We start from the raw sequence: 72,089 nt of genomic DNA, 5'->3' as shown, positions 1-72,089 counted from the left end.
CTTCTTGTATCTCAAATATCATTTTCATTTGTGTCAGTAAAAGGAATGTGATTATAATTTATTTGTCTCACTCCTTTGGCCTATTCATAGGTTGTCCAGTAGTCCCTTTGAGTTTTAATAGATGGACCTTTGTTTCTTTGTGCGGCCCTTAGTCCCACCACATCCTATACTTACTGATTACCAGCTGTATCCATTCTTTCATGTACACCTTAATGGGGTTGTCTCATCAAGGATGTAAGTGGTGCATGAATATTGTGATTGCTGTAACTATTGCTAGATTGTGGTGATGACGCAAAGCAATTGAACACTTTGCCCCCTGTTGGCTGCAATACATAGTATAACTATTGGCAGAAGTATAATACTATGGCCGTCCAAAATGAAGTGTAGCCAACAATAGACCAATTCTATTGAGGGTAAAGGCCCCGTCTCACATAGCGATTTACCAACGATCACGACCAGCGATACGACCTGGCCGCGATCGTTGGTAAGTCGCTGTGTGGTCGCTGGGGAGCTGTCACACAGACAGCTCTCTCCAGCGACCAACGATCAGGGGAACGACTTCGGCATCGTTGAAACTGTCTTCAACGATGCCGAAGTCCCCCTGCAGCACCTGGGTAACCAGGGTAAACATCGGGTTACTAAGCGCAGGGCCGCGCTTAGTAACCCGATGTTTACCCTGGTTACCAAAAAAAACAAACAGTACATACTCGCCTTTCGGTGTCCGTCAGGTCCCTTGCCGTCTGCTTCCTGCTCTGACTGAGCCGCCGTACAGTGAGAGCAGAGCGCAGCGGTGACGTCACTGCTGTGCTGCGCTCTCACTGTACGGCGGCACTCAGAGCGGGAAGCAGACGGCAAGGGACCTGACGGACACCGAAAGGCGAGTATGTACTGTTTGTTTTTTTTGGTAACCAGGGTAAACATCGGGTTACTAAGCGCAGCCCTGCGCTTAATAACCCGATGTTTACCCTGGTTACCAGTGAAGACATCGCTGGATCGGTGTCACACACACCGATTCAGCGATGTCAGCGGGACCTCAACGACCAAAAAAAGGTCCAGGCCATTCCGACACGACCAGCGATCTCGCAGCAGGGGCCTGATCGCTGGTACGTGTCACACATAGCGAGATCGCTACTGAGGTCGCTGTTGCGTCACAAAACTAGTGACTCAGCAGCGATCTCGCTAGCGATCTCGCTATGTGAGACGGGGCCTTAAGGTCACAGCAGTCACAATAGCGTTATATCAGTAGCATACAAAACAAAAGCCATTTGTAATGTGCTTTTATCACAATGGACTCCAAGGGCACTCTAGGGAGTAAGTTAATCTGTATGGTATAATGTCTGATGCAGGGGGCACGTGTTATTTGTCTTTAAAGCCAAACTGAATAGATGTGTCTTGAGCCCTGATTTAAACATGTCCAGGGATGATGTCTCACGGATTGATCCAGGTAATGAGTACCAGAGAATGGGGGCTGTGCTACAAAAGGTTATGCCTCCAAATATTGTAAGCTGGATCCTGGGTATGGACAGGTCAATCCTGCCTGCTTATTGGAGCAAAAAGCAAGGGGTGTAGGGCATCAGCAGATCCTTCAAATAGCAGGGGTCTAATTTGTTCATGGCTTTAAAAGTCATCAAGCAAATTTTAAAAGTTATTTTCCATTTTACAAGCAGCCAGAGCAGTGTATGGAGGGTTGGCATCATTGCAGAATGTCGAGACTGATCGGTTATTCACCTAGATGTTGCGTTTTGGGCTAACTGGAGGCAATTTATTGCTTTCTCTGGGAGGGTTATGTATAGGGCATTACAATAATATAGCTAGGAGGTTATGAGAGCATGAACCAGTGTTGAAAGATTTTCTGGTTGAGTGATATGCTTAATATTGCCAGTGTTCCTCAGATGGAAAAATGAAGACTTTATGGACTTACCCTAATATTTGGCTGCTGAGTGACACTTCCCATCAATCAATACAGCTGTAATTAGATTCCTTTAATATTTTGGTTTCTAAATAAATGGTTAATAAATAATAGTAATATTGTGCATTTAACACGTTTTCATATTAATAGTTTTTTTGCACTAGAAACACAAAGTTTAATTCACAAAGATACCACTTGTGCTAATATCACTTAAATCATATGCTGCCTATGAATTTCCAGCACTTTTCAAAGCATACACTCCCTTTAGTCCTTGCTGGTACAATCCTTCTTCACTGCCCTATTATGTGGGTGGCAAACAAACAGTCAAAAATAAGCTTTAAATGGAGAAATAATAGTCTTTTAATAGCTCTATTATATGATTATCCTATTTTCAGATTATGGCATGAATGTGTGCTATATTACATATTCTGGAATTGTTCCAGCTCATTTATTTCCTTAGTTTTTGGATACCAATAAGCATGACTTGCTGCGATTGCTGGGGGTCTAAGTATTTACATATGAATTAAAAGATTAATGAATGAGGTGGGATGACAGTTACATTTACATCAATAATACTGTAAATGGGAAACTGGTCAGCATAGGAAACCTACCATAAAGCATTCATGAATATGAAGGAAGTCAATTAACAATTTATTCCTTCTTCATGTGTTGCCAACTATTTATTTTTCCATAGTTATATCCTGCTGCTTTCATAGACAATTTACGCTAAGTAACCTGAGAATGATCCTTAAATGCATTTTTTATGTGTATGTCAGAATCACCTGCTCCGAGATCTTCAGAATATGGTCATGAACAATCTGCCAGTAACACAAAACTGTTACTAGGGCATCACCACCAATTTGGTTAAGTTTCATGCACCGCCAAATGAAAAAAAAAATAGCTAATGTAAGGTGGAAGTAGGACACCTAGTGGATGGGAGATAAACCTGGAGAAATGCTTGAGGATATATAGGGCTAAAAGGGGTATTCTGACATGACCGTTTGATTGTAAGCAGCTGAAGAGTTGGAGAGATGGCTGTTCACCACATCTCCAACCCTGGGTGTGGTTCACTTTTTAAATTCAGATCTGTTTGTCTCACACATGGGTGTGTGTATGGAGGTGTGCAAAACTCCTGGACTGAGTGTATGTGCTAATGGAATCAAAATCTGGACTCTAAGTCAGTCAGGCTAACCAGCACTGTTGTATGAACTTGTTACTTTATGTTTTACTTCAGCGCGCAGATCTGGGTCATCCTCATTGAGATGCTGCAGCAGCTGGATTTTGTAAGGGTGCCATTTGTGAGTAGCTAATATCCACCGAAGGGATGTTCGACTGATGCCAGATCTCTGCACTGAATTTGCATAATGGGCAAAACAAAAATTGGAACAGGACCCTCAGTTTACACAGAACATTATGTTCAGACATGAGCCAAACTTTTTTGGGTGGGCCATTTATATGGATACACCTAAATTAAATGGGAATGGTGACAGTTTTCTTGCGTAGGGTGTCTTGCATTGAAATCTGCTGCAATGACCCAGGTACTGCATTCACCAGACATCAACACAATTTCTATCCACTCCTCACGTGTTAAACTCTGCGTCAATGGCTGTAAACAAAGAGAAACTGATAAATAACTCATGAAATGATAAAGTTACGTTAAAACCAAGCACACCATTGTTTTTCTTGTGAAATTCTCAATAAGTTTTATTTGTCACATGACCCTCTTCCTATTGGAAAAAATAAAGTTGGATCCAAAATGGCCAACTTCAAAATGGCCGCCATGGTCAGTACCCATCTTGAAAAGTTTTCCCCCTCCCCTATACTAATGTGCCACAAACAGGAAGTTGATATCACCAAACATTCCCATTTTATTTAGGTGTATCCATATACATGGCCGACCCTGTAATGACATCCATTTTAAAATCTAATTGCTAAATTATATTCCTCATCTATTGCTTAAAATACCTAATCTTTTTCCATCAGTTGTGCGACTGGGGCAATCTGGGTAGAGATAATCTTATGTGACAATTTAGCAGGGGTAATAATCTTCATTCCTCCACATTTGGAGTGTGTCAGCAAGACGACTGAAAAAAAATCATTATTTTACAGTGGGAAAAAATAGCATTTAGTCAGCCACCAATTGTGCAAGTTCTCCCACTTAAATAGATGAGAGAGGCCTGTAATTAACATCATAAGTAGACCACAACTATGAGAGTCAAAATGAGAAAACAAATCCAAAAAATGACCTTGTCTGATTTGTCAAGATTTACTTTGAAAATTATGGTGGAAAATACTGTAAGTATTTGGTAATTAACAAAAATTCATCTCAATATTTTGTTATATATCCTTTGTTGACAATGACAGAGGTCAAACGTTTTCTGTAAGGTTGGCACACACTGTTGGTGGTATGTTGGCCCATTCCTCCATGCAGATCTTCTCTAGAGCAGTGATGTTTTGGGCCTGTCGCTGGGAATCACGGACTTTCAACTCCCTCCAAAGGTTTTCTATGGAGTGGAGATCTGGAGACTGGCTAGGCCACTCCAGGACCTTCATATGCTTCTTACGAAGCCACTCCTTCATTGCCCTTGTGGTGTGCTTGGGATTATTATCATGCTAAAAGACCCATCCACGTTTCATCTTCAATGCCCTTGCTGATGGAAGGAGGTTTGCACTCAAAATCTCAAAATACATGGCCCCATTTATTCTTTCATGTACACGAATATGTGGTCCTGGTCCCTTTGCAGAGAAACAAAGCAAGATGTTGCCAACCCCAAGCCTCACAGTAAGTATGGTGCTCTTTGGATTCAACTCAGCATTCTGTCTCCTCCAAACACGATGAGTTTTATTTCTACCAAACAGTTCTACTTTGGTTTCATCAGACCATATGACATTCTCCCAAAACTCTTCTGGATAATCCAAATGCAATCTCTCGTAAACTTCAGTTGGGCCCGGACATGTACTGGCTTAAGCAGGGGGACACATCTGGCACTGCAGGATCTGAGTCCCTGGTGGCATAGTGTGTTACTGATGGTAGTCTTTGTTACGGTGGTCCCAGCTCTATGCAGGTCATTCACTAGGTCCCCCCGTGTAGTTCTGGGATTTTTACTCATCGTACTTGTGATCATTTTGACCCCACGGGGTGAGATCTTGCATGGAGCCCCAGATCGAGGGAGATTATCAGTGGCCTTGTATGTCTTCCATTTTCTTATTATTGTTCCCACAGTTGATTTTATCACACCAAGCTGCTTGCCTATTGCAGATTCAGTCTTCCCAGCCTGGTGCAGGGCTACAATTTTGTTTCTGGTGTCCTTCGACGGCTCTTTGGTCTTCACCATAGTGAAGTTTGAAGTGTGACTGTTTGAGCTTGTAGACAGGTGTCTTTTATACTGATAACAAGTTCAAACAGGTGCCATTACTACAGGTAATGAGTGGAGGACAGGAGTCTCTTAAAGAAGAAGTTACAGGTCTGTAAGAGCAGAAATCTTGCACGTTTTTAGGTGACCAAATACTTATTTTCCACCATAATTTGCAAAATAAATCTTGCCAAATCATACAAGGTGATTTTCTGGATTTGTTTTCTCATTTTGACTTTCATAGTTGTGGTCTACCTATGGTGTCAGTTACTGGCCTCTCTCATCTTTTTAAGTGGAAGAACTTGCACAATTGGTGGCTGACTAAATACTTTTTTTTCCCCTCCGTATATTGGTTTAAAAAATAGCATTTCTTTATCTAGCAGCTGTTTAAACGCCTGCAGAGATACACAAAAGTGACTATTTACCTGTAATTTACATCAGTCTGGTGTTGCCATGTAAAATCAACCTGCGAATTTGAAAAATATAGCCACACATTGCTAGATACAGTGAATTTGTACATAAGACTTTCTAAAGCCAGTATTGTTTGAGTTCCATAAGAATAACGCATTCAAGATGAGAAAGGGTGACATTAAGGGACGTGGATGTGGTGGAGCCTGCCAAGGCCGCATGACAGATCCAAAGGTGACTGTATCTTGTTCTAGGTTCCTGTAAAAATTTGGTCAGAGCGCTACACCACTACTGAACCCAGACAAGGATGTTTTGCGTTGGATGGCAGACAAAGGTTCCAGTGTGTTGACAAGCAGCACCACAAAGTCTTCCACATGGTCCAGTCTCAGAAGCCAAGGGCTGGGCCTCTGAATCCTCATCGTTCCTCCCACTATCATGAGTCCCAGGAGACATATGACCCCAATGCTGGCCACTCTGAGGATCTGTTTACGTTCCCTTGTAATTTATCAGGCCTCTCAATGTGCACCATTAAAGAGGGTCATGAGGAGGTGGAGTGAAATGATGCCCAAACATTTGAGCTCCCACGGCCAGGAAAAAGCGACATTGGGGAAGGTCAATTCATGTCTGAAGAAGTGGAGAATAATCATGAGGCACAGTTGCCATCAGGCCAGCCTCCAATCGCAACTCACAAAGAGGGTCAGATTGAGGAATTGGAAGACGACGAGGTCAATGATGAGGCCACTGATCCAACCTGGCATGGTGGCACACGTAGCAAGCACAACAGTGCAGAGAGGGATGGCTCTGTAGCAATAAAACAGGCAAGAAGATATAGTGGTTTTACCAGAGGTAGAACTCAGTCAACTGTCACGAGGAGACTGGTGGCTCTACAGCAGCTAATATTTCTATGAGCCTATGTTTGGGCTCTATCTGGTGAGTAAAATCTTATTAGAGGTATCTCTTAATACCCAGATAAGACCCCATTGCGCTTTTACTTTCCTTCCAGCGTTTTATTGATTATCTCTACCACTTGTAATAACTGCTAAATATATTGTGAGGTCCCCATCACGGCCTCTTTCAGCGTGTATGATACAGACCCCTTGGGGTAATTTTTGGAAACTTTTGTACACTGAGCAATGGTCACATTTCTACTCTCTATCCAGGGCCGTATTTAGAGTTTCTGCTGCCCTAGGCACTTTTAGCTTGCCTCCCCCATTGGTGAGTATGACACTATCGGCAGTGACTTTGGCAAGAATCGCTGTTGTGAAAATAGCCTTTTGCAGCAGATCGGGCAGTTTTTTTGCATCTGCCGCGTAACGGATCACTTACGGCAACACTGCGTTTGGCTTCATTCATTCCCTATGGGATTTGCGGCACTTGCTGTGATCTGGCAAATGCGGTACCATACCTACCAACTCTTGAAGGGAAAGAGGCATAAAGGTTGCGGAGCACGTAGTGCACCGCGGCAAATTTTAGGCCACGCCTCTGACCACACCCATTTCACAACTAGTCACAACTATATCCAAGTCCCAACCACACCCATTTAGCACTGCTGATCACACTGTTTCATATACAATAATTATAACCAAAAAAAAAATATGGCCACACAGTGCTCCATACTGTATAATGACCCCTCATGATGTTTAATACTGTATAATGGCCACACATGATGCTCAATACTGTATAATGGCCACACACGATGCTCCATACTGTATAATGGCCACACATGATGCTCCATACTGTATAATGACCACACAGTGCTCCATACTGTAAAATGACAATACATGATGCTCAATACTGTATAATGGCCACACATGATGCTCCATACTATATAATGACTGCACATGATGCTCCATACTGTATAATGACCCCACATGATGCTCAATACTGTATAATTGCCACACATGATGCTCAATACTGTATAATGGCCACACACGATACTCCATACTGTATAATGACCACACAGTGCTCCATACTGTATAATGACCGTACATGATGCTCAATACTGTATAATGGCCACACATGATGCTCCATACTGTATAATGACCCCACATGATGTTCAATACTGTATAATGGCCCCACATGATGCGCCATACTTTATAATGACCCCACATGATGTTCAATACTGTATAATGGCCCCACATGATGCTCCATAATTTATAAGGGCCACATATGATGCTACATGCATACTGTATAATGGCCCACCCTCCTCCCATCCTGTATGCGTGGCTCATCTCCCCCTCCCTGTATGCATGGGTGGCTCAGGCTCATCTCCCATCCCTCCTGTATGTGTGGCTCATCTCCACCTCCCTCCCTGTATGCATGGGTGGCTCAGGCTCATCTCCCATCCCCCCCGTATGCGTGGCTCATCTCCCCCTCCCTGTATGCATGGGTGGCTCAGGCTCATCTCCCATCCCCCCCTGTATGCGTGGCTCATCTCCCCCTTCCTCCCTGTATGCATGGGAGGCTCTGGCTCATCTCCCATCCCCCCCTGTATGCGTGGCTCATCTCCCCCTCCCTGTATGCATGGGTGGCTAAGGCTCGTCATCTCCCATCCCCACCTGTAGGCTGTATGCGTGGCTCATCTCCCCCTCCCTGGCTGTATGCGTGGCTCATCTCCCCCTCCCTCCCTGTATGCATGGGTGGCTGGCTCATCTCCCATCCCCCCTATGCGTGGCTCATCTCTCCTCCCTGGCTGTATGCGTGGCTCATCCCCCCCTCCCTCCCTGTATGCATGGGTGGCTGGCTCATCTCCCATCCCCCCTGTAGGCTGTATGCGTGGCTCATCTACCCCTCCCTGGCTGTATGCGTGGCTCATCCTCCCCTCCCTCCCTGTATGCATGGGTGGCTGGCTCATCTCCCATCCCCCCCATGTGTGGCTCATCTCCCCCTCCCTCTGTATGCATGGGTGCAGGTGGCTCAGACTCGTCATCTCCCATCCCTCCCTGCCCCCCCAATGCGTGGCTCATCGGCTGCCCCGCCGCCCCCCATCCACGGTCCTGCTTCATCCTCCCCGGCTCCCCCCGTCCTCCCTGGCTGACGGCTGTCATCATATCATACTCACCTCACACAGCGCAGAAGAACGGAATCCCGGCCGGCTCCACCTCTGTCCCGACTCCCAGCGGCGGCGCAGCACCCTCGTCCTGTGTGAGCGCCACGGTCAGGTGGTACCGCTCATTAAGTTCATGAATATGCATGCATATTCATGAACCTTAATCAGCGGTACCATGTGACCGCTCACACAGGACGAGGCGAGGGCGTGCAGTCACTGAGAGCAGACCAGGCATCGCTGGAGCAGGTGAGGTGAGTATGATTGTATCATGATGTCTTCAAGGGGGCAAGGAGGCAGCGGCGGGCAGAGGGGGGCGGAGGGGGGGTGACCCCGGCCGGACTGGACTCTATTAAAAAAAACAAAAAACACATACCTGCTCAGGTGCCGCCCCCCCCGCGTCGCCCCGCCCTAGGCACGTGCCCTCAAGTGCCTAGTGGCAAATACGGCCCTGTCCCTATCTCTACCTCTTGTAATAACTGCAAAGTGTATTATGATGTCCTCATCACGGCCTCTTTCAGAGTGTATGATACAGACTCTCTATCTCTACCTATTGTAATAAATACAAAATGTATTTTGAGGTGCCCATCATGGTCTCTTTCAGCGTGTATGATACAGTCCCTTGGGGTAATTTTTTGAAACCACTGTACATTGTGCAAAATTATTCTAATTTTTTAAAATTGTGTTGCCCTTATCATGGACCATTTAAGCGTGAAGCCTGATGTTGGTTTTTGGGTGTGCACTTGGACATTTTGGAACATAAATGCATTAATATGCTCCACACAATTCTTCAGGTTTAAGCCTTACACAAAATAATAATATGAGTAATGAAACATGCTCTATATATATGCTGCTAGATAGAAAATCTTACCCACACATCCCTTTGTAAAGGGAAATTCGACATAATACCTCTGCATACGCCATATACTGCTCATATGAGCAGCACCCCAGTAGGTAGGAAACGCCTGTGTACAAAATCTGTGTCTGGCGGTGAAACCACTGGCCCTTCCCATGTGTTACGTCATTCCCACTCTGCTGTCCAGGAAGGAGGCGCTGAGGTCTCCTGTCCACAACCTGCAATTGCACAGACACAACAGTCAGCAAACACATCCAGTTCAGTTGTCCCTTTTCAGCATATGTCTGTTCACAAATTGTTAGTTAGATAGAGCATACATATTCGTTATCAATTTACATTGTCTGATGCTGGACAAGATCATTGCTGACTTTTCCAGGCTCCTAAATGAGACTTGTGTCTCTTTATTAAACTGTTGCTTCCCTTACATTTTCTAAATTTGGGTCCTTGCAAAAAAGGTGGTGGGGTACTGGCCAGTTTCTGTATATTTTAAGCACGTCTAAAAGTACATCATGCTTTTGGTGTCTGGTAGAATCCAATTTACTGACCTTGATCATTCAGCTCACCCAACTCCTGTATTAGATTCACCTTACAGCGGCTTCACCCGCTATGACAGTGGTTCCATTGGGATCCAGTGGCAAAAATGAACTGTGGACCTTACAAAATGCAGGTTTCACAGCACCTGGTGGCCCTCTGAAAATTAAAAGCGAGAGCCACATAATGAAATGGCGGAGGACATGGTGGTGGTGGCCGGCAAAGCCCAAAATTCAAATAGGCATGTTTGAAATGGCATTGTAAAGGGATGGGGAATATGTATTCCACTATCTTGCTAACTATTTGGCATGAGGGAGGGACCTCCCATATGTAGGAGTGAGAGCCCTCACAAGTGTTAAAGGAAAAACTAAAGCCAAAATGCTCCGTGTGAACATATGCTAAAGGAGAGGTATATATAATGTATATATATATATATATATATATATATATATATATATATATTATTTTTATTTAGCATTATATATATGTAATTATGAAGGAAAAAATGTCTCTCAGCATTTTTTCACTTTAAAAACAATGTTGGTTTGGTTTGGCAGGTCTTTTTAAAAATCCGTAAAACCGGCACAATAGTCTGACAACATTATTCCCAGATACCATATGTGAGTCAGACAGGCATGCAGGTATCTTCTCTATACTGTTCCCATTTACTTTTAGCTTTTTCCCATGAATTTCAGCTTTTTTACCATGCCCCCAGACCTGATTGTTGGGTCCCACAGAAAAATATTCGGCTTTCCCATTGACTTGCATTGGATTTGCTATTCGGTACGAATACATGGATATTAGAAATTATCCGTGATTATTTTCCCGAATCCGAATATTTCACTATTCAATCATCACTAGTAAATAAGGTAGGTGGCAGAAGAGCTGGAAATTTAGTGTCTGCCCTAGATACTGCACTTGTGATTAAAACTTTAAGGCTGAATTTCTCTAAAATCTCCAAATAAAATACTGTAAGCAGGGCATGGATGTAATAAGCATTAAAAGACTGTTATGCACATGCCTTTAGTTAGGAGTCTAATATAAACATCATGTTTACGCTCATGTCTAACAGCGGGAAATTATGCTTCAACAGAAATTTACCAGTGGCCCAATGCTTCTACTTTTAGGGTCACAGCTAGACCCAAAATTATGATGTCTCGACTGCCTGCGACCAGACCCCTGTACTAATGAAAGGCTACAGGGTTAGGAGAATAGTGGCAAGGACTTCATCCCTTCTGAAGCTAGGTAGTAAGTATGGCCTCTTTTATTCATTGACAAACATGGCTTCACTCAGTAAACATTAGACTGGGTGAGGTGGATTCTTCAAGCCCAAGGTCAGGGTGGAAACATGGGCCATGGGCACTGGTGCAGCAGCAAGGTAAGGCACGCATAAAACAAACATCTGGTGGGCTGGAAACCAGAGGTAGACAAGCGGAATGCTGGAAACCATAGGCAAGCCTTAGGGATACTGGAAATCTCTGGCAGTTGGAAAATGTCCTGGAGACCACAGGCAAGCAGGTGGGATGCCAGAAACTACTGACATGTGGCAGACTGCAGTCACCAGCTGAGCAGATAGAGGTGTATGAAGCAAGCCAGAAACTTAGCAATACTGAAGTCTTACTTCCAACACATAGGTGTGTGTCTTGGTGAGCCTTATATGGGCCAAGTCGGATGATCGCATGGGATCACGTCAGGCCATCTGCAAAGCCCGACATGGACCGGTGTTAGGGAAGCAAAGCCCAGATCCAGGACTGGTGTGTAACAATAGGGCCCCCTTCCAGATGAATCTGTAATAGAAGAAAGCAGATGCTTAACATGAAACTTCCTGATCAACTTTAGAGCATTAAAGTCCTTTTTTGATGCTCAACATCTCTCTTCTAGACCGAATATCTAACACTCGATCAAGTAAAGGAGTTTACCGCAAACCTTCTTAAATTTCAAGATCTGATTGATCTTATACATAGTATCTGAATCAGAGGGGAGAGCAGTCTTGACTGTAGGAGTGAACCTATTGAGGACCAAAGGTCATAGAAGAGAGACAAGAAAGGCATTAGGAAGTCTCAAAGCAGGTGGAAGTTTCACACAGAAGATCAGTGGATTGACTTGTTCAATAATTGGGAAAGGACCATTTAACATGTCAGGATTTTGTCTAGTTCCAGTCTCCAGCTCCTGATTTGTCGTACCTAGACTATTCTCACTCATTTCCGGATTCTGTCTACAACTGTTATTGCTACTACTACCACCGCTTGCTGTACCCGGCTAGTGCTCCTTCAGCCATTGGATTCCAGCTCTTCCACCATTATCATAACAGGATACTCAAGTCTTACTATGGAGTCTGCTGAGAAAACATGTTTGGAGGCTCATTTAAACAAAATGAATTGTTTTCCTAATGACATTCATGCAGACGAGTGAAAATTGAAGTAAAAATATACGGCATTTGCAACACAGACATCCTATAGTATTCAAGTTTTCAGACAAGTTTTACAACATCTGCAGAATGTTGTTGTTCAGCAGGAAGAGCGGTCTTTTATTTACAAAACTGAGGAATGGCTTTAGCCCCTCTATCCAACCTTCCACTCCCACCTGTCAAGTTCATTGGTGACAGTGACAAATATTGCAGATTTATCAACCAGTGCAGAATATACTTTGGTGAACACCTTGCTCACTTCTCTAATGATCAATGCGCTTTGTGTCATTATGCTACTGACTAGTGTTGAGCGATACCTTCCGATATCCAGAAGTATCGGTATCAGATTGGATCGGCCTATATCCAAAAAATATTGAATATCGCCGATGCCCGATACCAATGCAAGTCAATGGGACACAAATATCAGAATGTAAATAAGCCCTTTCTGTCCTTCTACTGTACATCCTGTTCTGAAGGGGGAAGAGTGTGGGCAGTGCGTGGGCGGACACTGTGCCTGTCTGTGTGTGTGGGCGGGGTCTGTGCGGGCCTGCTGGGAATCTGTGCAGGCTGCCGGGGCTCAGTGCGGGCTGCCGGGGCTCTGTGCGGGCTTGCCAGGGCCCTGTGTGTGCCTGCTGGGGCTCTGTGTGGGCTGCGGGGCTCTGAGCGGGCTGCCAGGGCTCTGTGCAGGCTGCCGGGGCTCTGTGCGGGCTTGCCGGGGCTCTGTGCGGGCTGCCGGGGCTCTGTGCGGGCTGCCGGGGCTCTATGCGGGCTGCCAGGGGTCTGTGTGTGCCTGCTGGGGCTCTGTGCGGGCTTGCCGGGGCTCTGTGCGGGCTTGCCGGGGCTCTGTGCGGGCTGCCGGGGCTCTGTGCGGGCTGCCGGGGGTCTGTGTGTGCCTGCTGGGGCTCTGTGCGGGCTTGCCGGGGCTCTGTGCGGGCTTGCCGGAACTCTGTGTGGGCTGCCAGGGCTCAGTGCCGGCTGCCAGGGGTCTGTGAGTGTGTGCAGGCATCGTCCGATGGGACTACAAGTCCCATCGGACAATGCCTGCTACAGTGACAGTGATTGACACATTTGCCAATGATGGGACAGTAGTAGTCCCATCATCCGGCTAATGTGTTGAATGTAAAAAAAAAATACTACATACATACTACATACAACATACTACATACATAATACATACATACTACATACTACATACATACTACATACATACTACACACATACTACATGCATACTACATACATACTACATACTACATACATACTACATACATACATACTACATACATACATGCTACATACATACTACATACATACTACATACTACATACATACATACTACATACATACTACATACATTACATACATACTACATACATACTACATACATACATACTACATACATACTACATACATTACATACATACTACATACATACATACCACATACATACAACATACATACTACATACATACTACATACAATACATTCATACATTACATACAATACATACATACAGACATACTGTACATTAAACATAGATTACATACTCACCATTACTTGTCACTTTGTTCCCCGAAGCCAGTGTCATCTGTAAAAAAGATTAAAATAACAAACAACCAATATGATCTCCCGCAGAGAACGGCAGCATCAGCTGATGTGACCGCTCTCCAGGGGCTCCAGGAACACAATGACGGGAGGAAGGTATCCTTCCGCACTGTATTCCTCCGCCACTGTAAAAAAAAATAGTCCCTAGTCTCACTTTATGCTATTGCTGTGTGAGAAATTTTCCCATGCAGCAATTGCCATAAAGTGAGAGTTTGAACTATAGTAACCTCAGTGATGCACTGCAGGAGCCATTGTCTCCTGTCAGTGTGTCACTGAGGGTCCTATAGAGCAGTGACATCACCCTATGTCACTGTTCTATAGGGGAAATCGTCGTGGGACACTCGTTATTAATTGGACTACGGCGGACAGGTAGTATACGGTTTATTATTTTACGTTTTTTTGCAGGCGCTGAAGTATGGTAAGTATGGTTAAATGAAGAATATTAAAATACTTTTTCCTAATGTGTGTGTTTTATTAACCCTTTATTACTATTGGACTAATAATGGATAGGCGTCTTATTGACGCCTCTCCGTTATTAACCTGGCTTAATGTCACCTTACAATACCAAGGTGACATTAACCCCTTATTACCCCATATCCCACCGCTACACGGGAGTGGGAAGAGAGGGGCTAAGTACCGGAATTGGTGCATCTTACAGATGCGCCATTTCCGGGGCGGCTGCGGACTGGTATTTGTAGCCGGGGGGGGGCCAATATCCATGGCCCCTCTCTAGGCTATGAATATCAGCCCACAGCTGTCTGTGTAGCCTTTCTGGCTATAAAATATAGGTGGACCCCACGTAATTTTTTTGGGGGGCCTCCCTATTTTAATAGCCAGTAAAGGCTATGCAGACAGCTGCAGGCTGATATTCATAGCAGGCTACAAATATTGGCCCCTGGCCGTTAGCTTTCCCTCTCTGGCGCAGAAAATTGCGAGGGAGCCCACATCCTTTTTTCCTGTTTTTTTTTTTTAATTCAACGCTCATTAAGGCATCTTTCACACTTGCATCGGTACGGGTCCGTCGCTGTGCGTCGGGCCGACGTACCAACGCACATTGTGAAATTTGTGCACAACGTGGGCAGCGGATGCAGTTTTTCAACACGTCCGCTGCCCATTCTGAAGTCCGGGGACGAAGGGGCGGAGTTTCGGCAGCGCATGCGTGGTAGAAAATGGCGGACGCGACGGACAAAAAAACATTCACTTAAACGTTTTTTGTGCCGACGGTCCGCCAAAACACGACAGATCCGTTGCACGACGGACGCGACGTGTGGCCATCCGTCACGATCTTTCGCTAATACAAGTCTATGAGTAAAAAACGCATCCTGCGAGCATATTTGCAGGATCCGTTTTTTTCCCAAAATGATGGATTGCGACGGATTGCCAAAAACGCAAGTGTGAAAGTAGCCTTAGAAACATCGGCCTTTCTATTATATACAGTATCTATTGATATATCTATCTATAGATACATCTATAGATACAGAGAAGTATCTATCCATATATCTGGCTGCTTTCAAACATCAGGTTTTTGCTGTCAGGCACAATACGGCGCGTTTTGAAAAAATGGATCCGGCGGAAAAAATCAGATCTGGCAGAAAAAAACGGATCCAGTAGAAAAAATGGATCCGGTTGAAAAAAACAGACCTGGCGACAAAAAACGGATCGGTGTAAAAAGCGGATCCGGTTGAAAAAAACGGATCCGGTTGAAAAAAACGGATCCGGCGGAAAAAAACAGATCCGTTTTTTCAACCAGATACATTTTTTTCTGCCGAATCCATCCAAACCTGCATCAAAAACCGCACCAAAAACCTGCACCAAAACTGCATCAAAAACTGCATCAAAATAGCATAAAAAACTGCACCAAAAACTGCATCAAAACTGCAACAAAAACTGCATCAAAACTGCAACAAAAACTACATCAAAAACCGCACAAAAAAACTGCATCGAAACTGCACCAAAAACTGCATCAAAAACAGCATCAAAAACAGCATAAAAAAGCACCAAAAACTGCATCAAAACCTGCATAAAAAAATGCACCAAAACTTCATCAAAACTGCACCAAAAACTGGTGCAGTTTTGATGCAGTTTTTGGTGCGGTTTTTGATGCAGTTTTTGGTGCAGTTTTGATGCAGGTTTTGATGCAGGTTTTGATGCAGTTTTTGGAAATAAATAGATAAACGGAAAATGTGCATGATTTGAATGGAAACATACATGAAAAAACGGATTCGGAGGCCAGATTCATCATTTCACATCTCAGTTTCATCCATTTTTTGACGACCCCGTCGCTGTGCATTTTTTTGCCGGACAGAAAAGCTGTTCCTCTGTATGTGTTTTCCGTCCAGCGGAAACAGCTTTTTTGAGGGATCCTGCAAAAAACGGATGAAACGTGTGGCCATCAGGTGCAATCCGACGGTAATACAACTCTATGAGGAAAAAAAACGGATCCGGTGAAAAAAAACGGATCCTGCAAATTTGCCCGCAGGATGCGTTTTTTACCTATAGACTTGTATTAGCGACGGATCACGACGGATGGCCACACGTCACGTCCGTCGTGCAATGGATCTGTCATGTTTTGGTGGACCGTTGGCACGAAAAAACGTTCAAGTGAACATTTTTTGTCCGTCACGTCCGCCATTTTCTACCTTTCATGCCCTGACGAAACTCCGCCCCTTCCTCCCCGGACTTCAGAATGGGCAGTGGATGCATTGAAAAGCTGCATCCGCTGCCCACATTGTGCACAAATTTCTCAACGTGCGTCGGTTCGTTGGCCCGACGCATAGCGGCTGACCCGTACCGACGCAAGTGTGAAAGAGGCCAGCTGTCTGCGTAGCCTTTACTGGCTATTAAAACAGGGGGACCCCCCAAAAAAATGACTAGGGGTCCACCTATATTTTATAGCCAGAAAGGCTATGCAGACAGCTGCATGCTGATGTTCATAGCCTAGAGAGGGGCCATGGATATTGCCCCCCCTGGCTACAAATACCAGTCCGCAGCCGCCCCGGAAATGGCACATCTTACAGATGTGCCAATTCCGGCACTTAGCCCCTCTCTTCCCACTCCCGTGTAGTGGTGGGATATGGGGTAATTAGGGGTTAATGTCACCTTGGTATTGTAAGGTAACACTAAGCCGGGTTAATAACGGAGAGGCGTCAATAAGACACCTATCCATTATTAGTCCAATAGTAATAAAGGGTTAATAAAACACACACACATTAGGAAAAAGTATTTTAATATTCTTCATTTAACCATACTTACCATACTTCAGCGCCTGCAAAAAACGTAAAATAATAAACCGTATACTACCTGTCCGCCGTAGTCCAATTAATAACGAGTGTCCCACAACGATCTCCCCTATAGAACAGTGACATCGGGTGATGTCACTGCTCTATAGGACCTTCAGTGACACACTGACAGGAGACAATGGCTCCTGCAGTGCATCACTGAGGTTACTATAGTTCAAACTCTCACTTTATGGCAATTGCTGCGTGGGAAAATTTCTCACACAGCAATGCCATAAGTGAGACTAGGGACTATTTTTTTACAGCGGCGGAGGAATACAATGCGGGAGGATACCTTCCTCCTGTCATTGTGTTCCTGGAGCCCCTGGAGAGCGGTCGCATCAGCTGATGCTGCCGTTCTCCACGGGAGATCGTCGTGGGACACTCGTGGATTTCTACGGACAGGGAGTATATTGATTGTTTGTTATGTTAATCTTTTTTACAGATGGCACTGGCTTCAGGGAACAAAGTAACATGTAGTGGTGAGTATGTAATCTATGTTTAACCCTGCAGCTCTATTCGTTTCCACTATACACTTGTACTGCTCCGGTCATTTTTGACCGGACCTTTAAAATGCTGTTTTAGCTACTTAAAATTTTTTTTTGAATACCTGTTGCATTATTATACTGTATGTGAACATGGTTGGTCATTATAAAAAAAAATACGTAAACATTTTTTTTTATTTATTTTGTGTTTATAAAGGTTATAAGGGCTTATTGAATTCTGCACAGGAATTACAAATTTGAGCTTAACTAACCAACTATAACAACTACTACTACTACTATAACAACTATAACTAACTGTAACTATAACTAAAATTAACTATAGAATAAAATTTAACGGAGTGCAAACATTTTGAAAAAAATAGTAATATTAAATAGTAAAAATAATAAAAAAAACACTGTTGTGTCTTGAGTGAAATAAAACATGGAACTATGTACACCACCTCTTTTGCTGAGAATACCTTGTGGAAGCTCAGACTTGTTTTTTCAACAAAGGAGTCTGATATATCGTGGACCTCTATATGCCTCCCTTCCCCACCCCTGTATTTTTACCATATGCTTTGGCAATGCTAACATGTACTTAAGGTACCTTCACACTAAACGACTTTGCAATGATAACGATAGCGATCCGTGACGTTGCAGCGTCCTGGATAGCGATATCGTTGTGTTTGACATGCAGCAGCGATCTGGATCCTGCTGTGATATCTCTGGTCGTTGCTGAAAGTCCAGAACTTTATTTGGTCGTCAGATCGGCGTGTATCGTCGTGTTTGACAGCAAAAGCAACGATGCCAGCAATATTTTACAATGGTAACCAGGGTAAATATCGGGTTACTAAGCGCAGGGCCGCGCTTAGTAACCCGATGTTTACCCTGGTTACCATTGTAAATGCAAAAAAAAAAACAGTACATACTCACCTTCTGATGTCCGTCAGGTCCCTGGCCGTCTGCTTCCCGTACTGACTGTGAGCGCCGGCCGGCCGTAAAGCACAGCACAGCGGTGACGTCACCGCTGTGCTCTGCTTTTACTTTACGGCCGGCCGGCGCTCACAGTCAGTGCGGGAAGCAGACGGCCAGGGACCTGACGGACATCAGAAGGTGAGTATGTACTGTTTTTTTTTTTACATTTACAATGGTAACCAGGGCAAACATCGGGTTACTAATCGCAGCCCTGCGCTTAGTAACCCGATGTTTACCCTGGTTACCCGGGGACTTCGGCATCGTTGGTCGCTGGAGAGCTGTCTGTGTGACAGCTCTCCAGCGACCACACAGCGACGCTGCAGCGATCGGCATCGTTGTCGATATCGCTGCAGCGTCGCTTAGGCTGTGTGCACACGTAGCAGATTTTTGCCGTTTTTTTCGCGGTTTTTCGCTATAAAAACGCTATAAAACCACGAAAAAAACGCTAACATTAAGCATCCTATGTAACAGAATTCAATCCGCATTTTTTGTGCACATGCTGCATTTTTTTCCTGAGCGGAATCGCAATCCAGAAAAAAACGCAGCATGTTCATTAAAATTGCGGAATCGCGGCGATTCTGCACACATAGGAGTGCATTGATCTGCTTACTTCCCGCACGGGGCTGTGCACACCATGCGGGAAGTAAGCAGATCAAGTGCGGTTGGTACCCAGGGTGGAGGAGAGGAGACTCTCCTCCACGGACTGGGCACCATATAAGTGGTAAAAAAAAAGAATTAAAATAAAAAATAGCGATATACTCACCTTCGGGCGGCCCGACCTCCTCAACGGCTTCTGTGGTGTGTGTGAAGGACCTGCGATGACGTCACAGTCACATGACCGCGGGTCACGTGACGGCTACGTCAATGGAAGGTCCTGAACACACAGCATTAGGAACGGAAGCCGCTGAGGTGAGTATAACTTTTTTTTTATTATTTTTAACATTCTACCTTTTACTATTGATGCGGCATAGGCTGCATCTATAGTAAAAAGTTGGTCACACTTGTCAAACACTATGTTTGACAAGTGTGACCAACCTGTCAAACAGTTTTCCAAGCGATGCTACAGATCGCTTGGGAAACGCTAGCATTCTGCAAGCTAATTATGCTTGCAAAACGCTAGTTTTCTGTGGGTATATGCATGCAAATTCTGCATGCGATATACCCGCGGCAGGAGGCGCAGAATTGCCGCGGAAATTTCCGCGGCAATTCTGCTACGTGTGCACATAGCCTAAAGGTACCTTCACACTAAACAATATCGCTAGCGATCCGTGACGTTGCAGCGTCCTGGCTAGCGATATCGTTTAGTTTGACACGCAGCAGCGATCAGGATCCTGCTGTGATATCGCTGGTCATTGAACAAAGTTCAGAACTTTATTTGGTCGTCAGACCAGCGTGTATCGTCGTGTTTGACACCAAAAGCAATGATACCAGCGATGTTTTACACTGGTAACCAGGGTAAACATCGGGTTACTAAGCGCAGGGCCGCGCTTAGTAACCCGATGTTTACCCTGGTTACCAGTGTAAAATGTAAAAAAAACAAACAGTACATACTCACCTTCGCGTCCCCCAGCGTCCGCTTCCCACACTGACTGAGCGCCGTAAAGTGAAAGTGAAAGTGAAAGTACAGCACAGCGGTGACGTCACCGCTCTGCTGTTAGGCCCGGCGCTCAGTCAGTGCAGGAAGCGGACGCCGGGGGACGCGAATGTAAGTATGTACTGTTTGGTTTTTTTACATTTTACGCTGGTAACCAGGGTAAACATCGGGTTACAGGGCCGCGCTTAGGTTACCCGGGGACCTCGGCATCGTTGGTCGCTGGAGAGCGGTCTGTGTGACAGCTCTCCAGCGATCAAACAGCGATCGGCATCATTGTCCCATCGCTGCAGCGTCGCTTAATGTGAAGGTACCTTAAATGTGAGGGTACCTTTAGTCCTGCCAATAAAGCTCATTTGCATTTGAATTTGAAATGGCTGGCTGAACTGCTTATTTACTGATAAGATAAGAAAAGAGACAACAGACACCACCCCCTGGGCTCCAACACCACAAGGTCTGCTTTGCACAGAGACCCAACACAAGGAAAATAAAAAAAGCATGGGTAAATAACGTACAGAGAAAAAAAATTTCACAGAACTGTACTGAAAGCCAATTCGTATGGTTTGTACTGAAAGTGTGAAGGAACAAATTATGAAAGGTTCTCCATTTTGTGCTAGATTCTCCATTTTGTGTTTTTGACTCCATTTTCTTGTTGCTTAACCCCTTTCTGTCATTAGACGTACTATTCCGTCCATGTGGGGTGGGCCCTACTTCCCAAGGACGGAATAGTACGTCATACGCGATCGGCCGCGCTCACGGGGGGAGCGCGGCCGATCGCGGCCGGGTGTCAGCTGCATATTGCAGCTGACATCCGGCACTATGTGCCAGGAGTGGTCACGGACCGCTCCCGGCACATTAACCCCCGGCACACCGCGATCAAACATGATCGCGATGTGCCGGCGGTGCAGGGAAGCATTGCGCAGGGAGGGGGCTCCCTGCGGGCTTCCCTGAGCCCCCCGCAGCAACGCGATGTGATCGCGTTGCTGCGAGGGTCTTACCTCCCTCCCTGCCTGCTCCAGACCCAGATCCAAGATGGCCGCGGATCCGGGTCCTGCAGGGAGGGAGGTGGCTTCACAGAAGCCTGCTCAGAGCAGGCACTGTGAAGCAGCCTGCACTTCTCGCAGATCGGTGATCTGTCAGAGTGCTATGCAAACTGACAGATCACCGATCTGTATTGTCCCCCCCTGGGGCAAAGTAAAAAAGTAAAAAAAAAATTTTCCAAATGTGTAAAAAAAAAAAAAAAAAAATATTCCAGAATAATGAAAAAAAAATATATATATATTATTCCCATAAATACATTTCTTTATCTAAATAAAATAAAAAAAACAATAAAAGTACACATATTTAGTATCGCCGCGTCCATAACGACCCGACCTATAAAACTGGCCCACTAGTTAACCCCTTCAGTAAACACCGTAAGAAAAAAAAAAAAAAACGAGGCAAAAAACAACGCTTTATTATCATACCGCCGAACAAAAAGTGGAATAACACGCGATCAAAAAGACTGATATAAATAACCATGGTACCGCTGAAAACGTCATCTTGTCCCGCAAAAAACGAGCCACCATACAGCATCATCAGCAAAAAAATAAAAAAGTTATAGTCCTGAGAATAAAGCGATACCAAAATAATTATTTTTTCTATAAAATAGTTTTTATCGTATAAAAGCGCCAAAACATTAAAAAAATGATATAAATGAGATATTGCTGTAATCGTACTGACCCGACGAATAAAACTGCTTTATCAATTTTACCAAACGCGGAACGGTATAAACGCCTCCCCAAAAAGAAATTCATGAATAGCTGGTTTTTGATCACTCTGCCTCACAAAAATCGGAATAAAAAGCGATCAAAAAATGTCACGTGTCCGAAAATGTTACCAATAAAAACGTCAACGCATCCCGCAAAAAACAAGATCTCACATGACTCTGTGGACTCAAATATGGAAAAATTACAGCTCTCAAAATGTGGTAACGCAAAAAATATTTTTTGCAATGAAAAATGTCTTTCAGTGTGTGACGGCTGCCAATCATAAAAATCCGCTAAAAAACCCGCTATAAAAGTAAATCAAACCCCCCTTCATCACCCCCTTAGTTAGGGAAAAATAAAAAAATTAAAAAATGTATTTATTTCCATTTTCCCATTAGGGTTAGGGTTAGGGCTAGAGTTAGGACTAGAGTTAGGGCTAGGGTTATTGCTAGGGTTAGGGCTAGGGTTGGGGCTAGGGTTGGGGCTACAGTTAGGGTTGGGGCTAAAGATAGGGTTAGGGTTTGGATTACATTTACGGTTGGGAATAGGGTTGGGTGTGTCTGGGTTAGAGGAGTGGTTAGGGTTACTGTTGGGATTAGGGTAAGGGGTGTGTTTGGATTAGGGTTTCAGTTATAATTGGGGGGTTTCCACTGTTCGGGCACATCAGGGGCTTTCCAAACGGGATATGGCATCCGATCTGAATTCCAGCCAATTCTGCGTTGAAAAAGGAAAACAGTGCTCCTTCCCTTCCGAGCTCTCCCGTGTGCCCAAACAGGGGTTTACCCCAACATATGGGGTATCAGCGTACTCAGGACAAATTGGACATCATCTTTTGGGGTCCAATTTCTCCTGATACCCTTGGGAAAATACAAAACTGGGGGCCCAAAAATAAGTTTTGTGGGAAAAAAAAGATTTTTTATTTTCATGGCTCTGCGTTGTAAACTGTAGTGAAACACTTGGGGGTTCAAAGTTCTCACAACACATCTAGATAAGTTCCTTGGGGGGTCTAATTTCCGATATGGGGTCACTTGTGGGGGGTTTGTACTGTTTGCGTACATCAGGGGCTCTGCAAATGCAACGTGACGCCTGCAGACCAATCCATTTAAGTCTGCATTCCAAATGGCGCTCCTTCCCTTCCGAGCTCTGTCATGCGCCCAAACAGTGGTTCCCCCCCACATATCGGGTATCAGCATACTCAGGACAAATTGGACAACAAATTTTGGGGTCCAATTTATCCTGTTACCCTTGTGAAAATACAAAACTGGGGGCTAAAAAATCATTTTTGTGAAAAAAAAAAGAATTTATTTTCACGGCTCTGCATTATAAACTGTAGTGAAACACTTGGGGGTTCAAAGTTCTCACAACACATCTAGATAAGTTCCTTGGGGGGTCTAGTTTCCAATATGTGGTCACTTGTGGGGGGTTTGTACTGTTTGGGTACATCAGGGGCTCTGCAAATGCAACGTGACGCCTGCAGACCAATCCATTTAAGTCTGCATTCCAAATGGCGCTCCTTCCCTTCCGAGCTCTGTCATGCGCCCAAACAGTGGTTCCCCCCCACATATCGGGTATCAGCATACTCAGGACAAATTGGACAACAAATTTTGGGGTCCAATTTATCCTGTTACCCTTGTGAAAATACAAAACTGGGGGCTAAAAAATCATTTTTGTGAAAAAAAAAAGAATTTATTTTCACGGCTCTGCATTATAAACTGTAGTGAAACACTTGGGGGTTCAAAGTTCTCACAACACATCTAGATAAGTTCCTTGGGGGGTCTAGTTTCCAATATGTGGTCACTTGTGGGGGGTTTGTACTGTTTGGGTACATCAGGGGCTCTGCAAATGCAACGTGACGCCTGCAGACCAATCCATTTAAGTCTGCATTCCAAATGGCGCTCCTTCCCTTCCGAGCTCTGTCATGCGCCCAAACAGTGGTTCCCCCCCACATTTCGGGTATCAGCATACTCAGGACAAATTGGACAACAAATTTTGGGGTCCAATTTATCCTGTTACCCTTGTGAAAATACAAAACTCGGGGCTAAAAAATCATTTTTGTGAAAAAAAAAAAGAATTTATTTTCACGGCTCTGCGTTATAAACTGTAGTGAAACACTTGGGGGTTCAAAGCTCTCAAAACACATCTAGATAAGTTCCTTAGGGGGTCTACTTTCCAAAATGGTGTCACTTGTGGGGGTTTTTAATGTTTAGGCACATCAGGGGCTCTGCAAACGCAACATGCAATCCCATCTTAATTCCAGTCAATTTTGCATTGAAAAGTAAAATAGCGCTCCTTCCCTTCCGAGCTCTGCTATGCGCCCAAACAGTGGTTTACCCCCACATATGGGGTATCGTCGTACTCAGGACAAATTGCACAACAACTTTTGTGCTCTAATTTCTTCTCTTACCCTTGGGGAAAAAAAAAATGGGGGCGAAAAGATCATTTTTGTGAAAAAATATGATTTTTTATTTTTACGGCTCTGCATTATAAACTTCTGTGAAGCACTTGTTGGGTCAAAGTGCTCACCACACATCTCGATAAGTTCCTTAGGGGGTCTACTTTCCAAAATGGTGTCACTTGTGGGGGGTTTCAATGTTTAGGCACATCAGGAGCTCTCCAAACGCAACATGACGTCCCATCTCAATTCCAGTCAATTTTGCATTGAAAAGTCAAATGGCGCTCCTTCCCTTCCGAGCTCTGCCCTGCGCCCAAACAATGGTTTACACCCACATATGGGGTATCAGCGTACTCAGGACAAATTGCACAACAATTTTTGGGGTCCAATTTCTTCTCTTACCCTTGGGAAAATAAAAAATTGGGGGCGAAAAGATCATTTTTGTGAAAAAATATGATTTTTTATTTTTACGGCTCTGCATTATAAACTTCTGTGAAGCACTTGTTGGGTCAAAGTGCTCACCACACATCTAGATAAGTTCCTTAGGGGGTCTACTTTCCAAAATGGTGTCACTTGTGGGGGGTTTCAATGTTTAGGCACATCAGGGGCTCTCCAAATGCAACATGGCGTCCCATCTCAATTCCAGTCAATTTTGCATTGAAAAGTCAAATGGCGCTCCTTCCCTTCCGAGCTCTGCCCTGCGCCCAAACAATGGTTTACACCCACATATGGGGTATCAGCGTACTCAGGACAAATTGCACAACAATTTGTGGGGTCCAATTTCTTCTCTTACCCTTGGGAAAATAAAAAATTGGGGGCGAAAAGATCATTTTTGTGAAAAAATATGATTTTTTATTTTTACGGCTCTGCATTATAAACTTCTGTGAAGCACTTGTTGGGTCAAAGTGCTCACCACACATCTAGATAAGTTCCTTAGGGGGTCTACTTTCCAAAATGGTGTCACTTGTGGGGGGTTTCAATGTTTAGGCACATCAGGGGCTCTCCAAATGCAACATGGCGTCCCATCTCAATTCCAGTCAATTTTGCATTGAAAAGTCAAATGGCGCTTCTTCCCTTCCGAGCTCTGCCCTGCGCCCAAACAATGGTTTACACCCACATATCGGGTATCAGCGTACTCAGGACAAATTGCACAACAATTTTTGGGGTCCAATTTCTTCTCTTACCCTTGGGAAAATAAAAAATTGGGGGCGAAAAGATCATTTTTGTGAAAAAATATGATTTTTTATTTTTACCGCTCTGCATTATAAACTTCTGTGAAGCACTTGTTGGGTCAAAGTGCTCACCACACATCTAGATAAGTTCCTTAGGGGGTCTACTTTCCAAAATGGTGTCACTTGTGGGGGGTTTCAATGTTTAGGCACATCAGGGGCTCTCCAAATGCAACATGGCGTCCCATCTCAATTCCAGTCAATTTTGCATTGAAAAGTCAAATGGCGCTCCTTTCCTTCCGAGCTCTGCCATGCGCCCAAACAGTGGATTACCCCCACATATGGGGTATCATCATACTCAGGACAAATTGTACAACAAATTTTGGGGTCTATTTTCTCCTGTTACCCTTGGTAAAATAAAACAAATTGGATCTGAAATAAATTTTGTGTGAAAAAAAGTTAAATGTTCATTTTTATTTAAACATTCCAAAAATTCCTGTGAAACACCTGAAGGGTTAATAAACTTCTTGAAAGTGGTTTTGAGTACCTTGAGGGGTGCAGTTTTTAGAATGGTGTCACACTTGGGTATTTTCTATCATATAGACCCCTCAAAATGACTTCAAATGAGATGTGGTCCCTAAAAAAAAATGGTGTTGTAAAAATGAGAAATTGCTGGTCAACTTTTAACCCTTATAACTCCGTCACAAAAAAAAATTTTGGTTCCAAAATTGTGCTGATGTAAAGTAGACATGTGGGAAATGTTACTTATTAAGTATTTTGCGTGACATATGTCTGTGATTTAAGGGCATAAAAATTAAAAGTTGGAAAATTGCGAAATTTTCAAAATTTTCGCCAAATATTCGTTTTTTTCACAAATAAATGCAACTTATATCGAAGAAATTTTACCACTATCATGAAGTACAATATGTCACGAGAAAACAATGTCAGAATCGCCAAGATCCGTTGAAGCATTCCAGAGTTATAACCTCATAAAGGGACAGTGGTCAGAATTGTAAAAATTGGCCCGGTCATTAACGTGCAAACCACCCTTGGGGGTGAAGGGGTTAAAGATAAATTCTGTTATTTCATTAGATAAAAGGTTACAGCTGCCATGAAGTAATTTTATCTTGTTGTTCACAAGCCTGGTATGCAACTAGGCTATGGTTCATAATTGGTATAAAGACCTTGAGTCTTCTGACTCGAGCCAGATAATAGATTCGGGGGTGTATCACTATACAAGACTAAGGCATCTGTTAGAAAAACACATACTATGCCAAAAAGACATGACCATATCTGTAGTTTCCATTTTTCCTGTATCCTCATGGGTTAAGTTTTTCCTGCATTCTTATAGGTTAAGAACTGTGAGCATGTTCTTAATGCTGATTGGTTGAAGTATAATTTCTATGACTATGAAAAGCAATACACAATAAAACGGGGGCCAGAGATCTGCTCGATCCCCCATACAGAGGCACACGTCTCCGTCTGGTCATTTTCAGTTGCCGGCAACGCCCTGTAGATTAATTTGGAAATCACTGAGTTAACCGTGAAGGATCAATTTAGATCCTCCCTCAACAAAAGCATGTGTAAATCTGCACCTAAAGCAACTGTTTACTTCATAAACAATAGTAGATGCAATAAGTAGTCTCAAAAGAAATTATAATTCACTTGTTTTACTCAAAAAATGGCTGAAATAGCATAAAATGCTATTCGGTCATTTTTGACCGGGAACCGTACAAGTGTAAAAAAAAATGTGGCGCAAAAACTAAACCCCCCAAAAAAAAGGTACCCTTAGAAAGAACCCCTTTAATTAGGAAAATAGAAGCAACCACAAGTTTCAGAACCGCATAATGAGTTTTTTAAAAAATATCTAAGTTCAAAAACGGTCATTTTTGACCTAACAGAACAGCAGGGTTAATGTACTGTATGTCTGTATTTATGTATTGTATGTAATGTATGAATGTATTGTATGCAGTATGTATGTTCGATGTATGTATGTAGTATGTATGTATGTATGTAGTATGTATGTAGTATGTATGTAGTATGTACGTAGTATGTACGTAGTATGTATGTAGTATGTATGTATGTAGTATGTATGTAGTTTGTATGTAGTATGTATGTAGTATGTATGTATGTAGTATGTATGTAGCATGTAGTATGTATGTAGTATGTATGTATGTAGTATGTATGTAGGTAGTATGTATGTAGTATGTTGTATGTAGCACATATGTAGTATGTATGTAGTATGTATGTAGTATGTATGTTGTATGTAGTATGTATGTAATTTTGTATGTAGTATGTATGTAGTATGTAGTATGAATGTAGTATGTATGTAGTATGTATGTAGTATGCTCTATGTCATATGTATGTAGTATGTATATAGTATGTATGTTGCATGTAGTATGTATGTATATGTGCATAGTATATATGTAGTATGTTGTATGTAGTATGTATGTAGTATGCATGTAGTATGTATGTTGTATGTAGTATGTATGTAGTATATAGTATGTTGTATGTATGTTGTATGTATGTAGTATGTATGTTTTGTTTTTTTTACATTCAACACATTAGCCAGATGATGGAACTACTACTGTCCCATCATTGGCTAATGTGTTAATCACTGTCACTGTAGCAAGCATCATCCGAAGGGACTTGTAGTCTCATCAGACGATGCCTGCACACACGCACAGAGCCTCAGCAGCCCGCAGAGCCCCGGCAGTCCGCACAGAGCCCCAGCAGCTGGCACAGAGCCCCGGCAGGCACGCACAGAGCCCCGACAAGCCCGCACAGAGCCTGCACAGAGCTCCAGCAAGCCCGCACAGAGCCCCAGCAAGCCCGCACAGAGCCCCGGCAGCCCGCACAGAGCCGCGGCAGCCCACACAGAGCCCTCGCAAGTCCGCACAGGGCCCCGGCAGCCCGCACAGAGCCCCGGCAGGCACGCACAGAGCCCCCGCGGTCACATACAGACCCCGCCCGCACACACACGCAGTCTCTGCCCACGCACCGCCAATGCACCACCCACACTCCATTATAGTGTATAATTGCACTATAGGAACTTCCGATTCCGATATCCGATATCACAAAAGTATCGGAACTCGGTATCGGAATTCCGATACAGCGAATATCGGCCGATACCCGATATTTGCAGTATTGGAATGTTCAACACTACTACTGACACATAAAGCTTTGGTCAGGTGAAACACCCATATTGAAACTCACAATATCATGCTTGATGACTTTGAGGACTTCTTAGCAGCCATGAGCCAGTTGTTTGTTTGCCTAATTTTTGTGCAACAGCTTCAGCTACACTGATGGCACTACATCAGGGTAAGATATCTGTCACTGAATAGGTCACAGAATTCAGATGGTGAGTGATTGATGCTGAATGGAATTATGCTGCAAAATTATTACTTTTTTGGAACAGACTCTCAAGCACACTTAGAAAGGAACTAGATCGGGCTGATGCTCCTACAAATCTTCATGACTTAATTCACTATTGTATTCGAATAGACACCCGACAATCAGACAGCATACAGAATTCAACATGGTTCCATAACAGTAACCATTATTCATCTAGTCCAACCACCAGTTCCAGAGACTTTGAAATAAAGTGTCCTCACTAGGGTTGAGCAAAACGGATCGGACAAATTGAAAAATCGCCGACTTTCGGCAAAGTCGGGTTTAGTGAAACCTGACCCAATCCCACTGTGGGATCGGCCATGAGGTCGGCGATCTTCGCGCCAAAGTCACGTTTCGTATGACGCTTTCAGCACCATTTCTCAGCCAATGAAGGAGGACTCAGAGTGTGGGCAGCGTGATGACATAGGTCTCGGTCCCCACCATCTTAGAGAAGGGCATGACAGTGATTGGCTTGCTTTCTGCGGCGTCACAGGGGCTATAAAGGGGACGTGCATGCCGACCGCCATCTTACTTCTGCCGATCTGAGCATAGGGAGAGGTTGCTGCAGCTTCGTCAGAGGCAGGGATATTGTTAGGGAGGAAAGATTAACCCCCAAACCGCTTGTGGATGCTCCCGGTCAGGAACAAGTCACTTCCTTGTGTCCTTCACCCAAAGCAAAAGTGAATGATGTGGCAGGTGACACTACAGTTTACTCCATGGAGCTCTTTGCACATACCATGCCAGGGTTAGAAAGGGAAATAGTTTACAGCCCATTACAAGATGAATCGGACATGGAGTGCACAGATGCACAGCCACAGCTAGATTATTATGCTGTTCCATTGACTCAGATCACTACATTGCCCTCGCAGTCTACTGAGCCAGAATCTGACCCTGATAAGACTATGGTGCCCCTCCCGAACGCTATAGCACCTTACACGGTGTCACAGAGGACGGTGCACAGGACATTGAAGAGGAGGTGATAGATGACCCAGTTGTTGACCCAGATTGGCAGCCATTGGGGGAACAGGGTGCCGCTGGCAGTAGCTCTGAAGCGGAGGAGGATGATCCGCAGCAGGCATCAACATCGCAACAGGTTTCATCGGGCAGGCCCATATCAGGCCCAAAATGTGTGTCTAAAACAAAAACAGTTTTAGGACAGCGTGGCCATCCATTGAAAGTAGCACAGCGTGCAATGCCTGAAAAGGTATGCGATAGTAGGAACAGTGCAGTGTGGCAATTTTTAACAAAGATCCGAATGATCAGTGCAAAGTTATCTGTAAGAAATGCTCAAAGACCTTTAGCAGAGGGAAGAATCCCCTAAATTTAAATACAATGTGCATGCATAGACATTTAACCAGCATGCACTTGCAAGCCTGGACTAACTACCAAACGTCCCGTAACATTGGTGCACCTGCTCAGAATGAAGGTAGTCAGCAACGCTACATTGCTTCCCTCATTGTAAGCCCACCGTGTAGGACAGCAACTGCAGCAAATGTGGAGGTATTGTCGCAAGGCCAAGGCAGTCAGGGAATCATCAGGTTCTTGGGAGGAAACACTGCATGTAGGCCAACATCAAGAATACCATCACCAACTCTCTCTCAATCTGCCATGTCCACCATCACCCCCGCTAGTTCCACCATATGCAGCTCTCCAGTCCAGCTTACCCTACAAGAGACTCTCGTTAGGAAAAGGAAGTACTCATCCTCTCATCTGCGTACGCAGGGTTTGAACGCCCACATTGCTAGACTAATCTCGTTAGAGATGATGCCCTACCAGTTGGTTGAAAGCGAAGCTTTCAAAAGCCCTGATGGCCTACGCAGTACCACGCTATGACCTACCCAGTTGACACTTTTTTGCGAGAAAAGCCATCCCAGCCCTACACCAGCATGTCAAAGACCGCATTGTCCATGCACTCAGGCAATCAGTCAGTAGAAAGGTGCACCTCACAACAGATGCATGGACCAGTAGGCATGGCCAGGGACGTTACGTGTCCATCACTGCACACTGGGTTAATGTGGTGGATGCAGGGTCCACAGGGGACAGCCATAGTGGGACAGTTCTGCCTAGCCCATGGTCTAGGAAACAGTTGGCAGTAGGCGTTCGACACCCCTCCTCCTCCAGAAGCGAAAGGTCGCCCACAGAGCGCAGTCGCCCTACCACTCCATCCGCAGCTGCCAGTGTTGCACACGAGGTTTCCCATTATGGAACAGCTAGTGGTAAGCGTCAGTAGGCTGTGTTGGAAATGAAGTGTTTGGGCGACAACAGACACAACGCGGAAGTACTGGCAGACTACTTGCAGCAAGAAACTCAGTCATGGCTGGGCAGTGTACATCTTGAGGCAGCCAAGGTAGTCAGTGATAACGGAAGGAATTTTATGGCTGCCATAGCCCTTTCAGAACTGAAACACATACCTTGCCTGGCTCACACCTTGAACCTGGTGGTGCAGTGCTTCCAGAAAAGTTATCCGGGGTTACCAGCCCTGCTCCTCAAGGTGCGAAGACTTTGATCGCACTTCCGCCGGTCGCCCGCACACTCCAGCCGTATGCTGAACCATCAGCGATCGCTGAAGCTTCCCCAGCACCACCTAATAATCGATGCAGCAACAAGGTGGAACTCCACACTGCACATGCTTCAGAGGCTGTGCGAACAGAGGTGTGCTGTAATGTATTTGTGGGAGGATACACATACACGGGAAGGCAGTTGGATGGCAGACATGGAGTTGTCAGGTGTGCAGTCGTCAAAGCTACAAGACCTCTGTCAAGTCCTTCAGTGTTTTGAGGAATGCACACGGCTGGTAAGTGCAGACAACGCCATCATAAGCATGAGCATCCCACTAATGCATCTGCTAATGCAAAGTTTGACGCACATTAAGGAGCAGGCGTCTGCAGCCGAGGAGGAGGGAAGCCTTGATGACAGTCAGCCATTGTCTGCTCAGTGAACTGTCCAGGACAAATTGGCAGACGAAGAGGAAGAGGAGGAGGATGATGGGGATGAATATTTATGGGAGGAGGATGCTTCTCAGGGGGCAATAGAAACTGGTGGCGTTGCAAGCTCAGGTGTAATGCTGTGTGGTGTTAATACCTTCCTTGGCTCCAGAGGTAAAGGCTAAGTACAGCATAGCCCTTACAAATACTGGGCTGTGTATACAGATCTAACAGTCCAGCAGGTTTGTCCTTCCGCGTCTTTTATAAGAAAAGCAAGATGCTGAATAAGTTTGTTGTCCTTGTCAACACTTAAAAGTTTATCCAGTGTCTCTGTAAGGTGCAAACATCCTACCACTGCCAGCAAGGTGATTAGGACAACAGTCTTTCTGCTAGTGAAAAGATCTTTTTGCAGTGACTGGCATGGATCCAGGTGGGCGTTCCCTCAAGTGAATGTGGTCAACTGGACTTTACAACGGGCCGTCAAACCGTGGGTCTAGGCTCCTTCTCACGTGTCTGTGTATGACCACCCAATCACCTGGATTTAGCAGATGTGCGTCCGCACTGGCATTAAGATCTGGAATGGATGAAAACACATGTTTATGCACCACAATAAGTATTTTCTGTAAGGCTTGGACATGGGCTGTTATAGCACCGTGTTGCATTTGTAGCACCTGTGGGAAGTACAGGCCAGTCTCTGGCAAACTACTAAACAGGACTTCAAAAGGGGACAAGCCTGTCTTTCTATTTGGAGTGTGTCTAACTAGAAAGAGTGCAAGAGACAAGCATTCTACCCCGCTCTTTCCTGTGTCTGCCAAGGCTTCTGAATTTTCAGTTTAAGTGTCCCATTTAGTGTTTCCATTTTCCCACTACTTTGTTGTCTATATGGTGCATGATATGCTTGCTGTACTCCCAGGGCCTGCAAGTGTGTACCCCTATCGCTCTTTGTGGTTTCTGGGACACCATACCTGCAGATCAGTTCTTTCATTAGGTTGTCTGCAGTCGCTTTAGTATTTGCACATTTTACCAGCCAACCAGAGAATAGATCTACACATACTAGGACATTTTTCACACACTCCTACCTTGGGTAGCTGTATGTAGCCCGTCTGCAGTCTCTGAAATGGGTAGAGAGGCCTGGGTGTCGCTTTCTTAGGGATTTTTTTACTGTTTTACCAGGGTTGTGCTGTGCACAGATGAGGCATGACCGTACGAGCTTTGCTGCTGCGTAACTGAAACCAGGAGCGAACCAGAAGGCATTTACCATGGACACATGTGACATTTTGAGGTGTGAGTGGGGCCAAGTGTTGCTTGTGCCATAATTAGGAACAGGGACCTTGGTATATACAATTTATCCTTATTCTCCCAAAACTCTTTTTGAGTTCAGCTCAGCTCCCATTCTCCCCCGTGTTCCTTCTCTGTTTGGGCAGCTGGAGGGATTTCAGGACATCTAGGCTCAGTGTGGCTGGAATACGCTGACTCTCCGCCACCGTCCACTGCTCCCTAGGCCGCCTTGCTGCTACTTTAGCAGCCTCGTCCGCCCTTCTGTTGCCCTCTACCTCCACAGAGTCACCGTCCGTGTGTGCTGTTACCTTGACGATGCCAACCTGGACTGGTAACGTCAATGCCTCCACTAATTGTTTCATCAGCTATGCATTTTTAATGGGCTTACCGGCTGATGTAAGAAACGTTCTGCTTCTCCAGACAGGGCAATAATCATGGGATATTCCCCATGCACAATTCGAATCTGTGTAGATATTAGCGACTTTACCTGCAGCAGCTCTACACGCCTCAGTGAGCGCCTTCAACTCTGCCTCCTGCACCAACATGTGTGGAGGGAGTGGTTCAACTCGGATTACCTCATGTGAGGATACTACTGTATGTCCGGTGTAGAATCGCCCATCCTGGTGGTATCTGGAGCCATCTACAAAAATGAAACTTCAAAATATGCATTAGGAACAGGTTTTTGTTTTTTGTTTTTTCATGAACATATGTAAAACATACTGTCTCCTGACTCATCAGTTCCTATGCAGTCATGTTTGTGCGTCATGTCAACGTACCAGTGTACTTTTTATTTATGGGAGGAGGATGCTTCTCAGGGGGCAATAGAAACTGGTGGCGTTGCAAGCTCAGGTACAGGTTTTTGCAAGAGACAAGTGATGTTGATTTGCAAGAAAGTGCTCCTCAGCCCAGCACAAGCAGTGAATTGACACCTGGAACATTGGCTCACATGGCTGATTATGCCTTGCGTATCCTAAAAAGGGACCCCCGCATTATAAAAATGATGACCGATGATGATTATTGGTTGGCCTGCCTCCTGGATCCACGCTACAAAGGGAAATTACAAAATATCATGCCACATGAGAACCTTGAGCAAATATTGGCTACCAAACAAGCAACTCTTGCAGACCGTTTGGTTCAGGCATTCCCAGCACACAGCGGCGGTGATGGTTCTCACACGAGCTGCAGGGGGCAACATGGCAGAGGTGTTAGAGGTGCACAAATCAGAAGTGGCATTGGACAGAGGGGTTTTATGACCAGGTTGTGGAGTGATTTCGCAATGACCGCAGACACGACAGGTACTGCTGCATCAATTCAAAGTGACAGGAGACATCATTTGTCCAGTATGGTTACGAACTATTTTTCCTCCCTTATCGATGTTCTCCCTCAACCGTCATTCCCCTTTGATTACTGGGCATCCAAAATAGACACCTGGCCTGAATTGGACGAATATGCATTGCAGGAGCTTGCTTGCCCAGCAGCTAGTGTGCTATCAGAAAGAGTATTCAGTGCTGCTGGTTCAATACTGACCGAAAAAAGGACTCGTCTGGCTACCCAAAATGTTGATGATCTAACCTTCATTAAAATGAACCAATCATGGATTTCTAATTATTTTGCCCCACCTTCCCCTGCTGACAAGTAGCTTGCCTGAAAAATGTCTTGCTTTTGGCCTCCTCTTACTGACTGCTCCAATTCCTCCATTTGCAGCTGCTGAATGTCCACCATAGGCCATTTTTATACCTCCCTAAATGGGCTGACTCCTTCCACAGGGCCGTGGTCACCACCTGGCGCAAGCACCCGTGCGAGTGCTGTTTGCCTGGACAGGTGGGTGTGCCCACTCTTGGGCAACAGCACTGGCACAGGGTCCCTCATAGTACAATGAAGTGTCTCTGAAGGTGGTTGTGCACAACCAACGTCAGACACACCGTCGTAATATGAGGGGTCCTGTGCCAGTACCGCCGCCCACGAGAGAGTGTTCCCCCCAGGTCGAACAGTGCTCTACCACTTGCAATACTTATCTCTCCCTGCTCCACCACAGTGTAGTCTGTGCTGATAAATCCTTCAATGGCACTGCCAATACAAATTTGTTGAAATGATAGATGATAGTTAAAATATACAGGGGCCCTGGCCTCCATTTAGACCATTTAATACTTTGCGCCAACTACCACTGTCTGCTACTCAGCAGAGGAACCCACCCCTGTACGTAGCTATGCCACCTGTTTATTTTTGAAAATTGTTTTGGCAGACATTTACCTCACTTTATTATTTTGGCCTACTAACTGTGTCAGACATTCCTTACAGTTGACCTCCACTGAACTAACCAATGCCGCCTGTGTACCACTGTAAGCAATTTTAAACTGCATTGAGCCTACTTTTTTATTGTAGGCCTACTAAGTCTGTCTGCGCCACTCCTTACAGTTGACCTCCACTGAACTATCCAATGCTGCCTGTGTACCCCTGTAAGCAATTTTAAACTGTATTGAGCCTACTTTTTTATTTTAGGCCTACTAAGTCTGTCTACGCCACTCCTTACAGTTGACCTCCACTGAACAAACCTATGCCGCCTGTGTACCCCTGTAAGCAATTTTAAACTGCATTGAGCCTACTTTTTTATTTTAAGGCCTACTAAGTCTGTCTGTGCCACTCCTTAGAGTTGACCTCCACTGAACAAACCTATGCCGCCTGTGTACCCCTGTAAGAAATTTTAAACTGCATTGAGCCTACTTTTTTATTTTAGGCCTACTAAGTCTGTCTGCGCCACTCTTTACAGTTGACCTCCACTGAACTAACTAATGCTGCCTGTGTACCCCTGTAAGCAATTTTAAACTGCATTGAGCCTACTTTTTTATTTTAGGCCTACTAAGTCTGTCTGCGCCACTCCTTACAGTTGACCTCCAGTGAACTAACCAATGCCGCCTGTGTACCCCTGTAACCAATTTTAAACTGCATTTGGCCTACTTTGGTTGGGTCTACTAACGGTGTCTGCCGCTGCCTGGTGTTCTCCTCCACTGAACAAAGCTGAGCTTCAATTTTCAGGCTTTCAGCCTATATCAGATATTAAACTGCATTTGGCCTACTTGTTTGGTTGGGCCTACTAACGGTGTCTGCTGCTCCATGCTTTTCTCCTCCACTGAACAAAGCTGAGCTTCAATTTTCAGGCTTTCAGGCTATATCACATATTAAACTGCATTTGTGTTGTGAATTCCGCTCTTGGGCTCCCTCCGGTGGTTATAAGTAGCATTTTTGTGAATTCTGCTCTTGGGCTCCCTACTGTGGTTTTGAGTGGTATGGCTGATTCTTGGATTTAGCATCAGCAGCTGTTCTCACTGATCGTCTTTCTGGCTCGGCTATATTAGTCTGGCCTTATCCCTAATTCAATGCCAGTTGTCAATTGTTGAGCTTGGAGTCATGGCTCTCTGAGGATTTCCCTGCCACTCTGACCATTTCAGCAAAGCTAAGTCCTTGCTTGTCTTTTTGCAGTTCACTTGTTGTGGACTTTGTTGTTTGGTATTTTCTATGTTTTGCTCATTTGTCCAGCTTATCAGTATGGATCTATTTAGCTAAGCTGGAAGCTCTGGGCAGCAGAGTTTGCCCTCCACACCTTTAGTCAGGTGTGGAGATTTTTGCATTTCTCTGCGGTGGACTATTTCTAGTTTTTATTACTGACTGCACAGTTTTCTGTTCTGTACTAATTCTGTCTAGCTAGTAGTGGCCTCCTTTGCTAAATCTTGTTTCATACTATGTATGTCATTTCCTTCTCCTCTCACAGTCATTATTTGTGGGGGGCTGTCCTATCCTTTGGGGATTTTCTCTGAGGCAAGATAGCTTTCCTGTTTCTACCTTTAGGGGTAGCTAGTTCTTTGGCTGTGACGAGGTGTCCAGGGAGTGACAGGAACATCCCACGGCTACTGCTAGTGTCTGTGTTAAGATCAGGAACTGCGGTCGGTATAGTTACCAACTGCTCAGAGCTAGTCGCATGTCGCTCCTTAATCACCAGACCATAACAGTACAACTGGCCAAAAATGAGCTGAATGCATCTCAAAAGAAGGAAAAGAAAAAGAGTTCTGAGCCATTTTTTTTCTTTAGTCTGTTTTGTCTTTTTCTTTCCTCTTAATCTCTGGGTGATTCAGGATTTGGATGCGGGCATGGATGTTCAGGGGTTGTTTTCTCGTGTGGATCAGCTTGCTGCAAGAGTACAGAGTGTTCAAGATTATGTTGTTCAGACTCCGGCCTTAGAGCCTAGAATTCCTACTCCGGATTTGTTTTACGGGGATAGAACTAAGTTTTTGAACTTTAAAAATAACTGCAAATTGTTTTTTGCTCTGAAACCCCGTTCCTCTGGTGACCCCATTCAGCAAGTAAAAATAGTTATTTCTCTGCTGCGTGGTGACCCTCAGGACTGGGCATTCTCCCTTGAGTCAGGGGATCTGGCATTGCTTAATGTAGATGCATTTTTTCAATCGCTCGGATTATTGTATGACGAGCTTAACTCTGTAGAGCATGCTGAGAAAACACTGTTGGCCCTGTGTCAGGGTCAGGAAGCGGCAGAATTATACTGCCAGAAATTTAGAAAATGGTCTGTGCTCACTAAATGGAATGAGGATGCTCTGGCAGCAATTTTCAGAAAGGGTCTTTCTGAAGCCCTTAAGGATGTTATGGTGGGGTTCCCCACGCCTGTTGGTTTGAGCGAGTCTATGTCTCTGGCCATTCAGATTGATCGGCGCCTGCGCGAATACAAAGTGGTGCACCATATGGCAGCGTCCTCTGAGCAGAGTCCTGAGCCTATGCAATGTGATAGGATTTTGACTAGAGCGGAACAGAGGGGATACAGACGTCAGAATGGGCTGTGTTTTTACTGTGGGGATTCTGCTCATGCTATTTCTGATTGCCCTAAGCGTATTAAGAGGGTCGCTAGATCTGTTACCATTAGTACTGTGCAGCCTAAGTTTCTCCTGTCTGTGACCCTGATTTGCTCATTGTCATCTTTTTCTGTCATGGCATTTGTGGATTCGGGCGCTGCTCTGAACTTAATGGACTTAGAATTCGCTAGGCGCTGTGGTTTTTCTTTGCAGCCTTTGCAGAGTCCCATACCCTTAAGGGGTATTGATGCTACACCGTTGGCCAAGAATAAACCTCAGTATTGGACTCAGCTGACTATGTGCATGGCTCCAGCACATCAGGAAGATTGTCGTTTTCTGGTGTTGCATAATTTACATGATGTTGTTGTACTGGGTTTTCCATGGTTACAAGTACACAATCCAGTGCTGGATTGGAAATCAATGTCTGTGACTAGTTGGGGTTGTCAAGGGGTACATAGTGACGTTCCTTTAAGGTCAATTTCCTCTTCCCCCTCTTCTGATGTTCCTGAATTTTTGTCAGATTTCCAGGATGTATTTGATGAGCCCAAGTCCAGTTCCCTTCCTCCACATAGGGACTGTGATTGTGCTATTGACTTGATTCCTGGCTGTAAGTTCCCTAAGGGCCGACTTTTCAATCTGTCTGTGCCAGAGCATGCAGCCATGCGGAGCTATGTAAAGGAGTCTTTAGAGAAGGGGCATATTCGGCCGTCTTCGTCACCATTGGGAGCGGGATTCTTATTTGTTGCCAAGAAGGATGGCTCCTTGAGACCTTGTATTGATTATCGTCTTCTTAATAAGATCACGGTCAAATTCCAATACCCTTTACCTTTGCTCTCTGATTTGTTTGCTCGGATTAAGGGGGTTAGTTGGTTTACCAAGATTGACCTTCGAGGGGCATATAATCGTGTTCGTATTAAACAGGGTGACGAATGGAAAACTGCATTTAATACGCCCGAAGGCCATTTTGAATACCTGGTGATGCCTTTCGGGCTTTCTAATGCTCCTTCTGTATTTCAGTCCTTTATGCATGATATTTTCCGCAATTATCTTGACAAATTCTTGATTGTGTATTTGGATGATATTTTGATTTTTTCCAATGATTGGGAGTCTCATGTGAAGCAGGTCAGGATGGTATTCCAGATCCTTCGTGATAATGCTCTATTTGTGAAGGCGTCTAAGTGCCTATTTGGAGTTCAGAAGGTCTCTTTTTTGGGGTTTATTTTTTCTCCTTCGTCTATAGAAATGGATCCTGTTAAGGTCCAAGCCATTCATGACTGGATTCAACCCGCATCTGTGAAGAGCCTTCAGAAATTTTTGGGCTTTGCTAATTTTTATCGCCGTTTCATTGCCAACTTCTCTAGTGTGGTTAAACCCCTGACCGATTTGATGAAGAAAGGCGCTGATGTGACTAATTGGTCCTCTGAGGCTGTTGAGGCCTTTCAGGAGCTTAAACGCCAATTTACTTCTGCCCCTGTCTTGCGTCAGCCGGATGTTTCTCTTCCTTTTCAGGTTGAGGTTGATGCTTCTGAGAATGGGGCAGGGGCCGTTTTGACACAGAGGAATTCTGATGGTTCCTTGATGAAGCCATGTGCCTTCTTTTCCCGAAAGTTTTCGCCTGTGGAACGCAATTATGATGTCGGCAATCGGGAGTTGTTGGCTATGAAGTGGGCATTTGAGGAGTGGCGACATTGGCTTGAGAGGGCCAAGCACCGTATTGTGGTCTTGACCGATCATAAGAATCTGATTTACCTCGAGTCGGCCAAGCGGCTGAACCCTAGACAGGCTCGGTGGTCCCTGTTTTTCTCCCGTTTTGATTTTGTGGTCTCATATCTTCCAGGATCTAAGAATGGTAAGGCGGATGCCCTCTCTAGGAGTTTTTTGCCTGATTCTCCTGGAGTCCTTGAGCCGGTTGGCATTCTTAGGGAAGGGGTGATTCTGTCTGCCATCTCCCCTGATTTGTGGCTGGCGCTTCAGGAATTTCAGGCTGATAAACCTGACCGCTGTCCTGTGGGGAAGCTGTTTGTTCCTGATAGATGGACAAGTAAGGTAATTTCTGAGGTCCATTGTTCTGTGTTGGCCGGTCATCCTGGGATTTTTGATACCAGAGATTTGGTTGCTAGGTTCTTTTGGTGTCCTTCCTTGTCGCGGGATGTGCGTTCTTTTGTGCAGTCCTGTGGGACTTGTGCCCGGGCTAAGCCTTGCTGTTCCCACGCTAGTGGGTTGCTTTTGCCTTTGCCTGTCCCGGAGAGGCCTTGGACGCATATTTCCATGGATTTTATTTCGGATCTTCCTGTGTCCCAGAGGATGTCTGTTATCTGGGTAGTTTGTGACCGGTTCTCTAAAATGGTCCATTTGGTACCTTTGCCTAAATTGCCTTCCTCCTCTGATTTGGTTCAATTATTTTTTCAGCATGTGGTTCGTTTGCATGGCATTCCAGAGAATTTTGTGTCTGACAGAGGTTCCCAGTTTGTTTCCAGTTTTGGCGGGCCTTTTGTGCTAAGATGGGCATTAATTTGTCTTTTTCTTCATCGTTCCATCCATTCCTCAGACAAATGGCCAAACTGAGCGAACTAATCAAACCTTGGAAACCTATTTGAGATGCTTTGTGTCTGCTGATCAGGATGATTGGGTGGCTTTCTTGCTGTTGGCCGAGTTTGCCCTTAATAATCGGGCCAGTTCGGCTACTTTGGTTTTGCCTTTCTTTTGTAATTTTGGTTTCCATCCTTGTTTTTCTTCAGGGCAGGTTGAGCCTTCTGATTGTCCTGGTGTGGATTCTGTGATGGACAGGTTGCAGCAGATTTGGACTCATGTGGTAGACAATTTGACATTGTCCCAGGAAAAGGCTCAGCGTTTTGCTAACCGCCGTCGGTGTGTTGGTCCTCGGCTTCGTGTGGGGGATTTGGTCTGGTTATCCTCTCGTCATGTTCCTATGAAGGTTTCTTCCCCTAAGTTCAAGCCTCGGTTTATTGGTCCTTATAAGATTTCTGAGATTATCAATCCAGTGTCTTTTCGTTAGGCCCTTCCAGCCTCTTTTGCCATCCACAATGCTTTCCATAGATCTTTGTTGCGGAGATATGTGGTACCCGTTGTTCCATCTGTTGATCCTCCTGCCCCGGTGTTGGTTGAGGGGGAGTTGGAATATGTGGTTGAGAAAATTTTGAATTCTCGTTTTTCGAGGCGGAGGCTTCAGTATCTTGTCAAGTGGAAGGGTTATGGCCAGGAGGATAATTCTTGGGTGGTTGCCTCCGATGTCCATGCCGCCGATTTGGTTCGTGGTTTCCATTTGGCTCGTCCTGATCGGCCTGGGGGCTCTGGTGAGGGTTCGGTGACCCCTCCTCAAGGGGGGGGTACTGTTGTGAATTCCACTCTTGGGCTCCCTCCGGTGGTTATAAGTAGCATTTTTGTGAATTCTGCTCTTGGGCTCCCTCCTGTGGTTTTGAGTGGTATGGCTGCTTCTTGGATTTAGCATCAGCAGCTGTTCTCACTGATCGTCTTTCTGGCTCGGCTGTATTAGTCTGGCCTTATCCCTAATTCAATGCCAGTTGTCAATTGTTGAGCTTGGAGTCATGGCTCTCTGAGGATTTCCCTGCCACTCTGACCATTTCAGCAAAGCTAAGTCCTTGCTTGTCTTTTTGCAGTTCACTTGTTGTGGACTTTGTTGTTTGGCATTTTCTATGTTTTGCTCATTTGTCCAGCTTATCAGTATGGATCTATTTAGCTAAGCTGGAAGCTCTGGGCAGCAGAGTTTGCCCTCCACACCTTTAGTCAGGTGTGGAGTTTTTTGCATTTCTCTGTGGTGGACTTTTTCTAGTTTTTATTACTGACCGCACAGTTTTCTGTTCTGTACTAATTCTGTCTAGCTAGTAGTGGCCTCCTTTGCTAAATCTTGTTTCATACTACGTATGTCATTTCCTTCTCCTCTCACAGTCATTATTTGTGGGGGCTGTCCTATCCTTTGGGGATTTTCTCTGAGGCAAGATAGCTTTCCTGTTTCTACCTTTAGGGGTAGCTAGTTCTCCGGCTGTGATGAGGTGTCCAGGGAGTGACAGGAACATCCCACGGCTACTGCTAGTGTCTGTGTTAAGATCAGGAACTACGGTCGGTATAGTAACCACCTGCTCAGAGCTAGTCGCATGTCGCTCCTTAATCACCAGACCATAACAATTTGGCCTACTTGTTTGGTTGGGCCTACTAACAGTGTCTGCCGCTGCTTGGTGTTCTCCTCCACTGTACAAAGCTGAGCTTCAATTTTCAGGCTATAGCAGATATTAAACTGCATTTCGCCTACTTGTTTGGTTGGGCCTACTAACGGTGTCTGCCGCTCCTTGCTTTTCTCCTCCACTGAACAAAGCTGAGCTTCAATTTTCAGGCTTTCAGCCTATATCAGATATTAAACTGCATTTGGCCTACTTGTTTGGTTGGGCCTACTAACGGTGTCTGCCGCTGCTTGGTGTTCTCCTCCACTGTACAAAGCTGAGCTTCAATTTTCAGGCTATAGCAGATATTAAACTGCATTTCGCCTACTTGTTTGGTTAGGCCTACTAACGGTGTCTGCCGCTCCTTGCTTTTCTCCTCCACTGAACAAAGCTGAGGTTCAATTTTCAGGCTTTCAGCCTATATGAAATATGAAACTGCATTTGGCCTACTTGTTTGGTTGGGCCTACTAACGGTGTCTGCCGCTGCTTGGTGTTCTCCTCCACTGAACAAAGCTGAGCTTCAATTGTCCGGCTTTCAGCCTATATGAAATATTAAACTGCATTTGGCCTACTTGTTTGGTTTTGCCTACTAACGGTGTCTGCCACTCCTTGCTTTTCTCCTCCACTGAACAAATCCTGAACGGGATTTTAAATTTAGACTTTTCTTGTTGTAATACTGTGTATGGCCAAAAATCTACAGTATATGTCAGTACAATAGCCTGTGTATTAGCAATAAACATGTAGTTGTTAGGACAAACCTGTGTATGCCATTAAGAAGAAGAAGATATGGTCAGATAGCCTTAGGTTTCTTCAAGGGACTTTGGACTGCTTGCCTATATTAGTTAAGATTCCTGATCAAATAACTGAGATTGCCCAACACTCTCTTTATGCATTATATTCTGATCAGCTGGCCATTGCAGCCACTGCCTATCTTCAGATGTACACTATATATGGAGGTTTATTGATATTTAGTAATGAGGGAAATGATTCTCAGGACCCTGGTCGAGCGGCCATGTCAGTGGTGCATGGCAGTGGGAAAGCGCCTGCAAACCACCTCTTACCTGATTAGAGGGTATGGCACGAGGTTCCTGTAATTAAATTTGTTTTTCTCTATTGATTAGCCATAAAATAGCCCTTACATATTGTATTTCTGGAAATATCCTTAAAAGCAAGCTTGGGATGTATATTATATACAGTATGATGGCTAAAAATCACACACAAATTGATATTCCTTGGAAGGATAAGAGAGCCAGAAATAACCAGAAAAAAATGGGCTATCACTGTGTAGTCTCAGTCAAGGAAAAACACAAAAAAGTCACCTGCTAGTTGTCTGAAATGTAGAGTAATGACGTATTTTTTATTTGAATATGGGTGATATTTCTCTATGTCATCCATTTTGCATTTGCTAAAATAAGGGTCTACATAGTTTATATTTCAAATTCTTAAGGATGCTTGACACCTGAAGTATAGGTCTATGAAAGACGAGAATTGCATAGCTGGCTGGAAATTATATGATATGAAATTAACTGCAAAAAATGGATAAAATAACACATTAATAACACTTACAGTAATAATTCATCAAAGGCATAAAGAGTTTTTAAAGCATTGTCAAGCATTACAAAATTAACATTCTTAGTAAGAATTTTCCTCTTAAACCCTAGGAAGCCACATGTATTGTACACCTCAAACACCACACTCATTTTAAAAGTATTCACTGTTTACAAACTCCCTTTATTTCTTGATCCAGAGTCAGTCTTTTATATATTTTCCAGGACAGATTGAAGAATGCTTTGATTAAATAATATTCTATGGTCTGAATTATTTTGTCATAGTTGTTACAGTAATAGTGAGAATCTGATTGGTAAAATATTTGCATTGCAAGTCATTGACCAATTGCTGAAAACACAACAGTCATGATGATAATGATTTTAGACTGTAAAACTTTTGTCTCATATGTTGGTCAATGAAAAAGATTGATTAGAAATAATAGCTACAATAGAATCATTGACTTTCAGTATGATAATTGATTAACCATGATGTTAAATTGGACCCAATCTCTTAAACTGAACTCCACTCTACGTACACTGCCAACTGCTACAAATGACTACTTACTAGAACTTTACCAAAACTTATGCCTGCTTGTCAGATATTTTCAACAGAAATCTGCTTGAGAGGCCAAGAGATTGGAATATCACAGTAAGTTACTTACTTTCCTGTGGTGTTAGGCACCTGATTCTTTATCCAAGGTGACATAAAGGGGTGCAATGTCAGTGGACGGCTGGCAGCTCTTAATGGTCTTCCATGGGCAAGACTTTGCATTAATCACGCCATCAACATTTACACACGAATCAGGACATACACATGGACCCTTGGATTGCAGCCACAGAGAGGATGCAGAACCAGGAAAACCAAGTAAGGGACCAAATTGAAAGGTATTCGGGTATTCAAAAACTCAGGAAAAGGTAAATGACAGTGTGATGACACAGCATTTAATCTCAATTAACCAGACATCTATTAACAGTAAGTCAGGAGTCATTGACTGTTATCTATTGGTTGACTTTTGAATTTGTATTTCTTTCTTGCTGGTCAAGAGTCTGAAATGTTGACTCTTTTTGTAGGTTAGATTGATATTTGTAAATTGTTAAATAGCTAATGTTTGTTTCTTATATCAGGATCTACAACTTATTATCTGCTATCTGTGCAAGACAGTGATACGGGGTCATTGAATAACGATTATGTTTGCTGATATGTTTATTACACATTGTCCAGGCCAGCTGGCTTGTTTGACTACAAAATAGAAGAGCAAAAGCTATGCAAACTGATTAAAAGTCAAACAATGCAAGTCAAACTCATCACATGCACCTCTGTTAGACATACAGTACAGACCAAAAGTTTTGGACACACCTTCTCATTTAAAGATTTTCTGTATTTTCATGACTATGAAAATTGTAAATTCACACTGAAGGCATCAAAACTATGAATTAACACATGTGGAATTATATACTTAACAAAAAAGTGTGAAATAACTGAAAATATGTCTTATATTCTAGGTTCTTCAAAGTAGCCACCTTTTGCTTTGATGACTGCTTTGCACACTCTTGGCATTCTCTTGATGAGCTTCAAGAGGTAGTCACAGGGAATGGTCTTCCAACAATTTTGAAGGAGTTCCCAGAGATGCTTAGCACTTTTTGGCCCTCTTGCCTTCACTCTGCGGTCCAGCTCACCCCAAACCATCTCGATTGGGTTCAGGTCTGGTGACTGTGGAGGCCAGGTCATCTGGCGTAGCATCCCATCACTCACCTTCTTGGTCAATGGTCAATTAGCCATTACACAGCCTGGAGGTGTGATTGGGGTCATTGTCCTGTTGAAAAATAAATGATGGTCCAACTAAATGCAAACCGGATTGAATAGCATGCCGCTGCAAGATGCTGTGGTAGCCATGCTGGTTCAGTATGCCTTCAATTTTGAATAAATCCCCAACAGTGTCACCAGCAAAGCACCCCCACACCATCAAACCTCCTCCTCCATGCTTCACAGTGGGAACCTGGCATGTAGAGTCCATCCGTTCACCTTTTCTGCATCTCCCAAAGAAGGTGGTTGGAACCAAAGGTCTCAAATTTTTACTCATCAGACCAAAGCACAGATTTCCACTGGTCTAATGTCCATTCCTTGTGTTCTTTAGCCCAAACAAGTCTCTTCTGCTTGTTGCCTGTCCTTAGCAGTGGTTTCCTAGCAGCTATTTTACCATGAAGGCCTGCTGCACAAAGTCTCCTCTTAACAATTGATGTAGAGATGAGTCTGCTGCTAGACCTCTGTGTGGCATTGACCTGGTCTCTAATCTGAGCTGCTGTTAACCTGCAATTTCTGAGGCTGGTGACTCGGATGAACTTATCCTCAGAAGCAGAGGTGACTCTTGGTCTTCTTTTCCTGGGGCGGTCCTGATGTGAGCCAGTTTCTTTGTAGTGCTTGATGTTTATTGCCACTGCACTTGGGGACACTTTCAAAGTAATGATGGCCACTCGGTTTTCTTTACTTAGCTGCTTTTTTCTTGCCATAATACAAATTCTAACAGTCTATTCAGTAGGACTATCAGCTGTGTATCCACCAGACTTCTGCACAACACAACTGATGGCTCCAACCCCATTTATAAGGCAAGAAATTCTACTTATTAAACCTGACAGAGCACACCTGTGAAGTGAAATCCATTACCAGTGATTACCTCTTGAAGCTCATCAAGAGAATGCCAAAAGTGTGCAAAGCAGTCATCAAAGCAAAAGGTGGCTACTTTGAAGAACCTAGAATATAAGACATATTTTCAGTTATTTCACACTTTTTTGTTAAGTATATAATTCCACATGTGTTAATTCATAGTTTTGATGCCTTCAGTGTGAATGTATAATTTTCATAGTCATGAAAATACTGAAAAATCTTTAAATGAGAAGGTGTGTCCAAACTTTTGGTCTGTACTGTATATACACTGCTCAAAAAATAAAGGGAACACTTAAACAACAGAATATAACTCCAAGTAAATCAAACTTCTGTGAAATCAAACTGTCTACTTAGGAAGCAACACTGTTTGTCAATCAATTTCACATGCTGTTGTGCAAATGGAATAGACAACAGATGGAAATTATTGGCAATTATCAAGACACACTCAATAAAGGAGTGGTTCCGCAGATGGGGACAACAGACCACATCTCAGTACCAATGCTTTCTGGCTGATGTTTTATTCACTTTTGAATGTTGGTTGTGCTTTAACACTTGTGGCAGCATGAGACGGACTCTAAAACCCACATAAGTGGCTCAGGCAGTGCAGCTCATCCAGGATGGCACATCAATGCGAGCTGTGGCAAGAAGGTTTGCTGTGTCTGTCAGCGTAGTGTCCAGAGGCTGGAGGTGCTACCAGGAGACAGTCCAGTACACCAGGAGATGTGGAGGGGGCCATAGGAGGGCAACAACCCAGAAGCAGGACCACTGCCTCAGCATTTGTGCAAGGATGAGCAGAAGGAGCACTGCCAGAGCTCTGCAAAATGACCTCCAGCAGGCCACAAATGTGCATGTGTCTGCACAAACGGTTAGAAACCGACTCCATGATGATGGTCTGAGTGCCCAACGTCCACACATGGGGGTTGTGCTCACAGCCCAACACCATGCAGGACGCTTGGCATTTGCCACAGGACACCAGGATTGGCAAATTTGCCACTGACGCCCTGTGCTCTTCACAGATGAAAGCAGGTTCACACTGAGCACTCGTGACAGACATGACAGTCTGGAGACGCCGTGGAGAGCGATCTGCTGCTTGCAACATCCTTCAGCCTGACCGGTTTGGCAGTGGATCAGTAATGGTGTGGGGTGACATTTCTTTGGAGGGCCGCACAGCCCTCCATGTGCTCGCCAGAGGTAGCCTGACTGCCAATAGGTACCGAGATGAGATCCTCAGCCCCCTTGTGAGACCATATGCTGGTGCGGTTGGCCCTGGGTTTCTCCTAATGCAGGACAATGCCAGACCTCATGTGGCTGGAGTGTGTTAGCAGTTCCTGCAAGATGAAGGCATTGAAGCTATGGACTAGCCCGCCCTTTCCCCAGACCTGAATCCAATTGAACACATCTGTGACATCATGTCTCGCACAATGCACCAACGTCACATTGCACCACAGATTGTCCAGGAGTTGGTGGATGCATTAGGAGATCCCTCAGGAGACCATTCGCCGCCTCATCAGGAGCATGCCCAGGTGTTGTAGGGAGGTCATACAGGCATGTGGAGGCCACACACTACTGAGCATTATTTACTTGTCTTGAGGCATTTCCACTGAAGTTGGATCAGCCTGTAACTTCATTTTCCACTTTCATTTTGAGCATCATTCCAACTCCACACCTCTGCGGGATATTAGTTGTGATTTACGCTGATAATTTTTAGGTTTTATTGTTCTCAACTCATTCCACTATGTAATGAATAAAGATTTAGAACTGGAATATTTCATTCAGTGATATCTAGGATGTGGGATTTTAGTGTTCTCTTTATTTTTTTGAACAGTGTACATCCAAACAGCCAAGAGATCCAGATATCCAAAAAACACAGACTCTTTACAAGACAGCATCCAAGAAATCATGGCTCCATCACGAGGGACACAGATTTGACATTCTACAGGAATCCAGCTTAGGGGACCACGGCCCCAGCTGAAAGAATACAGATCTGCTCCATTAACTATCATTGAACCCATGGATACATTTGGGATAGTCAGAATTTGGACCCACCGGTCACCTGGGCCACATGGATACATTTGAAGAAAGCCAGGATTGGGACCAACCAGTCACCTGGCTCCATAGAGATGTTTGGAAAAGCCAGGTTGTGAACCTCACTAAGCTTGTCCTTACCTCCTCTCTGTGCATCCCACAGGTGAGGTCAGGGCCGGACTGGGACTAAAATTCAGCCCTGGCATTTGAAGTTACCCAGGCCCACTTGTCACATGGTGACTGTATAAAATCTTTGTACACTTGTAGGTTACAAAAAGTGAGGGGAGTGTAACATGACTATATAACATATAATCACAGCTGCATCCAGCATTACAGCTCGGTCCTATTTATTGCTTTTAGTTGCAGTACCAAGAAAAGCCGCTACTTTACCTACATAACTGGATCTCGTAGATAATGAAGGAATGAGACGACCAAAGGCTATGGAACCTCATTCTGATGCTCCATAAACTTTGCCTACAGCCACTTTTGGTTCCTCTGAGCAGCACGAGACCCAGTGACTCTGAAGAGCGGTGACATCAGTAACATCACCGTTCTTCAGATATTCCGGGTCTTGCGCTGAGCTCAGCGACTGTGAAGAGCGGTATTGTTACTACCATCACCGCTCTTCAGAGTCGCTGGGTCTCGCCAGGTCTGGACTAGTAGTGGGGGTGTCTGATAGACACCTCTCCATTACTTACACCAGGGATTGATAGCAGCTGACATTACGCTGCTGACATCAACCCTAAAAATCATTACACATACCAGAATTAAATGCTTTGGTGGCTGGGAAAAGCAGTAGAGTTAGCGCTATTCCCAGGTGCCGGGTCTTAACTACAACTGTCATCATCCTTGCCTAGTCTCCCTGTGAAGCATTTCTGTTGTATTTACATGCGCTGATCTCAGGCCACTAAACGAGTGTGATCGACAATAGTGAAGTCGTTCGCTTGTTCCCGGCCTCTTTACACCAACTGAGAAAGAATGAAGGGAACAGAACAATCACAATTAAATCAATCTGTCCCCATACAGTATAATATTATCAGCAGCACAACTACAGTTTACACCGGCGATGTGCTGCTGAGAACAAGGATTTCTGTTCCCACATAAACAATCCAATCACCCAATGAATAAGCAGCATTTTGCTTGTTTAGTATAATACACCACATAGTCCTCCATATATTATAATGTGCACCTCAGTCCTCCATATAGTATAATACACTCCTCAGTCCTCCATATAGTATAATACACTCCTCAGTCATCCATATAGTATTATACACTCCACATAGTCCTCCATATAGTATAATACACTCCTCATAGACCTCCATATATTAAAATACACTGCAATTCCTCCATATAGCATAATACACTCCTCAGTCCTCCAAATAGTATAATACATTCCTCAGTCCTCCAAATAGTAAAATACATTCCTCATACTGCTCCATATAGTATAATGCCCCGCCATTGTCATCCATGTAGTACAATTCACTTCCCATAGTATAATGCACCCCATAGTTCTTCATATAGTATAATGTATTCCCCATAGTCCTCGATACAGTATAATGCAGCTCACATATAGTATAACGATGCCACCCCAGAGTATAATGCAGCCACTCCACAGAATATATTGTATCCCCCTGAGTATAATGTAACCCCCAAAGAATATAATGTAGCCCCCTCATATGGTATAATGCAGCCCCTGCATATATAATACATGGTAGCCCCCTCATAGAGCATAATGCAGCCTCCCATAGAATATAATGTAGCCCCTCCATAGAATATAATACAGCACCCCATAGAATGTAATACAGCCCTCCCCCATAGAATGTAATGCAGCCAGCCCCCATAGAATGTAATGCAGCCAGCCCCTCATAGAATGTAATGCAGCCAGCCACCCATAGAATGTAATGCAGCCAGCCACCCATAGAATGGAATGCAGCCTGTTATGACCCCAATGGCAGAGGGTCTCAGAAGTAATTACCAAGTCTGCAAACACAAAAAACCAGCTCATAGGACAGTGGTAACTGGGCTGACCGTATAACTAATCCTAGCACCACAAATAGCAGCAGCCGGGGAACGTGCCTACGTTGGTTCTAGACGTCTCGCGCCAGCCGGAGAACTAACTAACCCTAGAAGGGAAAAGATAGACCTTTCTTGCCTCCAGAGAAAAGACCCCAAAAGTTGGATACAAGCCCCCAACAAATAATAACGGTGAGGTAAGAAGAAAAGACAAACATAAGAATGAACTAGATATTTAGCAAAGAGAGGCCCACTGACTAATAGCAGAATATACGGGTCAGAAGAACCCAGAAAAACGACCAAACACCCAATTATGAATATAAAAATGTAAACTTTATTAATGTACACAAATACACATATTAACCATATCAGATATAAGAAACTGGTGAGGTTCAGTACCGCAGGGTGTACAAAGACACCACTGAAAGAGCTTGTAAAGGACGCACGGAGCCAGGATCAGAGATTAACCCATACTTGTAAGTGGTGGACCATAAAGCCCATACCACTATGAGCACCACCATACATAGACATAGCAAAACCAGAGGCCCAAATAACTTAATATATTAGTCCATACACATTACCTCAATTGGGGTGAGCAGGTAAGCCAGATCCAGGGTCCGTACGTCCTCCCCAACGCACGTTTTGGTGAAAAGACCTTCCTCAGGGGGATATACAGTGAAGTCCGATGTGAGTCCTTATATCCACTAAAACCGGAAGTGGAGCGGCGCCGCGACCGGAAGTAAAACATTGACACAACAGAAAATAATCGCGGTAATCACAAAAAACAAAGCGGTAATATCCCGCTGTCCCCAACATCAGAGGGTACGCTGCACACCGCCGCACACCGGGTCGGCACAGGGCCCTGTGTCACCCAGCGGCGAACGTGTAGCTGCGCAGCCGCAGTGCAAAGGAACAGCAGGAGAAAAGCCGCGCATGCGCAAAGGCATGTATGTGACTAGAGACACCATATTAGAATGGGGAAACCACCGCAGGTAACAGCTGAATTGACAAAGATACAGATAATACCACAAAAATCAATAAACAAACATATGACAGATAGAAAATAAGAGAAGAATAAGAATAAGCTCAGAAATACTTCATAACAATAAAATACTCACAACAACAAAGCCAAAAAACAAACAAAGAGACCTCCAGTCAAGCTAGCACAAATAAGCCCATACATCATCATACATATATATATACCGTAAGGAACAATTGAAATGATGTCCAATCCAAATAAAGGTTCATGTATATAAATAACAGACAGCTTGTAGTCATATAATGCATCATGGTATTCAACCCTTAATGTTCCAAACGCTAAAAAGGAGCTTTATTGATGACGAAGTCCATAGACCTTTAGTAGAAAAACGGCCATCAGTGTAGTACATCAAATCCAGGGACTAAAGGTTGTCCATATGTCTGTATCGACGTATCACGACATCAGTGGAAAATAAGAAACTCACAACTAGACCTAAATATAAATGTAAATATACAAATATTAATAAAATCAGACAAAAAATAAAAATAAATAAAAACACAAAACTAAACTCAAAACATGTCCTGCACACATGTGCAGCAGGAGGGAATCACAATGCGGTGGTTTCCCCATTCTAATATGGTGTCTCTAGTCACATACATGCCTTTGCGCATGCGCGGCTTTTCTCCTGCTGTTCCTTTGCACTGCGGCTGCGCAGCTACACGTTCGCCGCTGGGTGACACAGGGCCCTGTGCTGACCCGGTGTGCAGCGTACCCTCTGATGTTGGGGACAGCGGGATATTACCGCTTTGTTTTTTGTGATTACCGCGATTATTTTCTGTTGTGTCAATGTTTTACTTCCGGTCGCGGCGCCGCTCCACTTCCGGTTTTAGTGGATATAAGGACGCACATCGGACTTCACTGTATATCCCCCTGAGGAAGGTCTTTTCACCGAAACGTGCGTTGGGGAGGACGTACTGACCCTGGATCTGGCTTACCTGCTCACCCCAATTGAGGTAATGTGTATGGACTAATATATTAAGTTATTTGGGCCTCTGGTTTTGCTATGTCTATGTATGGTGGTGCTCATAGTGGTATGGGCTTTATGGTCCACCACTTACAAGTATGGGTTAATCTCTGATCCTGGCTCCGTGCGTCCTTTACAAGCTCTTTCAGTGGTGTCTTTGTACACCCTGCGGTACTGAACCTCACCAGTTTCTTATATCTGATATGGTTAATATGTGTATTTGTGTACATTAATAAAGTTTACATTTTTATATTCATAATTGGGTGTTTGGTCGTTTTTCTGGGTTCTTCTGACCCGTATCTCCCCTGATTCGTATTTTATAGCGACTTACCCATATGTATATATTAGTCCTCTTGGCATAGCTTTTTTCATTTTGATTTTTTGATTTTTATCATCTGTTGCTATGCATGCTTTTGCTTTGTGGTTGGTTAATAGCAGAATATACACTCACCGGACACTTTATTAGGTACACCTGTCCAACTTCTTGTTAACACTTAATTTCTAATCAGCCAATCACATGGCGGCAACTCAGTGCATTTAGGCATGTAGACATGGTCAAGACAATCTCCTGCAGTTCAAACCGAGCATCAGTATGGGGAAGAAAGGTGATTTGAGTGCCTTTGAACGTGGCATGGTTGTTGGTGCCAGAAGGGCTGGTGTTATGGTTACCCCAATGACCATGGGAAAAAAATACAAAACGGACTAGCTCTCGGGTGATGGAAACTAAGGTCGACCGTGACCTGAACCTGACCCAACACTTACAGTAGCCGGGGGATGTACCTACGATGCCCTAGACACCACGCGCCAGCCGGAGATCTAACTACCCCTATTAGAGGAATATACAGGCCTGCCTTACCTCCAGTGAGGAACCCCAAAAGATGATAGTAGGCCCCCACAGATATTGACGGTGAGTTCAGAGGAAATGACATACGTAGGATGAACAGCAGATTAGCACAGTGAGGTCCGCTTACTAGATAGCAGAAGGACAGGAAAGAGTTACTTCACGGTCGACCTAAAAATCACTATTCAAAAACACCATCCAGAAATTACTTTAAACTCCAGTGACAACTCATGCCACTGGAGTAGTAATTTTCTGTCCACAAGAGCTTCCAGCACTGAAGAGTCACATTGCAGATAGCTGGACAAAAATAGCAAAACAAGAAACAAAATTCAACTTAGCTGAACTGGAACTTGAGGCAGGTGAATGCAACAGAATGCTACTAGCACATTGTTGGCCGGCATGTGACTAACAGCCAAGCAGCCTTAAATAGGAAACTCCCCAAGAGGGTGGCGACAGGTAATCAGAGATGGAGGAAGGCACATAAGAGAAACTACCATAACAGACCACCGGGGGAGCCCACAAACCGAATTCACAACAGTACCCCCCCCTTAAGGAGGGGGCACCGAACCCTCACCAGAACCACCAGGGCGACCTGGATGAGCACTATGAAATGCACGAACCAAATCGGGAGCATGAACATCGGATGCTGTCACCCAAGAATTATCCTCCTGGCCATAACCTTTCCACTTAACCAGATACTGAAGTTTCCGTCTGGAAACACGGGAGTCCAAGATCTTTTCCACCACATACTCCAATTCACCCTCAACCAACACAGGAGCAGGTGGATCAGCAGAAGGAACAACCGGTACTTCATACCTCCGCAATAATGACCGATGGAAAACATTATGGATATTAAAAGATGCTGGGAGGTCCAAACGAAAGGACACAGGATTAAGAACCTCCAGAATCCTATAAGGGCCGATAAACCGAGGCTTAAACTTAGGAGACGAGACCTTCATAGGAACAAATCGAGAAGACAGCCACACCAGGTCCCCAACACAAAGACGAGGACCAATACGCCGATGACGATTAGTGAACTGTTGAGTCTTCTCCTGGGACAACTTCAGATTGTCCACAACCTGTCCCCAAATCTGATGCATCCTATCAACCACAGCATCCACTCCAGGACAATCCGAAGACTCCAATTGACCGGACGAAAACCGAGGGTGAAACCCTGAATTACAAAAAAATGGAGAAACCAAAGTGGCAGAACTAGCCCGATTGTTAAGGGCAAACTCTGCCAATGGCAAAAAGTCAAGCCAATCATCCTGATCAGCGGACACAAAACACCTCAAGTAAGTCTCCAAGGTCTGATTAGTACGCTCAGTCTGGCCATTAGTCTGAGGATGGAATGCAGACGAAAAAGACAAATCGATACCCATCCTGGCACAGAACGTCCGCCAAAATCTAGACACAAACTGAGTACCCCTGTCAGACACTATATTCTCAGGAATACCATGCAAACGCACCACATTCTGAAAAAATAGAGGAACCAACTCAGAGGAGGAGGGCAATTTGGGTAAAGGTACCAAATGAACCATCTTGGAAAAACGGTCACAAATCACCCAGATGACAGACATCCTACGAGAAACCGGAAGGTCAGAAATAAAGTCCATAGAGATGTGCGTCCAAGGCCTCTTAGGAATAGGCAAGGGCAACAACAACCCACTGGCCCTAGAACAGCAGGGCTTGGCCCGAGCACAAACATCACAAGACTGCACAAACATGCGCACATCTCGAGACAAAGAAGGCCACCAGAAGGACCTAGACACCAAATCCCTGGTGCCAAAAATTCCAGGATGACCTGTCAACGCGGAAGAATGAACCTCCGAGATAACTCTACTGGTCCAATCATCAGGGACAAACAGTCTACCAGGCGGACAGCGATCAGGCCTATCCACCTGAAACTCCTGCAAAGAACGCCGCAGGTCTGGGGAGACAGCTGACAATATCACCCCATCCTTCAGGATGCCGGTAGGTTCGGAATCACCAGGCGAGTCAGGCTCAAAACTCCTAGAGAGGGCATCCGCCTTCACATTCTTGGACCCAGGCAGATATGACACCACAAAGTTAAATCGGGAGAAAAACAACGACCAGCGCGCCTGTCTAGGATTCAGACGCCTGGCCGACTCAAGATAAATTAGATTCTTGTGGTCAGTGAGGACCACCACCTGGTGTCTAGCACCCTCAAGCCAATGACGCCACTCCTCAAACGCCCACTTCATGGCCAGAAGTTCCCGATTTCCCACATCATAATTTCGCTCAGCGGGCGAAAACTTTCGGGAGAAAAACGCACATGGTCTCATTACTGAGCAGTCAGGATCTTTCTGCGACAAAACTGCACCTGCTCCGATCTCCGAAGCATCCACCTCAACCTGGAACGGAAGTAACACATCAGGTTGGCGCAACACAGGAGCGGAAGAAAAGCGGCGCTTAAGCTCTTGAAAGGCCTCCACAGCCGCAGAGGACCAATTAGCAACATCAGCACCCTTTTTGGTCAAATCAGTCAAAGGTTTAGCAATGGCAGAAAAACCCGCTATAAATCGGCGATAGAAATTAGCAAAACCCAAGAACTTTTGCAGACTCTTCAAAGAAGTAGGTTGCATCCAATCACAAATAGCCTGGACCTTGACAGGGTCCATCTCCATAGATGAAGGGGAAAAAATATATCCCAAAAAGGAAATTCTCTGAACTCCAAAACTACACTTTGAGCCCTTTACAAAAAGAGAATTAGCTCGCAAAACCTGAAAAACTCTCCTGACCTGTTGAACGTGAGATTCCCAGTCCTCCGAAAAAACAAGAATATCATCCAAATACACAATCATAAACTTATCCAGATATTCACGGAAAATATCGTGCATAAAGGACTGAAAAACGGAAGGAGCATTTGCGAGACCGAAAGGCATTACCAAATACTCAAAATGGCCTTCAGGCGTATTAAATGCGGTCTTCCACTCATCCCCCTGCTTAATCCGCACCAAATTATACGCACCACGTAGATCGATCTTAGTGAACCACTTAGCCCCCTTTATACGAGCAAACAGATCAGTCAGTAAAGGTAACGGGTACTGGTATTTAACTGTAATCTTATTCAAAAGTCGATAGTCGATACAAGGTCTCAATGAACCATCCTTTTTACCTACAAAGAAAAATCCTGCCCCTAGTGGAGACAACGAGGGGCGAATATGACCCTTTTCCAAGGATTCTCTGATATACTCCCGCATAGCAGTATGTTCAGGTACAGACAAATTAAACAAGCGACCCTTAGGAAACTTACTACCGGGGATCAATTCAATAGCGCAGTCACACTCTCTGTGGGGAGGGAGAGAATCAACTTTAGGCTCTTGAAAGACATCATAAAAATCTGACAGAAATGCTGGGATCTCAGAGGGAGTAGATGAAGAAATAGGAACCAAAGGTGCATCCCCATGAATACCCCGACATCCCCAGCTCAACACAGACATAGATTTCCAGTCCAAGACGGGATTATGAATCTGTAACCACGGTAATCCAAGCACTAAGACATCATGTAGGTTATATAATACAAGGAAACGAATAATCTCCTGATGGTCTGGGGTAAGACGCATAGTCACTTGTGTCCAATATTGTGGTTTATTGCTAGCCAAAGGTGTAGAATCAATACCCTTCAGGGGAATAGAAACTTCCAACGGCTCCAAATCAAACCCACAACGCTTGGCAAAGGACCAATCCATGAGACTCAGAGCGGCGCCAGAATCCACATAAGCATTCACAGTCACAGATGATAAGGTACAAATCAATGTCACGGACAAAAGAAATTTTGACTGCAAGGTACCTGTAGAAAAAGATTTATCAACCTTTTTATCAACCTTATTTATACGTTTAGAGCATGCTGATATAACATGAGCTGGATCTCCACAGTAGAAGCACAATCCATTTTTGCGCCTGTAATTTTGACGTTCGCCTCTAGACAAAACACGATCGCATTGCATATGCTCCAATGCCTTTTCAGAGGTCACCGCCAAATGGTGCACAGGTCTTTGCTCAGAAGACACCGCCATATGGTGCACAGGTTTTTGCTCAGAAGATACCACCATATGGTGCACAGATTCTTCCTCAGAAGACCCCGCCATATGGTGCACAGATTTGCGCTCCCGCAAACGCCGATCAATCTGGATAGCCAATTTCATGGCATCATTCAGACCTGTAGGCACAGGGAACCCCACCATGACATCCTTCACGGCATCAGAGAGACCTTCTCTGAAATTAGCTGCTAAAGCGCACTCATTCCATTTAGTAAGCACCGACCATTTACGGAATTTCTGGCAGTATATCTCAGCTTCATCTTGCCCTTGGGAAAGAGCTATCAAGGCTTTCTCAGCCAAAATCTCCAAATTAGGTTCTTCATAAAGCAACCCCAAAGCCTGAAAAAACGCATCTACATTTAACAACGCAGGATCCCCTGGCGATAATGCAAATGCCCAACTTTGTGGGTCGCCGCGCAGTAGAGAGATAACAATTTTAACTTGTTGAGTCTGATCACCAGCAGAGTGAGATCTCAGAGACAAAAACAATTTGCAATTTTCTCTGAAACTCAAAAACCGGGATCTGTCTCCGGTAAAGTATTCAGGCAGAGGAATCTTAGGTTCAGACATTGGAGCACGTATAACAAACTCTTGTAGGTTCTGTACTTTTGTCGCAAGGTTATTCAAACCTGCAACTAAACTCTGTGGATCCATGTTTCAAATGGGTGTAACCCAAGCATTCAGAGGTTAAGAGGAGAGGAGAAAAAAAAAAAAAGGCTGAAGACTGCAGTTTAAGCAAGGAATACAAATGATCAAACTAAGGTGCACTTTCAAACACAGAGAAAAAAAAAAAAACCTTTTCTTCTCCTTCCTACTTTAGTGCATATTTTAACACATAGATTTTTTTACAGGCCGGCCAAACTGTTATGGTTACCCCAATGACCATGGGAAAAAAATACAAAACGGACTAGCTCTCGGGTGATGGAAACTAAGGTCGACCGTGACCTGAACCTGACCCAACACTTACAGTAGCCGGGGGATGTACCTACGATGCCCTAGACACCACGCGCCAGCCGGAGATCTAACTACCCCTATTAGAGGAATATACAGGCCTGCCTTACCTCCAGTGAGGAACCCCAAAAGATGATAGTAGGCCCCCACAGATATTGACGGTGAGTTCAGAGGAAATGACATACGTAGGATGAACAGCAGATTAGCACAGTGAGGTCCGCTTACTAGATAGCAGAAGGACAGGAAAGAGTTACTTCACGGTCGACCTAAAAATCACTATTCAAAAACACCATCCAGAAATTACTTTAAACTCCAGTGACAACTCATGCCACTGGAGTAGTAATTTTCTGTCCACAAGAGCTTCCAGCACTGAAGAGTCACATTGCAGATAGCTGGACAAAAATAGCAAAACAAGAAACAAAATTCAACTTAGCTGAACTGGAACTTGAGGCAGGTGAATGCAACAGAATGCTACTAGCACATTGTTGGCCGGCATGTGACTAACAGCCAAGCAGCCTTAAATAGGAAACTCCCCAAGAGGGTGGCGACAGGTAATCAGAGATGGAGGAAGGCACATAAGAGAAACTACCATAACAGACCACCGGGGGAGCCCACAAACCGAATTCACAACAGGCTGGTCTGAGTATTTCAGAAACTGCTGATCTACTGGGATTTTCACGCACAACCATCTCTAGGGTTTACAGAGAATGGTCCGAAAAAGAAAAAAAATCCAGTGAGCGGCAGTTCTGTGGGCGGAAATGCCTTGTTGATGCCAGAGGTCAGAGGAGAATGGGCAGACTGGTTTGAGCTGATAGAAAGGCAACAGTGACTCAAATCGCCACCCGTTACAACCAAGGTAGGCCTAAGAGCATCTCTGAAGGCACAGTGCGTCGAACTTTGAGGCAGATGGGCTACAGCAGCAGAAGACCACACCGGGTACCACTCCTTTCAGCTAAGAACAGGAAACTGAGGCTACAATTTGTACAAGCTCATCGAAATTGGACAGTAGAAGATTGGAAAAACGTTGCTTGGTCTGATGAGTCTCGATTTCTGCTGCGACATTCGGATGGTAGGGTCAGAATTTGGCGTAAACAACATGAAAGCATGGATCCATCCTGCCTTGTATGGAGCATCTTTGGGATGTGCAGCCGACAAATCTGCGGCAACTGTGTGATGCCATCATGTCAATATGGACCAAAATCTCTGAGGAATGCTTCCAGCACCTTGTTGAATCTATGCCACGAAGAATTGAGGCAGTTCTGAAGGCAAAAGGGGGTCCAACCCATTACTAGCATGGTGTACCTAATAAAGTGGCCAGTGAGTGTAGTAAGATGACTTATATGGTCAGCAAAAACCCTATCAAAATTTCCACGCTGGATATACAAGAACCCCCGAACCGTCTAACGGCCCGGGGGGAGGATACCAGCCCCCTAGAGCTTCCAGCAAAATCAGGAATCACATTTAGTACAAGCTGGACAAATAAATAAGAGCAATGCAAATAACCAAAAAACAAGGAAGCAGGACTTAGCTTAATTTTGCAAGAACCACGACCAGCAGACAGGAGCAAACAGAAAGGAACTGATTACAACGATGCCAGGCACCAGACTGAGAATTCAGGAAGTTTATATACCAACACCCCTGGACTAACGACCCAGGTGGGTGCCAAACTAGGGAAAGACAATCCCAGAGTCATATCACTAGTGACCACAAGAGGGAGCCAAAAAAGTCTAATTCACAACAGCAGCCAGCCCCTCATAGAATGTAATGCAGCCAGCCACCCATAGAATGTAATGCAGCCAGCCACCCATAGAATGGAATGCAGCCATCCACCCATAGAATGGAATGCAGCCAGCCCCATAGAATGTAATACAGCACAGCCCCTATAGAATGTAATGCAGCCAGCCCCCATAGAATGTAATGCAGCACAGCCCCATAGAATGTAATACAACACAGCCCCCCTAGAATGTAATACAGCCAGCCCCCATAGAATGTAATGCAGCACAGCCCCCATAGAATGTAATGCAGCACAGCCCCCATAGAATGTAATGCAGCACAGCCCCCATAGAATGTAATGCAGCCATCCCCCATAGAATGTAATTCAGCACAGCCTCCATAGAATATAATGAAGCACAGCCCCCTTAGTATGTAATACAGCCAGCCCCCATAGAATGTAATACAGCCAGCCCCCATAGAATGTAATGCAGCACAGCCCCCATAGAATGTAATGCAGCCATCCCCCATAGAATGTAATACAGCACAGCCCCAATAGAATGTAATTCAGCACAGCCCCCATAGAATGTAATGCAGCACATTCCCCATAGAATGTAATGCAGCACAGCCCCCATAGATTGTAATGCAGCCATCCCCCATAGAATGTAATTCAGCACAGCCCCCATAGAATGTAATACAGCCAGCCCCCTTTGAATGTAATACAGCCAACCCCCATATAATGTAATACAGCCAGCCCCCATAGAATGTAATGCAGCCAGCCACCATAGAATGTAATGCAGAACAGCCCCCAGAGAATGTAATGAAGCCAGCCCCCATAGAATATAATGCAGCCAGCCCCTCATAGAATGTAATGCAGCCAGCCACCCATAGAATGGAATGCAGCCAGCCACCCATAGAATGTAATGCAGCCAGCCACCCATAGAATGTAATGCAGCCATCCCCCATAGAATGTAATTCAGCACAGCCTCCATATAATGTAATGCAGCCAGCCCCGATAGAATGTAATACAGCCAACCCCCATAGAAAGTAATACAGCCAGCCCCCATAGAATGTAATTCAGCACAGCCCCCATAGAATGTAATGCAGCACAGCCCCCATAGAATGTAATGCAGCCATCCCCCATAGAATGTAATACAGCACAGCCCCCATAGAATGCAATGCTGCACAGCCCCCAGAGAATGTAATGCAGCCAGCCCCATAGAATATAATACAGCCAGCCCCATAGAATTTAATACAGCACAGCCCCCATAAAATGTAATGCAGCCAGCCGCCATAGAATGTAATGCATCACAGCCCCCATAGAATGTAATACCACACAGCCCCCATAGAATGTAATACAGCCAGCCCCCATAGAATGTAATGCAGCACAGCCCCCATAGAATGTAATGCAGCACAGCCCCCATAGAATGTAATGCAGCACAGCCCCATAGAATGTAATGCAGCCATCCCCCACAGAATGTAATTCAGCACAGCCCCCATAGAATGTAGTGCAGCCAGCCCCATAGAATGTAATACAGCCAGCCCCAATATAATGTAATACAGCCAGCCCCCATAGAATGTAATGCAGCACAGCCCCCATAGAATGTAATGCAGCCATCCCCCATATAATGTAATACAGCACAGCCCCCATAGAATGTAATTCAGCATAGCCCCCATAGAATGTAATGCAGCCAGCCACCATTAGAATGTAATGCAGCCAGCCACCCATAGAATGGAATGCAGCCAGCCACCCATAGAATGGAATGCAGCCAGCCCCATAGAATGTAATACAGCACAGCCCTCATAGAATGTAATGCAGCCATCCCCCATAGAATGTAATACAGCACAGCCCCCATAGAATGTAATGCAGCACAGCCCCCATAGAATGTAATGCTGCACAGCCCCCAGAGAATGTAATGCAGCCAGCCCCCATAGAATGTAATACAGCCAGCCCCATAGAATTTAATAGAGCACAGCCCCCATAGAATGTAATGCAGCCAGCCGCCATAGAATGTAATGCATCACAGCCCCCATAGAATGTAATACAACACAGCCCCCATAGAAAGTAATACAGCCAGCCCCCATAGAATGTAATGCAGCACAGCCCCCATAGAATGTAATGCAGCACAGCCCCCATAGAATGTAATGCAGCACAGCCCCATAGAATGTAATGCAGCCATCCCCCACAGAATGTAATTCAGCACAGCCCCCATAGAATGTAGTGCAGCCAGCCCCATAGAATGTAATACAGCCAGCCCCCATATAATGTAATACAGCCAGCCCCCATAGAATGTAATGCAGCCAGCCCCCATAGAATGTAATGCAGCACAGCCCCCATAGAATGTAATGTGTTATGACCTGGTGGGTACGGAGCGGTACTGAGATGACCTGGTGGGCAAAACCAATCATGGACTCACTACGGAGCAGCACTGAAATGACCTGGTGGGTAAAACAAAAATAGGACTAGCTCTGAGGTGGTAACTTTACTGACCGCAATCCCTACTCCTAACACCAACACTAGAAATAGCCGTGGAGCGTACCTAACTCTGCCTAGACACCTCTGCACAGCCTAAGAACTAGCTACCCCTAAGGCCGGAGACACACTGGTGCGAGAGACGGCCGAGTCTCGCTGGTTAAAAGCAAGCTGTGGCACCTGCACTCTGGAGCGGAGCGTGCGGCTCCATAGCAATACATGGAGCTGCACGCTCAGCTCCGGAATGCAGGTGCCACAGCTTGCTTTTAACCAGCGAGACTCGGCCGTCTCTCGCACCAGTGTGTCTCCGGCCATAAGATGGAAACGGAAAGCTATCTCGCCTCAGAGAAACCCCCAAAGGAAGATAGCCCCCCACAAATATTGACGGTGAGTGGAGAGGGAAATGACAAACTCAGAAATGAAACTAGATTTTTTAGCAAAGGAGGCCAACACTATCTAAATAGACAGAGATAGGATAGGTTGCTGTGCGGTCAGTATAAAAACTAAAAGTCCACGCAGAGTTTGCAAAAATAACCACCACACCGACTCACGGTGTGGAGGGGCAAATCTGCGACCCCAGATCTTCCAACTAGCCGGAATATTTCTTAATGACAAGCTGGACAAAGAGACATAAATTGAACTGAACAGAAGGTCATAAGCAGGGAAACACCCAAAAAGTAGCAGACTTATCTCAAGCTGAAAATGGACTGGCCAACAGAGAACTTCCAGGAAAGGACTGAATCCACAGGAAATACATTGACAGCTGGCATCCACTAAAGCCAAAAGCCCACTTAAATAACAAGGCCAGGAAACTGATTAGTGAACGCAGCTGCTAGGTTCCACTTGAAACCACCAGAGGGAGCCCAAGAGCAGAACTCCCAAAAATACCATTTGCAACCACAGGATGGAGCCCAAGAACGGAATTCACAACAGTACCCCCCCCCTTGAGGAGGGGTCACCGAACCCTCACCAGAGCCCCCAGGCCGATCGGGACGAGCCAAATGAAAAGCACGTACCAAATCGACAGCATGGACATCGGAGGCAAAAACCCAAGAGTTATCCTCCTGGCCATAACCCTTCCACTTGACCAAATACTGAAGTTTCCGCCTTGAAAGACGAGAATCCAAAATCTTCTCCACCACATATTCCAGCTCCCCCTCAACCAACACCGGAGCAGGAGGGTCAACGGAGGGAACCATGGGCACCACATATCTCCGCAACAAAGATCTATGGAACACATTATGAATGGAAAATGAAGCTGGAAGGGCCAAACGAAAAGACACCGGATTGATAATTTCCAAAATCCTATAAGGACTAGGGTTGAGCGACTTTCATTTTTTTAAGATCGAGTCGGGTTTTGCGAAACCCGACTTTGTCCAAAGTCGAGTCGAGTGCAGTCGGCCGATTATCGCTAAAAGTCGGGGATCGACCGAAACACGAAACCCAATGCAAGTCAATGGGGAAGCATAGTCGGCAGTGAGTGGAGGCCAGGAAAACACCTACAGTGCCCATTTTAATGCCAAAAACATCCATTATTGTTTCTGAATCTTGTCAAGCTTAATTAAATTTATAATAATAATTGGGCATTGGAAATTGGGGGTCATTTGGCAAAAGTTGTGGGGGGTAGGGCTGGTTCAAGGTTTTAGTGGGCCCAGGAAACGTGGACTACGTCAAGGCGGTGGAGCATTGAGAGTTAAGTATGTCAAGTTTGCAAGTGCTGTGATCCTAACCAAGCAAGGGGGGCCCACTCGTTGGCATTGGCACTGGCACAGGGCCCCTCAAAGTACAGCGGTGTGTTTGCACGGCGGGGGCGCCTCCCACCAGCAGCGACACTTTTGCGTACTCTGAGGGGCCCTGTGCCAGTGACGTCGCCAACGAGTATGCCCCCCCACCTGATGAAGGAACCTGCACTTTCATCTGCACCTTCCTCTTTGTCCCTGTGTAAGGTGGTATAACATGCGGGAAGGGGAACCTTACTTTCAGCAGGGTCAGATTCTGGCTGTGTAGAGTGCAAGGGGAATGTAGTGGTCTAGGTCAATGTACCAGCAGACTCATCTAGCAGTGGCTGGGCAATGGGCAGGATGAGGAGGAAACACAGATATAGGGCCAAAGAATAAAGTAGGCTAAATGCAGTTCAAAATTGGTAACAGGACTAAACAGGCGGCATTGCTTTGTTCAGTGGAGTAGCAAACCCAGGAGCAGCAGACACTGTTTTAAGGGCCCAACCACACTAGTAGGCCAAATGCAGTTTAATATCTGCTACTATAGGCCAAAAGCCTAAAGACTGAAGCTCAGCTTTATACAGTGGAGGACAACACCATGGAGCGGCAGACACCGTTAGTAGGCCGTAACCACCAATTTTTTGTTAAAAAAGCACTTAATGAGAGCCAGAAGGTTGAAGCTCAGCTTTATACAGTTGAGGACAACACCAGGGAGCGGCAGACACCGTTAGTAGGCTGTTACCAAAGTTGAAGGCCAAATGCAGTTTAATATCTGATACTATAGGCCGAAAACCTAAAGACTGAAGCTCAGCTTTATTCAGTTGAGGACAACACCAGTGAGCGGCAAACAGAGGTATTAGGCCCCAACCACCAATTGTTTTAAAAAAAGCACTTAATGAGAGCCAGAAGGTTGAAGCTCAGCTTTATTCAGTTGAGGACAACACCAGGGAGCGGCAGACACCGTTAGTGGGCCGTAACCAAAGTTGAAGGCCAAATGCAGTTTAATATCTGATACTATAGGCCGAAAGCCTAAAGACTGAAGCTCAGCTTTATTCAGTTGAGGACAACACCAGGGAGTGGCAAACAGAGGTATTAGGCCCCAACCACCAATTGTTTTTAAAAAAGCACTTAATGAGAGCCAGAAGGTTGAAGCTCAGATTTATTCAGTTGAGGACAACACCAGGGAGCGGCAAACAGAGGTATTAGGCCCCAACCACCAATTTTTTTAAAAAAAGCACTTAAGGAGAGCCAGAAGGTTGAAGCACAGATTTATTCAGTTGAGGACAACACCAGGGAGCGGCAAACAGAGGTATTAGGCCCCAACCACCAATTTTTTTTAAAAAAAGCACTTAATGAGAGCCAGAAGGTTGAAGCTCAGCTTTATTCAGTTGAGGACAACACCAGGGAGCGGCAGACACCGTTAGTAGGCCGTAACCAAAGTTGAAGGCCAAATGCAGTTTAATATCTGATACTATAGGCCGAAAGCCTAAAGACTGAAGCTCAGCTTTATTCAGTTGAGGACAACACCAGGGAGCGGCAAACAGAGGTATTAGGCCCCAACCACCAATTGTTTTAAAAAAAGCACTTAATGAGAGTCAGAAGGTTGAAGCTCAGATTTATTCAGTTGAGGACAACACCAGGGAGCGGCAAACAGAGGTATTAGGCCCCAACCACCAATTTTTTTAAAAAAAGCACTTAATGAGAGCCAGAAGGTTGAAGCTCAGATTTATTCAGTTGAGGACAACACCAGGGAGCGGCAGACACCGTTAGTAGGCCGTAACCAAAGTTGAAGGCCAAATGCAGTTTAATATCTGATACTATAGGCCGAAAGCCTAAAGACTGAAGCTCAGCTTTATTCAGTTGAGGACAACACCAGGGAGCGGCAAACAGAGGTATTAGGCCCCAACACCAATTTTTTTAAAAAAAGCACTTAATGAGAGCCAGAAGGTTGAAGCTCAGCTTTATTCAGTTGAGGACAACACCAGGGAGCGGCAAACAGAGGTATTAGGCCCCAACCACCAATTTTTAAAAAAAAAGCACTTAATGAGAGCCAGAAGGTTGAAGCTCAGCTTTATACAGTTGAGGACAACACCAGGGAGCGGCAGACACCGTTAGTAGGCCGTAACCAAAGTTGAAGGCCAAATGCAGTTTAATATCTGATACTATAGGCCGAAAGCCTAAAGACTGAACCTCAGATTTATTCAGTTGAGGACAACACCAGGGAGCGGCAGACACCGTTAGTAGGCCGTAACCAAAGTTGAAGGCCAAATGCAGTTTAATATCTGATACTATAGGCCGAAAGCCTAAAGACTGAAGCTCAGCTTTATTCAGTTGAGGACAACACCAGGGAGCGGCAAACAGAGGTATTAGGCCCCAACCACCAATTTTTTAAAAAAAAGCACTTAATGAGAGCCAGAAGGTTGAAGCTCAGCTTTATTCAGTTGAAGACAACACCAGGGAGCGGCAAACAGAGGTATTAGGCCCCAACCACCAATTTTTTTAAAAAAAGCACTTAATGAGAGCCAGAAGGTTGAAGCTCAGCTTTATACAGTTGAGGACAACACCAGGGAGCGGCAGACACCGTTAGTAGGCCGTAACCAAAGTTGAAGGCCAAATGCAGTTTAATATCTGATACTATAGGCCGAAAGCCTAAAGACTGAAGCTCAGCTTGATTCAGTTGAGGACAACACCAGGGAGCGGCAAACAGAGTTATTAGGCCCCAACCACCAATTTTTTTAAAAAAAACACTTAATGAGATTCAGAAGGTTGAAGCTCAGATTTATTCAGTTGAGGACAACACCAGGGAGCGGCAAACAGAGGTATTAGGCCCCAACCACCAATTTTTTTTAAAAAAGCACTTAATGAGAGCCAGAAGGTTGAAGCTCAGATTTATTCAGTTGAGGACAACACCAGGGAGCGGCAAACAGAGGTATTAGGCCCCAACCACCAATTTTTTTTTTAAAAAGCACTTAATGAGAGCCAGAAGGTTGAAGCTCAGCTTTATTCAGTTGAGGACAACACCAGGGAGCAGCAAACAGAGGTATTAGGCCCCAACCACCAATTTTTTTTAAAAAAGCACTTAATGAGAGCCAGAAGGTTGAAGCTCAGCTTTATTCAGTTGAGGACAACACCAGGGAGTGGCAAACAGAGGTATTAGGCCCCAACCACCAATTGTTTTAAAAAAATGCACTTAATGAGAGCCAGAAGGTTGAAGCTCAGATTTATTCAGTTGAGGACAACACCAGGGAGCAGCAAACAGAGTTATTAGACCCCAACCACCAATTTTTTTTAAAAAAGCACTTAATGAGAGCCAGAAGGTTGAAGCTCAGATTTAGACAGTGGAGGAAAATTTGAATTAGGGACTGCAGACAGACTTAGTAGGCTGTCCCCTGTGGACCATGCATCCACCACATTAACCCATTGCGCCGTAATGGACACATAACCTTCCGTGGCCATGCCTACAGGTCCATGCGTCTGTTGTCAGGTGCACCTTTGTACTCACAGATTGCCAGAGTGCATGGACAATGGAGGTGGTGCTGGTGGAGGGCTGGGATGGCTTTTCTTGCAAAAGAAGTGTCGACTGGGTAGCTCGTAGCGTGGGACAGCGTAGTCCATCATGGCTTTTTTAATATTACATAAAATAAAGAAATAGGCTCTATGCACTTTAAAATAGGTTCCAGGGGTACACGGGCAGCATTGGTGTGGTCAGCGGAGGAGGAGGATTGCAAGGAGGGACCGCAGACAGGCTTACTAGGCCTAAAATAAATAAAAATAGGCTCAAGGCAGTTTTAAATCGGTTACATGGATACACAGGCAGCATTGTGGTCAGCGGAGGAGGAGGATTGCAAGGAGGGACTGCAGACAGGCTTACTAGGCCTAAAATAAATAAAAATAGGCTCAAGGCAGTTTTAAATCGGTTACATGGATACACAGGCAGCATTGTGGTCAGCGGAGGAGGAGGATTGCAAGGAGGGACCGCAGACAGGCTTACTAGGCCTAAAATAAATAAAAATAGGCTCAAGGCAGTTTTAAATAGGTTGCATGGATACACAGGCAGCATTGTGGTCAGCGGAGGAGGAGGATTGCAAGGAGGGACCGCAGACAGGCTTACTAGGCCTAAAATAAATAAAAATAGGCTCAAGGCAGTTTTAAATAGGTTGCATGGATACACAGGCAGCATTGTGGTCAGCGGAGGAGGAGGATTGCAAGGAGGGACCGCAGACAGGCTTACTAGGCCTAAAATAAATAAAAATAGGCTCAAGGCAGTTTTAAATCGGTTACATGGATACACAGGCAGCATTGTGGTCAGCGGAGGAGGAGGATTGCAAGGAGGGACCGCAGACAGGCTTACTAGGCCTAAAATAACTAAAAATAGGCTCTATGCAGTTTTAAATAGGTTACATGGATACACAGGCAGCATTGTGGTCAGTGGAGGAGGATTGCACGGAGGGACCGCAGACAGGCTTACTAGGCCTAAAATAACTAAAAATAGGCTCTATGCAGTTTTAAATAGGTTACATGGATACACAGGCAGCATTGTGGTCAGTGGAGGAGGATTGCAAGGAGTGTCTGACACAGTTAGTACTCACAAAAAATAAATAGATGTTAATGTCTCGCAAAACAACAACAACAAAAAAAAAGTGTGGCATACTTAGGTACAGGGGTGGGCTCATCTGCTGAGTTTCTGACATAGTAATTTGGCAGTAAGTATTTACTGGTGTCAATATAGGACACTGACCCAGACTACTTTAACTAGCACCATAGATGTCAACAAATTGGTATTGTCAGTGCCAGGCATTGAATGATGTCAGCGCATAGACTAAACATTGGTGGAGCTGTGAGAGATAAGTTTGCACGTGGTAGAGCACAGTTTGAGCTGGGGGGGGTGAACTCTCTTGTGGCCGGCGGTACCGTCCCAGGGCCCCTCATGTTACAACGGTGTGTCTGACGTTGGGTGCGCGCCACCACCGCCAGAGACACTTTATTGTACTATGAGGGACCCAGTGGCAGTGCCGTCGACCAAAAGCGGGCACACCCACCTCTTCAGACAAACGGCACTCTAACGGGTGCTTGCGCCAAGTGGCGAGACCACAGCCCCGTGGGGGGAGTTTTCCCATTGAGGGAGGTGTAAACATGTCGTATGCTGGACAAACAGCTGCTGCAAATTAAGAGATTGGAACACTCAGTAAGACCAGTCCACAAGCAAGACCTTTTTATAGGAAAGCTAGGTGTCAGCCGGGAAAGGTGGGGCAAAATAATTTGAAATCCAGGAGTGGTTCATTTTAATGAAGGTTAGATCATCCACATTTTGGGTAGCCAGACGAGTCCTTTTTTCGGTTAATATTGAACCAGCAGCACTGAATACTCTTTCTGATAGCACACTAGCTGCTGGGCAAGCAAGCTCCTGCAATGCATATTCTGCCAATTCAGGCCAGGTGTCTAATTTGGATGCCCAGTAATCAAATGGGAATGACGGTTGAGGGAGAACATCGATAAGGGATGAAAAATAGTTAGTAACCATACTGGACAAATGTTGTCTCCTGTCACTTTGAATAGATGCTGCAGTACCTGTCCTGTCTGCGGTCATTGTGAAATTGCTCCACAACCTGGTCAGAAAACCCCTCTGTCCAACGCCACTTCTGATTTGTGCACCTCTAACACCTCTGCCCTGTACCCCCCTGCAGCTCGTGTGAGAACCATCACCGGCGCTGTGTGCTGGGAATGCCTGAATCAAACGGTCTACAAGAGTAGCTTGTTTGGTTGCTAATATTTGTTCGAGGTTCTCATGTGGCATAATATTTTGCAATTTGCCTTTATAGCGAGGGTCAAGGATGCAGGCCAACCAGTAATTGTCATTGCTCATCATTTTAATAATGCGTGGGTCCCTTTTGAGGATACGTAAGGCATAATCCGCCATGTGGGCCAAAGTTCCAGTTGTCAAATCTGTGGTTGTGCTGGTTTGAGGGGCAGTTACAGGCAAATCTACGTCACTTGTCTCCCTTAAAAAAACAGAACCCGGCCTTGCAACGCCACTAATTTCTGTTGGCCCAGGAGAAGCTTCCTCATTAAAAAAGTACTCATCCCCATCATACTCCTCCTCTTTGCCCGCTACCACGTCCTCTACACGGCCCTGACCAGACAATGGCTGACTGTCATCAAGGCTTTCCTCTTCCTCGGCTGCAGACGCCTGCTCCTTTATGTGCGTCAAACTTTGCATCAGCAGACGCATAAGGGGGATGCTCATGCTTATTATGGCGTTGTCTGCACTATCCAGCCGTGTGCATTCCTCAAAACACTGAAGGACTTGACACAGATCTTGTAGCTTCGACCACTGCACACCTGACAACTCCATGTCTGCCATCCAACTGCCTGCCTGTGTATGTGTATCCTCCCACAAAAACATAACAGCACGCCTCTGTTCGCACAGTCTCTGAAGCATGTGCAGTGTGGAGTTCCACCTTGTTGCAACGTCGATGATTAGGCGATGCTGGGGAAGGTTCAAAGACCGCTGATAGTTCTGCATACGGCTGGAGTGTACGGGCGAACGGCGGATATGCGAGCAAAGTCTGCGCACTTTGAGGAGCAGGTCGTGTAACCCCGGATAACATTTCAGGAAGCACTGCACCACCAGGTTTAAGGTGTGAGCCAGGCAAGGAATGTGTTTCAGTTGGCAAAGGGCTATGGCAGCCATGAAATTCCTTCCGTTATCACTCACTACCTTGCCTGCCTCAAGATGTACAGTGCCCAGCCATGACTGAGTTTCTTTCTGCAAGAACTCGGACAGAACTTCCGCGGTGTGTCTGTTGTCGCCCAAACACTTCATTGCCAATACAGCCTGCTGACGCTTGCCACTAGCTGTCCCATAATGGCACACCTGGTGTGCAACAGTGGCAGCTGCGGATGGAGTGGATGTGCGACTGTGGTCTGTGGATGAGCTCTCGCTTCTGCAGGAGGAGGAGGAAGAAGAGGAGGGGGGGTGAACGCCTACAGCCAACTCTTTCCTTGACCGTGGGCTAGGCAGAACTGTCCCAATATTGCTGTCCCCTGTGGACCCTGCATCCACCACATTCACCCAGTGTGCCGTGATGGACACGTAACTGTTGTGAATTCTGTTCTTGAGCTCCCTCCTGTGGTTATGAATGGTACTTCGGCGAGTTCTGTTCATGGACTCCCTCTGGTGGCTGTGAGTGGAGCTGCTGGTTCTGAGATTCCTTCTCCAGCTGATCTCGTTCAGGTCTTGGCTGGCTGCTCTATTTAACTCCACTCAGATCGTTACTTGATGCCAGCTGTCAATGTCCTAGTACTGGTTCAGTTCTCTTGGATCTTTCAGATGACCTGTCTACTTCAGCAAAAGCTAAGTCCCTGCTAGCTTATTTGTTACCATTGTGTTTTTGTCCAGCTTGCTATTATATTTAATCTTGTTAGCTGGAAGCTCTGGGATGCAGAGTGGCACCACCGCGCCGTGAGTCGGTGCGGTGGTTTCTTTTGCACACTCTGCGTGGTTTTTTGTTAGTTTTTTATGCTGACCGCAAAGATACCTTTTCTATCCTCAGTCTGTTTAGTTCTGTCTGGCCTCCTATGCTGAAACCTATTTCATTCCTGTGTTTGTGACTTCCATCTTAACTCACAGTCAATATATGTGGGGGCTGCCTATTTCTTTGGGGAATTTCTCTGAGGCAA

The sequence above is a fragment of the Ranitomeya variabilis genome, chromosome 5 (assembly GCF_051348905.1).
Source record: "Ranitomeya variabilis isolate aRanVar5 chromosome 5, aRanVar5.hap1, whole genome shotgun sequence".
NCBI lineage: Eukaryota > Metazoa > Chordata > Amphibia > Anura > Dendrobatidae > Ranitomeya > Ranitomeya variabilis.
Note: the sequence above shows the minus strand (reverse complement) of the source record.